The sequence below is a fragment of the Lepus europaeus genome, chromosome 4, assembly GCF_033115175.1.
Source record: "Lepus europaeus isolate LE1 chromosome 4, mLepTim1.pri, whole genome shotgun sequence".
Lineage (NCBI taxonomy): Eukaryota > Metazoa > Chordata > Mammalia > Lagomorpha > Leporidae > Lepus > Lepus europaeus.
In genome coordinates this window covers 41,835,776-41,907,864 of record NC_084830.1, presented here as the reverse complement: position 1 = coordinate 41,907,864, position 72,089 = coordinate 41,835,776, and the positions used below count along the sequence as shown (strand labels likewise).

Below are 72,089 nucleotides of genomic sequence, written 5' to 3'. Positions count from 1 at the left end.
GGCCCCTGGTTGTGACTCAGGGAAGGCTCTGCTGACCTGGGCCCTCGCCACCCCAGTGGCCATTCCCAGCAGAGTGGCAGGGAAGCTGTTACATTTTTTTTATAGCCTCTGTCTTAAATTCTTTCTGTAGCCCACTAAGTTGGCTTCCATCCCTAATCTGCTGAAATTACCACCATGCTCTCAGATTGCGGAGATGTCTCATCTGCTGGGCCCTGCTCCCCGAGGCATTCAACAGACAGTGCCCCGCTCCCGGAAGCACCCTCCTGCCTGGGTTCTGCAGAGCCTGGTTCGGAGTCTCCTCCTCCTCTGTATCTATAGTTCTTTCCTACGAGATCTCATCCCGTCCTGCAGCTTGCAATGCCTTCTACAGGTTGGCAACTCGGGAATTTTATCCCCAGCCCAGCCTCTCTGGACGGGATACATCTCACACTGCCACTTGGCCAACGGTCATCCCAAACTTAGGTTCAAGAGTGTTTTTCGTCTTCTCGCACACTCGCCCTAATCTGCTCTGTCTCCCATCCTCTCTGCCTCCTCAGAACATGGCCCCACGCCCCACCCAGCGGGCGGATCGAGCCAGGACCCTCACAGGCCTGAGTCCCTTGCCATCCTATGCCAGAGGCCTTCCACAGGCCCAGGGGTTTCTGCTTCTAGAAATTTCCAGCCAGGTTCAAGGTTCCCCGTCTTCCTCTTGGATTGCTCTTACACGTGGCCTATTACCAACACTCGCCGCCCTCCCACACAGGAGCCTACTCTGCACCCATCAGATCACATCACTCAGGGCCTCTTCAGTTCTTCCAGCTGCTTCTGAAGCACAGCCCCAAAGCCACACCATGCCCAACCAAGCTCTGCTCACCTCCAACCCTGACCCCGACCGCTCCCTCCCCTGCAGCGCTCCCCGCACTCAGCGCCTGCCCTCTCTCCACCCAGGACAGACGAAGCTCTTTCCTGCCCCAGGGCCTCCAGAGGAGAATCTGAAGCCCAGCCTACCTGGACAAGACACAACTGTCTGCCCGCGTGAACTACACGTTGCAAGAACACAGGGGCTCTTCTACCTGGCTCAGGGTTGCATCCCCAGTGCCTGACACCTCGGGGTCAATACAGAATGAGCTCGCTGTGGCTGCTTTTGCATTTAGGACACCAAAGACACTACCTTCATGTGCCCCGACAGGCATGCAAATTGGGACCTGTGGCACCAGGGGAAGTGGGCCGCTCAGTTCTGTGCACCCCAGGTCCCACTCTCCAACGCCCCCAGTCAGATCTGGCACAGCAGGGGACACAGTGCCGGTCCAGCCCTGTCCTGCATTCTCCTGGGCAACTTTTGTTTGGAGACACCCAGGGGCCTGCCAGCTTGCTCAGAACTATTCCCTTCTGAGGGATTTCCTGCACAACCCTTTCTTCTCACAGCCCTTCTCCCTTCAGAGGTGTGAGAGCTCGGTCGGCGAGGCCGCCCTGGCTACTCCTGCTCTCTCCTCCTTTGTCCTTCGCAGGTGTGTCCCTAACCGGACCACTTCCGATTCTGTGCTGGCATCAGCCTCCTAGGGGCTGTGTTAGAACCCGGAAATACGGACGCTACAAACCATGGTCCAGACACTCCTATTCAATACCGTGCAGAAAACCATCCGTTCACGTCCCATGCCTCTTCCAGACATGACCTTCAACTGAAGAGACTGTAAAAGAACCACCCGAGCCTTTGATTTACCACCCAGGGCTCTGGCTCCAGGTCACTGGAGGAACGCTTGTCCCTACAGCAGTCAGCAGAATGGACAGTGCTGACAGACACAGAGTATTCGGGCATATTTCAGGGCATGCACCAACAGCCTGAAATTCATAGGGTTCTATAAACGCTTCAGGGGCCAGTCACCACCTACCACTTGTCTTGGTATTTGTGACATAATCTTTGTGGTTGCTGGTGACCTGGGAGCTTTGTTAATTTTGTGGATAAAACCTGCTCTCATCAGAGGGAGAAACTCACTCTATAACTAGTGTGGCATTTCTCTTCCTTCGTCAACTGCAAATCACTATTGCTTCTCATCCTGCGTAAGTGCCATGACCAAAACTGTCCACTGCTGTATCCTGGGGAAGGCACTCAGCAATTATTTACTGAGCTAATTATCCTATCATAGGCGTTTTCATCTTTTTCCCCCAAAATTATTTTTTTGAAAGAGAGAGAGAAATCAATTTTCCATGTGCTGGTTCACTCCCCAGGTGGCCACAACAGCCAGGGCTGTGCCAGACCAAAGCCAGGAGGCTGGAACTCCATCCTGGTCTCCCATATGGATGGCAGGGACCAAAGCACTTGGGCCATCTTCCACTGCCTTTCCAGGTACATTAGCAGGGAGGGAGCTGAACTGACAGTATGGCAGCCATGGAGCTGGTACTGTGGTACAGTGGGTAAAGTTGCCACCTGCGATGCCATATGGGCACTGATTCAAGACCTGGCTGTTCCACTTCTGATCCAGCTCCCTGCTTAAGGCCTGGGAAGGTAGTGAGGATGGCCCAAGTTTGCCACCCACATGGGAGACCTGGATGAAGCTCCTGGCTCCTGCTTTAGGCCTGGCCCAACCCTGGTCATTGTGGCCATCTGGGGAGTGAACCAGAGGATGGAAGATCTCTCTCTCCTTCTCTTTGTAACTGCCTTTCAAATGTATAAAAATAAATCTTTAAAAACAAACAAGTAAAATGGAGCAGCCATGACTTGAACCAGCGCTCATATGGGATGCTGGTATCCCAAGTGGTGGCTTAACCCGCTGCGCCAAAACACAGGCTTCACATTATTTTATTTAAGGCTCAAGCATGGGGCTAGTGCTGTGGTGTAATAGGTTAGGCTGCCACCTGCAGCTCTGGCATCCCATATGGGTGCTGGTTCAAGTCCCGACTGCTCCACAAGCAATCCCGCTCCCTGTTATTGTGCCTGGAATGGCGGTGGAGAACGGCCAAGATGCTTGGGCCCCTGTACCCACATGAAAGACCCAGTTGAAGCTCCTGGCTCTTATCGGCCCAACTCCAGCCACTGTGGCCATTTGGAGAGTGAACCAGCAGATGGAAGATCTGCCCCTCCACCTCTGTAACTCTTTCAAATAAAAACAAAATCCATCTTAAAAAGGGGAGGGGGTCAAAACAATGCTTAAGAGGTATTTCTCGCCGGCGCCGCGGCTCAGTAGGCTAATCCTCCGCCTTGCGGCGCCGGCACACCGGGTTCTAGTCCCGGTCGGGGCACCGATCCTGTCCCGGTTGCCCCTCTTCCAGGCCAGCTCTCTGCTGTGGCCAGGGAGTGCAGTGGAGGATGGCCCAAGTGCTTGGGCCCTGCACCCCATGGGAGACCAGGAGAAGCACCTGGCTCCTGCCATCGGATCAGCGCGGTGCGCCGGCCGCAGCGCGCTACCGCGGCGGCCATTGGAGGGTGAACCAACGGCAAAAAGGAAGACCTTTCTCTCTGTCTCTCTCTCACTGTCCACTCTGCCTGTCAAAAATAAAAATAAATAAATAAATAAATAAATCAAAAAGAGGTATTTCTCTCCATTTTACTAAAACTCATAAGGAGCAAGGTCACGAGGCACTCTCCAGTATTCAGACATCAACTGTTCAAGCGGCGTATCTGCCGAGTGTGTTTAGCTAACATTTATCGAATACTTTAAGGACTCAATGATTTACCACATTACAGAGGTGTTAACTGTTACTTCCGTGCTGACTTTGCACTTGATGGCGCTGAGGTCTGGACAGGCTGGCTGGCTTCCAAGGTCATACAGGGAAGGGGCGGGGCTAACGTGCAAACACAGGCATGCACGGAGGATATGCTCTAAATCTTACCCTATTGGGTTTCACCCAAGTGATGAGAAACAACCCTCCCCCAACCCGCTCAAATGATCAGAACTTGAAGAGTGCAACAATTTTGTAAGACAAACAAAGCCCATAAAACAAGTCCAACAGAAGTACATCATAGGGTACAATGTTATTTTGCCTCTCCTAAAAAGAAAGATGATCTTAGAATGAAGATGGTTGCTCAGGCGGAGAAAAACACTGATAGTGCTATGCTGACATGTTACTGCAGACTCAAGGAGCACACTTTAAGGTCCAATGACAAAAAAAAAAAAAAATTCTTTCTGGGCAGCAATAAAAGAAAATGTGTTTGTGTGAGCAAGAGAAAAAGGGAGGCTGACATAAACACGGAGAAAGCACGGGATGTTTTTCCCTGAGGCTTGGGGTTCCCAGCAGTTAACACATGAACACTTACATCACACAGCACACGTGTGTGTTCAGTGTTTTTTTAAAAAATGCCGAATGTGAGTTTTGGGGTAAACTGCTGCCATACTGTACAGCTACTGCGATGTGTACTCAAGCCACGGTATCCAGGAAGCAGGACGTGGACTAATCTGACCAGGGCCTGGGCCAGCACTGGTGCAGGGTACAGCAGGCCCCTGCTCTGCCAGGTGCCACCCTTCAGCTGCTGGTGAGCAAGGCAGGGTGGGGGACCAGGGCGGGGGGCTGAAGCAGTGGGCAGCACTTGGTGTGGCCAGGCCAGTGGTCATTCCTGGCTGGGTACAAGTATTTCCACAGGGTCACTGTCAGGGCCACACAGGCTGGGACAGCTAAAAACCGGTTCTGCACAGGTTAACTAGGCACTGATTCCAAACCTTTAAAGGAATATGCTTGACACTGCAGTTTTGCTTTATTCTAGATAAAGCTGCTTTACTGTCTCAATACATTATTTTCTTTGAAACTTGGATTTTTTCTCTTAATTATATTCTCCCTGGAATCTGAGAGTAGTCACAACCACCACCACAAAGGGTAGATTTATGCTTGTAGGCCTAGAGACTTTCAAGAAGTAAGCAAGAAAACATTAGTAACCCTGCGAACATTCTGTGTAAAGGGGGCTGGTAAGCAGCAGGCCCTCCTCACACTGTTTCTGCACGCGCCAGGGGCTATGGCATTTCTATAAAGTGCCAGGCTCTCATAACAGGAGTCATTTACAACCTGATTTTAGGGTTGGAGCTGTGGTGTAGCAGGTTAAGCCACCACCTGCAGTACTGGCACCCTACATCAGAGTGCTGGTTTGAGCCCCGGCTACTCTGCTTCCAATCCAATTCCCTAATGTACCTGGGAAAACAGCAGATGATGCCCCTAAGTACTTCGGCCCCTGCGACCCATGTCGGAGACCAGGATGTAGTTTCTGAATGGAGTTCCAGGCTCCTGGTTTTGGCCTGGCCTGGCCTTGGCCGTAGCATATGGAATCTCACTCTTTCCCTCTGCCTTATAAAAAAAAAATTCTTTTAAAGAATTTTTCCTTTAGATAATGGAAGTAAATATTGGGGGGGAAAAAGGTGGCATTTTGACTTTGAATATCAAAATCCAAATAAAAGAATGCATCAGTCAACAAACCAATCAAACCAAACCACAAGGAAACTAGTTTAATCCTATAGACTAGTAAGGACTTGTACTCTACAATTAGCCCTAAAAATACTAGCAAAGAATGTCCTTTAAGAAAAGTCTAGAGCAGGGGCCAGCACCAAGTTAAGCGCCTGCTGGTGATGCCAGCATCCCATATCAGAGCAATGGTTTCCGTCCCGGCTGCTCTGCCTCCCATCCAGCTTCCCACTGATGTACCTGGGAAGGCAGCAGAAGACGGCCCAAGTGCTCGGGAGACTGAGGTGGAGTTCTAGGCTCCTGGCTTTGCCCTGGCCCAGACGTAAGTTGTTGTGGCCATTTGGGGAGTAAATGGTAAATGGATGGAAGATCTCTGCCTTTCAAATAAATAAATCTTAATAATAAAACCCCTGCAGAGTATTTAAGAGCTAAGAAAAGCATTTCCTACCACTGTTTACAGAAAATATGAAAAAGTGCAACCATTTTGAACAACTACACCTATGCAAACTTGACACTGTGCTCTGTCAATGTGCCTCCACAACCACCTTTTCCAGGGTGTTTCACAAGGCTCACAGGAGCTTTTCTTTTTTTTTCATTTCTACCACATGCTGTGGAGTTACACGCGCAGAGAGCTCAGTGAAGCAGGTGTTACCCTCAGTCTGGAGATGAGGATGCTGAGATCAGCACGTCAAGTGAGTTTATTGTCCCAGGTCACTCAGAACGGCGGCGATGGACCTGACCCTAAGTTGCTGGGCTACGCTTGGCTGTTTCCTCTACTCAGTGACCACGCGGTGTCATGCTGCCTGACACTCAGGTGAGCTTCTCCAGGGTGCACGCGACTCCTGATCTCCAGCTGTCACTCCAGCTCTTCCTCCCTCCCAAGAAAGCACGCTGAACTGCCGCTCAGGGATGTGCTCTTCCGGGGCAACCCTGATCCACTCTGACCTACAGAAGAGTCTACAAACTTTGGTCCCTTTATACATACTTCTTAAAATGAAAGAAAATAGTCATTATTACATATGTTGACTGAAAACTAAAAATCAAAATGGATCTGAGAGTTTAAATTGTTGGCTGGCAAGGATATCACAAGGTTAGTATTTCTTTCAACCAATGGTAAATGAGCAAGTCAAGGTAAGCTCTATTTTCCTGCTAACAACAAAGTCCAGTGCATTTTTATATACACACACAATTTTTATTGTCAATAATTTATAGCTTAAATTTTACAAATTTTGAATTTGTCTTAGAACACTGAAGAGCACAGGTTAAGATGTTATATTTAAATGACCTACTCATTCCTAAACATCTCTTACAGCAACATTCTAAGTATAAACTAAGCTGACTGCCTAAACAATGAACACCATCACAGTACACCTGGAGTGAGCACTTCTGTCAGACCACAGACAGGTGTGGTTACTGTCAGCGCTTTCGGCCTCTGGGGACACTCGATCACCTATGGATGGACGTTTGCTACGTGACACCACGGGACTTGCTTCTCAAGTCACAGGTCTACCTCTGCTCCCTCCTTGCCGCGCAGTGTCTACTCCTGTCTTCCCGAAACCATACTCCCTCGACCTCAGGGAAGCATCCGGGATAGCCAAGCACCGCTATGCAGAACGTATGTAATGCACACAGTCACACAGCAGCACACATGAACGGATGGCAGCGTACCTCAACCACAACCCATGCTCCACTCACTACCTCGTTACTCTGCCTACCGCTTCTGACTGCTCTGTTAACTTCCAGATCCTACAAGTCAAAGTTTTCCAAGATTTTAATCTTAGCTCTTTTGTTCTTTACTACATACTGCCTTAAAAAATATTTATGTAAATTTCTCCTCATTCCTGACTTATCCGTCCCAGTTTCATGTTTCAGATGACATGTGTTGAATGTTCAAAAAAAAAATGTTGCCGCGCATCCCATATCAGTGGACTTGGTTCAAAGGATTATGCCTTACTTTGTACATGCTTTGCAGAATTATTTCATATAAAGCATCTGCTTTCACTGATTTATATAGATTGGTACATCCCTAAGCTGCTAAAAATCCTTTAGCTTAAAGACAAATAGGAACCTAAGGTCCCAAGTTCTACGACAAAGGGCACTAGTTTCCAAAGTGATGTGTGTCTTTGTGTGTGTGTTCAGATGATAAAGATGATCCACTGGGATATGGAAAATTATTAGAACATTTTTTATCTCATCCTGTGAATGCTTTGTAATTATAACTGAAATGCACACATAGAATTTATGAATATTTACATGGGCAGCGTATAGTCAAGAATTTTTTAACAGTGATAGAACTTTTTTATTGTGTAGACTCACTGACATGAACAGTCCTGATCAGAAGTATTTGTGTTATCACAATACTATTTAAGTGATAAAAAGCATTTTAAAAATTTATCTATTTGGAGGCCAGTGCTGTGGTATAGTGGGTAAAGCTGCCACCTGCAGTGTTGGCATCCCATATGGGTACCGGTTCAAGTCTCGGTTGCTCCACTTCCGATCCAGCTCCCTGTTAATGTGCCTGGGAAAGTAGTGGATGATGGCCCAAGTCCTTGGGTCCCTGCACCAACAAGGGAAACCTGGAAGAAGCTCCAAGCTCCTGGCTTCGGATCAGCCATCTGTGGAGTGAACCAGCAGATGGAAGATCTCTCTCTCTGCTTGACTTTCAAATCAATCAATCTAAATTATCTATTTGAAAGGCAGTCTTGCTCACATGCATGTGCACACACACACACACACACGGAGGGAGGGAACAACTTCCACCCACTAGTTCCCTGCCTAAACGGCCCTGACCACACAGTGGAGCTGGGCTGGGCCAAAGACAGGAGCCAGTGACTCCACACAAGCCTCCCTCAGGGGTGGCAGGGACGCAAGTACTTGAGCCATCTACTGCTGCTTCCTAGCTGCATCAGCAGGAAGCGGGACCAGACGTGGAGCAGCTATGAAGTCAAGTTCAACATCTAAGAGCCTTTTTAAAGCATGTAACACTAGTACGTTATAACCACAAATAGATGTCAGATCTGAGTGTGAAAAAGGTAACTTGACTCCTATTCTGAAACAACTCTCCGCATCCAACAATTTTAAGCATGGTGGGCACCTGGTGCAGCCGTCGAGGTGTCACATCCCCCTTAGTTCCTGGGGTACAGTCCTCGTTCCACTATGGATTCCAGCTTCCTCCTCATGCACAGCCTGGAGGCAGCAGGCAATGGTTTGAGTTGTTGGGTTCCTGCCTTCCGTGTGGGAGACCCAGACTGAGCTCTGGGATCCTAGATTTGGCCTTGCCCAGCCATGGCTGTTGGGGGCAATTGGGAAGCAGCAAATGGGAGATCTCTCCCTGTGCCTTTCAAGTAGATTAAAAAAAAATTTTTTTAAGCATTTGGGAAAAATATGGACAAATAAAGATCAGTTTGTATGTTAAAACAGTATCAGGGTTATTCCCTCCTGACAAAACTTGCTCAAAGCGGGCAACTATCGATGGGTTCCCAGCACTGTCAATTTCCTGATGTTAGAGGACTGCTGATTGAGAATGAATCTGAGACTCCCAATAAATGCTAGGAAAATCATGCTGCATTGTCCTAGACATGATCAGGTGACTTCTTTGTTAAGCACTTTAGGGAAGGGATGCTCATTCCAAAGGCAAAACACTCTGATACCGGGTAGATTTAGGAACTGTAATGAATTTTCTTACAGTGAAGTAATCTCCACATGACTTTTGGATCTGTCCCCTGGAACAAAAAACACAGCACCTTTCCAAGCATCTCCCTTGGAAACAGGGTTTATAGCCTCCTCACTGTCTTAGACCTCTCCTCCCTTTTCTGTGGATCTAAGCAATATTCCACTTCAAAACACAGGCACGCAGCATCAGCATCAACTGTACAGAGGTGGCTGGAAACAAATGAAGATGACTGTGTAAGACTAAGATGTGTGTTCTCCTAAACTAAGGGTGCATTTCCATCTTCTAGGGCAGGGAAACCATGCTTGACTCACTATAAGCCCGTGATAAACTAACACACTGGCTCTTACATGAAAAAATGTGCAGATTGCTGTTCATATTTTGGACTCACGTAATGCGATTTTTATAAATCCTACATGGATTTATGTTTATTCCAAACCGCTTTTTGTCGGTTTTATTTCAGTGTTTCAGACTGAAATCTTTCTCAACTGTAATTCGCTATGAGCTTTTCCTCCATACTTTGTGTCATTTGTAAACTGAGCTCACTTGCTCACTCCTGCATGCTAAGTGGGCAGGACAGAGCTATACAGAATTCAACCAGGTTGACACACATCTACTAGTACAGAAGTTCAACATAAGCTTGGTTCATTCACATATATTATATGCCTGTACACCACCTTACTATCAAGATTACCATATGGGAGCCGGTGCTGTGACATAGTGGGTTAAGCTGTTTGACTGCAATACTGGCATCCCCTATGCACTCCAGTTCAAGTCTGGCTGCTCCACTTCTAATGTAGCTCCGTACTAATAACCTTGGAAAGCAGCAGCAGATGGCCCAAACACCCACATGGGAGACCTGGAAAAAGCTCCTGGCTCCCTAGCTTTGGTTTGGCCCAGCTCTGGCCATTGTAGCCAGAGAGTGAACCAGCGGGTGGAAGATCTCTGTTTCTTCTCTTCTCTCTGTAACTTTGCCTTTCAAATAAATAATATATATATTTTTAAAAAGACTGCCATGTATTACTGACTTGCTAAAATTAGATTATTGAGCTGTTCCTTGATTTCAAGTCTATTATAATATGCAACTCTAAAAAGAAAAACTTTGTAAGCTCTTCTACATGCATAGCACTGCCTAAAATATAATGAACACTCCTCTTAAGGTGTTAGTAACCTAAAGATATAATTAAAATTAATTTAAAAATATTTATTTGAAAGGCAGAGTTACAGAGAGGGAAGACAGAGACAGATCTGTCTGCTGGTCACTCCCCAAATGGACATAACAGCCAGGGCTGTGCCAGGCCAAAGTCAGGAGCCAGGAGCTTTTCCAGGTCTCCCATATGGGTACAGGGACCCAAGCACTTGGGCCATCCTCCTCTGCCTTCCCAGGCACATTAGCAGGGACGTGGATAGGAAGTAGCTCAGCTGGGACTAGAATTGATGGCCATATGGGATGACTCTGGCTCTGGCTTATTCCACTATGCCACAACGCCAGTGCTCCCAAAAGTATTCTCTAAAAAGTAATGCATAAAAGCAATGACAATGGTTTGCTGCAATTCAGGGAAAAATTATATATTTAAAGATAATAAATAGCTACACGCACAGTCATAAACTACAAAGTACTGGGCTGGTGTTGGTAGCAGGTTAAACTTGCATCCCATACTGGGGTGCAGGTTAGAGTCTGGCAGCTCTAATTGGAGTTCCACTTCCAATCCCACTAATGCGCTAGGCAAGCAGTGAAGATAAGCCAAGTACTTGGGCCACATCAAAGACCCAGATGGAGTTCCAGACTTGTGACTCTGGTCTCGTCCAGTCCTGATCACTGAGGCCATTTGGAAAGTGAACTAGAGGATGTAAGATCTGTCACTCTGCCTTTCAAATAAATCAATCTTAAACAAAAAAAAAGTCAAGCAGACACGAAAATAAGATCCCAAAGATCATAAAGAAAAGTATACAAAATGATAAAAAGATTACTCCTAGTGGCTAAGGTTAGAAAGCATGATTCTTAGTAAAATGGTGCAGTCTTATCTGTGGCGCAATCTATCCCCCAGATACCATCCTAGGCTGTGGCCCCCGCCGCCATTGCTGGAAGCCAGGTGACCACATGGCCCAACCACAGGTGCCAGCTCCACCCCTACCCTAATGGGATTCGCTGCTCCTACTTCCCTGCCCGCTCCCTGGCAAAGGTTTAACAGGACCTGTTCCTGAACATGTGTGTCTCTCTCAGGCTTTTTCCTTCTTCCCTCCGGTCTGTTGGGTTTCCTCCACCAATAAACCCTTTCCCTTGCTCTGGTGTTTGGTGTGTTTTGTGGCAGCCTTACAATGATCCCATTAGAATGGACAACCTTGGAGGGAGGACAAGGAAATGGCAGAGGAGGAGGGCACCTTAGCCAAGAGAAAGACCACGTGGGGAGTAAAAGGGACGGCGTGAGAGCTACTTCAGCTTGACAGAGGTATGACAGCAGAGGGGCTGGCTGGCAGCACACACTGGAGCCAGACCAAAGAGGACTTATCTGTAGTCCAGGCGTGTGTGTGCTTATCTGGGAGGCCAGAGAGCACCCTGGGCTTCAGAGGAGGAGAATGTGTCTGGAATTGTGCTCCAGGAGAAACTTTGTGGTTGCAAAGGGAAAAAATGTCACTGAGGGGAAAGAATGGAAATAAAACTACACATGAAACTAGTCCAAGACCTAATTAAGCAAAGAGGAGGTTCACAGTATAAAGATAAATGTAAATAAGCAGAAACCAAGAGCAAATTTATAATTCTGCACTTTCAATATTTTCTGTGCTTTTTAAAAAAATCAAGACATAAATCAATTGTCTCTAGTCTTCTAATTAGGTTCCTCGTCTTTTATCACTTTCCTAGATTGACAACAGTTCAGACTTACTGTCAAATTCTTATATCCTTCTGTGTTGTAATTAATCAAGGCCAAGTACAAACTCCACAAAAACCACATTCTCTTTAAGTTGCTAAGGCAACACCTAGCTGATGGAACAAGGACAAAAGCTCCCGCCATTTTAGGTTTTTTGTTAGCCCTGCCTTTTTTCAAGAGACCAGTTCAATCTCACCCCCTGCATTCCTCCCCAGGTTTAGAAGTCAGTGGGACAAAACTTAAGACCAGTATGGAGAAGCTCATCTCTGCCTACTGCCCCACCTCCCACCCCAGCCCACCTAAGATATAAAAAGGCCCAGCCTGCGAGGGTCGAGGCCTCTGCCACCTGTTCGCTCTGCGAGCATGATGGCAGCTGGTAGACCTCTGTGGATTTATTTTCTCTGAATAAATTGAGCCTGGCTGCAAGTTCGTATTCTGTCTCCTCACTGCTCTGTGCCTCTTTTCCTAACATTTTGGTGTCCTGCCTTGAGGAGGCACCAATCTGTCCTCTTTTCCTTACACTAGCCAACTCTCATTCCTTGATATTCCTGCTTTGCCAAAAATAAAGGCGCACTTTTCCACTTTTCAGGAACTCTGCCCTTCTAAAATGCAGCCTTCTGACACTTTTTTTTTTTTTTTAGTTTGCAGTCTTGTTTCATATGTATGTGCATTCATTTAGTTTATTTAAAGTGCTGAGCACTTTGAATGGGCAGCATTTCCACAAGAAGAGACTGGGGTTGGGTAGCGAAGAAACATTTCATTCCTCATCAGATATACCCGCAGAAACAGGCACAAAGGAGAAGACCATGTGGGAAGTCAGAGAATGTTCCACGTTCCATAGGATGAGGGACAAAGGCAAGGGGAAGAGAGAGCTAACAGTTACTGAGCACCAGTGACTGCACAGGCGCTTGTCCTTATCTTTTATTAACTTGTAACAATGCTTTGAGGTAGCTATTAGTGTCTGTATCTTATAAAAGCTGACTCAAGGCACTGTAGCTGAGAAAGATGAGGTAACCTGTCCAAGCTTAGCTAGGAAAAAGAAGAGCCCAATTTGAACTTAGGTGTTTCCTAGGTCATCTGACTCCAGCTTTAAATTCCCAGGTTTTACACACTTCTTTTTAGGTAAAGAGCTCTATTCCTATCAGAAATATCCTTAGCAAGACTTATAAATCAACCTCTTTTGTTACCAAGAAAATCCGTATGTGTAAATATGCACTAGTAGAACCTAACAAAATGGAAATCTGAGATAATACCTGAAATAAAGACAAGGCTATTTTGTTACTATAACTTGCTAAACTGACTTAATGTCATAAAATTTACTTTCCCTCTATCTTCACAGCAGGCAGGCACCAATAAATCAAAAATCTCATTAGACTTGGATAAAAAAGTATGCCCAAAACATAAGCTGTGGTTTTATACTTTATTTCCCTGGCAGTTAAGAGTTCCAGCAAGCAGCGTATACAGAGCCTATAATTTTATACTCCGTGTAAAATAATTTATGGGTTTCACAACCTTAGTTGCCTGATGTTCCCTGGCAACTTGCAGTTCTCCCTAGTTTACTGTAGACAGCAGATTGAGTTAGAAGATCCTAGCAAATACATGGGCAGTGGATAATTCACGGACAGGAATTGTATCTGGCTAACATATATAATTAAAGTGCTTGACTCCTGCTAGAAATGAAGAAAACTCATCATACTTAAACTACCAAATTCAAGACAAAGTATTCAAACAAAGGTACTGAGCAAACCTGCCCGTGTTCTCTCTAGTCTGCAACTCTGGTTCTTTTTCATTCTGTTTTAACAAAATATTATACACTTCAGAATCTGATCACCTGCTTGCACAAGAGCTTTAAAATTTTATGATATGTAATTCAAAACATAGAAATAATGCCTTAAGCAAAAATTAGAGAAAGCTTAAGATGTCCAACAAGGAAATGGTTTAAAAAAGCTTCTTACTAGCAAACCTACTCAGTGGGTTAGTATGCAGTCACAAAAATCCCACTTATGCAAGGCTTACAACCCCACTTGTTATGTTAAATTATATAGTACAAAGACATAACATGAAAGGAAGGACTGCAAAATTCAGTATGCACTAATTTATCTATGTGCTCTGTGCCCACATGTGCAAGTATGTGTGTGAGAGACTATTCACCAAATGTTTCTATTTTTAAAAAAATCTATTTACTTATTTTGGGGCTGGCGCTGTGGTGCAGGTTAATCCTCTGCCTGGGGCACCAGCATCCCATATGGGCACCAGTTCTAGTCCTGGCTGCTCCACTTCCAATTCAGCTCTCTGCTATGTCCTGGGAAAGCAGTAGAAGATGGCTGAAGTCCTTGGGCTCCTGCACCCATGTGGGAGACTGGAAGAAGCTCCTGGTTCTGGATCAGCGCAGCTCCAGCCGTTGCAGCCATCTGGGGAGCGAAGCAGCGGACAGAAGACCTCTCTACCTCTCAAAATAAATTTAAAAAAAAAATTTACTTACTTAGAAAGGCAGAAATCTTCCATCTTCTGGTTCATTACTCAAACAGACCAACAGCCAGGGGCTGGGGCTGACTCAAAGTCAGCAACCAGGAACCTCATCTGGGTTTCCTAAATGGGTGGCAGGGGCCTAAGTCCTTGAGCCATCATCCATTGCCTTTCCAGGCACATTAACAGGAAGCTGGATCAGATGCGGACACAACAGAACACAAACTAGCACTCTGATGCGATGCTGATATCTGTCACAAGTGCTGTACCACCATGTCCACCACCTGGTAAATTTTAAAAAATTCAACTTTAGGGGACGGTGCTGTGGCACAACGGGTTAATGCCCTGGCCTGAAGTGTGGCATCCCATATGGGCACCAGTTCTAGACCCGGCTGCTCCACTTCCAGTCCAGCTCTCTGCTGTGGCCTGGGAAAGCAGCAGAAGATGGCCCAAGTCCTTGGGCCCCTGCACCCTTGTGGGAGTCCCAGAAGATGCTCTTGGCTTCGCATCGGCACAGCTCTGGCCGTTGTGGCCATTTGGGGAGTGAACCAACTGATGGAAGACTCTCTCTCTTTCTCTCTGCCTCTCCCCTCTCTGTGTAAGTCTGACTTGCAAATAAATAAATCTTAAAAAAAAAAAAAAAAAATGGTGTCACTGTGATATCATTTGAGCTCGAATGGTAGGCGATGCCTGATTTGGGCCTTTTCAGTTACATGAGAGCCACTAAATGCTCTTAAAAATAAATAAATAAAAAAAATATAAAATTCAACTTTATTATGTTCTCCAAATTTCTAAATATAATGAAATGTATGTCAAAATGTATTACTTTTGGGGTGGCCATTGTGGCATCATGGGTTAAGCCACTGCTTGGATGCTCACATCCCATACTGGAGTACCTGGTTTGAGTCCTAGCTACTTTGCTCTTCTGATCCAGCTTCCTGATAACGTGTCCAGGAGGCAGATGACGGCCCTAGTACTTGGGTTCCTGGCATGGACATGGGAGATCCAATGGATTCCACAGCTCTGTATTCCTCCTTAGTTCAGGCTGCCGCAAGTATTTGGTAAGTGAACCAGTGAATCAAAAAACTCAGTATCACTCTGCTTTTCAAGCCGCCGCCTGCAGTGCCAGCACTTCATATGGGCACCAGTTCAAGACCCGGCTGCTCTGCTTCCGATCCAGCTCTCTGCTGTGGCCTGGGAAAGCAATGGAGGATGGCCCAAGTCCTTGGGCCCCTGCAGCCGCATGGGAGACCTGGAGGAGACTCCTGGCTCTGGATCGTCTCAGCTCCGGCCATTGTGGCCAACTGGGGAGTGAACCAGTGGATGGAAGGCATCTCTCTCTCTCTCCTTCTCTGTGTAACTCTTTCAAATAAATAAATAAATCTTTTAGAAAAAAGAATCACTTTTATAATGAAATAGAAGACAATCAACATCATGTAGACATACTAACTATTGCCATGGACCATTTAGCACAAATATCCCTAACACAGCTCTTTGAGACCTAGCAAGATCAGTGCATTAGAACAAAGTCCTGCCTGTTAATATACATTCATAATAACCCTGAACAACCATTAAGTTATAGACAATATACTCCACTAGAAAACAGTGACAGATACAAGAGGTTGTAATCACCATCAAACAGTACCTGGGGCCGGCGCTGTGGCGCTGTGGCGCTGTGGGTAAAGCCGCTGCCTGCAATGCCGGCATGCCATATGGGTGCCAGTTCAAGTCCTGGCTGCTCAACTTCTGATCCAGCTCTCTGCTATGGCCTGGGAAAGCAGCAGAAGATGGTCCAAGTCCTTGGGCCCCTGCACCTGCGTGGGAGACCTGGAAGAAGTTCCTGGCTCCAGATCAGCTCAGCTCCGGCCGTTGTGGCCAACTGGGGAGTGAAGACCTCTCTAACTCTGCTTTTCAAATAAATAATCAAAAAAAAAAAAAAAAAAAGCAACAACACACTATTTCACTTATAGATACATATTCCTAACAGACCCCCAGTATTTCACTCCCTTGCCCCCAGACCCTTAAAGGATCCATGTTAGGAATAGTTTGGATAATTTACTGCAGTGTGCAGGCATTACTCAATCTGGTCCTATCCTAACCACCTCTCCCCACTCTTACCCTTGGGCTCAGAGGCTTGCATTCACATGCCCGAGCTCTGGCCGACCTGTTCACTTTCTGAGAAACGTTATGTACCTGCCTGAGGTTCTGCTCACTCAGCCACCCAGACCTTTGCTTTCCCTACTGACTCCTGCTCCTCCCTCAGCTGACTCTCCATTCTTCCAGGCACAGACGGATGCTCTACCCTCAAGCCATGGCCCTCCCATAGCTAGTATACCTCCTTCTATATCCCTATAGAAGTTATCTTTAAGACATAACCCAGCACTTAACCATACAGCCTAAATGCATGTAAATAAATGTCAAGGACCTTTGCTCTGTTTCTTTGTATAATATATTGCCTTTATATAATGCTTTGCAAGTGAAAATGCAACCTCACATATATTATTCTCAATAAGTACATTGGTGGGGGCCGGCGCCGTGACTCACTTGGTTAATCCTCCACCTCCGGCATCCCATATGGGCACCGGGTTCTAGTCCCGGTTGCTCCCCTTCCAGTGCAGCTCTCTGCTGTGGCCTGGGAAGGCAGTGGAGGATAGCCCAAGTGCTTGGGTTCCTGCACCCGCATGGGAGACCGGGAAGAAGCACCTGGCTCCTGGCTTCGGATTGGCACAGCGCCGGCCGTAGCAGCCATTTGGGGGGTGAACCAATGGAAGGAAGACCTTTCTCTCTGTCTCTCACTAACTCTGTCAAATAAATAAGTACATTGGTGACCTGAAATATAAGGCTTCAGTAAAAGTGTGCAAACAACTCAGAGAGTTCATCCTTGAATGATACTAAAGATACTCTTCCTTTCGTAAACTCTCAAATTTGACCTAATGGGGGAAAAGCGCACTGCTTCATAATAATCATCAACAATAAACTCCAACAACTCCCACTCAGCACTCAGACCTAGGTTTCTAAATATAATTCTCCAATAAAAGGAATTCAAGCTACTTGGAGAAATGGCACATTAGAGGGTTCGAGTAGTGAAAATGTGAGGTGAGCCTGGACTATCTTGTAGTTCCAAAAATTAGCAAGTGCACAAAAAACAAAAGAAGGAGGCACATCAGAGGGTCCAGGATCACCCTGGAAGAGATCTCAGTGGTCAAAGCTGTAATCATTTACATAAAATACAGTACTAGGTTACAGGTCCATATAAATGTGACTGAACAAATGGAGAAGAAATAAGAACTTAAAATAATATACAAGTACACAGATATTCTCCCCTCCAAAAGCAGAACTTCAACCCACTCCCTTTGAGGGCTGAACTTACTCTTGAAAAATAACCTACCGAAAGCTTAATGGTAACTTTCCACGGTACAAACTTAGTAGACACTAAGGGATGAAGGCTAACATGTTAGTGATGCTGTGTGGAGATCCTGTGCCCACAAGAAGACATAATGAGAAGGGCTCTTCACCTCTATGTTCTTCTCTCCAAAACGCCTGTTACCTCACTGTAATCATTATGAGAAAAGCAGACAAACCCAAATTGAGGGACACTTTACAACATATCTAACCCATACACCTCAAAATTGTCAAGGTCACATACAAGAAGGGGGAGACTGGAAAACTGTCACGGACAACTAAGGCCAAGGAGAAACAGTAATTGGACGCCAGGTGCTGTCCTAGACTGGATCCTGAAACAGAAGAGGACATCGTACTACAAGCCTATAACATCAGGAGAAATGACGTCGGGTGGGGGATACACGAGAACTCTCTTGTGTAACAACTGTTCTGTGGGTCTGAAAGTATTTTAAGGGGCTGGTCTTGTGGCATAGTGGGATAAGCCACTGCCTGCAACACAGCATCCCACAACGAAGTGCCAGCTAGAGTCCTGGCTGTTCTGCTTCTGATCTAGCTCTCTGCTAATACACCTGAAGAAGCAATTGCTCATGGCCCAAGTGTCTGGGCCTGCCATCCACATGGAAGACCAGGATGGAGTTCTAGGCTCCTGGCTTTTACCCGGCCCAGCCATGGCTGTTGCGGCCATTTGGGCAGTGAGCCAGAGCATGGAAGCTCTGTTTCTGCCTTTCAAATACATAAAATCCTGCTTTTTAAGAGCATTTAAAAACTTTTTTTTTTTTTAACATTTTATTTATTTCAAAGTTAGAGAAAGAGATCTTTTATCTGCTGGTTCACTCCCCAGATGGCCACAATGGCCTCTGCTGGGCCAGGCCAAAACCACAAGTCTCATCTGAGACTCCCATGTGGGTGGCAGGGGCTCAAACACTGGGGTCACCTTCTGCTGCTTCTCCCAGGCCTTTAGCAGGGAGCTGGATTGGAAACACAGCAGCTAGAACATGAATCTGTGACTATCTGGGGTACCAGCCTTGCAGGCAGCAGCTTTACCTGAAATGCCATGACGTTGACCCCAAGAGTTTATTGAAAACAAAATTTCAGAGATTCAGATCAAGAGCGTATAGAAGCTTCCTGTATCAAAAATTGCTGGCTCCCAAGTCCTTGGGCCCCTGCACCCACGTGGGGGACCCTGAAGCAGCTCTTGGTTCCTGGCTTCAGATCAGCACAGCTCCATCCGTTGTGGCCAATTGGGGAGTAAACCAGCAGATGGAAGACCTCTCTCACTCTGCCTCTCCTCTCTCTGTGTAACTCTTTCAAATAAATAAATCTTTTTTAAAAAAACTGCTGGTTAATACAGTTATCCCAGTGTTTGTCTAAGTTACAATGGATTTTTATATTTTACATTAGCAAAGGTGTCCTACCTCTCATCCCAAGTGCCTTTCAGGTGCAAAAATCACGAGGGAATAAAAGTCTGAACTTTGGGGCTGCTCTTATGGTGTAGCATTAAAGACACCACCTGCCATGCTGGCATTCCATACAGGCACAGGTTCATGTCCCAGCTGCTACACTTCTGACCCAGCTCCTGGTTTATGGCATGGGAAAAGCAATGGAAGATGACTCAAGTGTTTGGGCCCCTGCCCAAATGAAGCTCCTGTCTTTAGTCTGGCTGTTGTGGCCATCTGGGGAACGAAGCAGCAGATGAAGGATCTGTCTCTCCCTCAACTCTTTCAAGTAAGTAAATAAATCTCTAAAAAGTCTGAACTTAGTACAAACAATATACTACTTTTATGAGTGTCTGTGAATAAAGGCATTTCAAAATTTTATAATCTAATTCATTTTATCAGATATTATGTCACAGTAGGACCAAAAAATTAAGTAAAAATAGATTCAAGTTCTTTATACACCTTGGCACTATCACAGATTCTATTTTAATGAGTTAGAATTTCTGGGTACTGTAGGGAACTTTTTAAAATACCTATATTACAAAAAAAAAAAAAAAGTACCTCAGTTGTTTGATAGGTCGACTCATAAACTAGTTGACACATTTAAATAAAAGGAGGAACTATTAAGATAAATAATGAGATATCTTAGTAGTTAACAATTTATATAAAATAGGCTTAGTGTTAGTATTTAAACTAAGACTGTCTTTGGCAAACTCAGACATATGGTCACCCTAGCTACAGAGCTCATTTTGAGACCTACTACTACATTATACAGGAAACAGTATGGAGTAAGCACTTCCTGGCAATTAAAATGTTAATAGAATGTTACTAAGTACCAACCAGAATTCTATAATACAGAAGGCAATGATAAAGTGAGGTATTTATGTGGTCTACAAAGTCCTTAGCCATTATTAATAATGATACAGAGGTGGCGCCGTGGCTCACTTGGCTAATCCTCCGCCTGTGGCGTCGGCACCCCGGGTTCTGTCCCAGTTGCTCCTCTTCCAGTCCAGCTCTCTGCTGTGGCCTGGGAGGGCAGCAGAGGATGGCCCAAGTGCTTGGGTCCCTGCACCCACATGGGAAACCGGGAGAAGCACCTGGCTCCTGGCTTTGGATCAGCGCAGCGGCAGCAGTAGCAGCCATTACGGGAGTGAACCAACGGAAGGAAGACCTTTCTCTCTGTCTCTCTTTCACTGTCTATAACTCTACCTGTCCAAAAAAAAAAACCAAAAACAAAATAATGATAAAGAATGCTATATATATTATATATATATATTATATATGTATATATATAAAAAAACATCTTAGGCCAGCGCCACGGCTCAATAGGCTAATCCTCCGCCTGTGGCACTGGCACACGGGGTTCTAGTCCCAGTAGGGGCGCAGGATTCTGTCCCAGTTGCTCCTCTTCCAGGCCAGCTCTCTGCTGTGGCCCGGGAGTGCAGTGGAGGATGGCCCAAGTCTTTGGGCCCTGCACCCGCATGGGAGACCAGGAGAGGCACCTGGCTCCTGGCTTCGGATCAGCGCGGTGCGCCGGCTGCAGCGGCCATTGGCGCGGGTGAACCAACGGAAAAAAGAAGACCTTTGTCTCTCTCTCTCACCGTCCCCTCTGCCTGCCAAAAACAAACAAACAAACAAAAACAAAAACAAAAACAAAACACCTTAACACAATTACCTCACACTAAGGACATGCCCATTTGAATCTAAGTGGTCTGCCTCTGAATGTGCAGATTGTACCTTTGGAGTCAAACCATATACAAAGACATGAAGCTCCAGATGGCTGTGCAAAAACAAACAAAAAAATAGCAACCCAGTAAAGGGCTTATCTAAAGAACATCTAAAATCATAGATATTTTCAGTTTATTATGGTAGTCCACAATAACAAATTGAACTTTGACTCAGAAAACTTCCATTTTCTTAATCAAGCAGGTATTCTATTTAATCTATATATACACCGGGAAGCTCTTCCCATTTTTCTGAAACTTTCATTATAAAATTAGGTTAGCCTGAAGTATTTCAGAGTATAAAGTCTCAACAAATACAACCCCCTTATGTTAATCTTTGCTGCTATACACTCTACGTATGTATCTCTGACCAAAATCTTAATCAATGTCACTAAGGATTTACCCACCCAATTCAATTAACTAACCTACGCATTTTCCATTTAAAAATTATTTTCATGTTAATAGTCAATTACATCCCTTCGAACAATGGACTTACTTCAACATGACAAACTTCCCATTCACTTTTAAGTCTCTACAAATCCAAAATAGACTGTAGGAAACACAATGAAAAATGAAAAAAATCTCTGCCACACCCTTCTAACTACTAAGCTACACTACAAAGACAATTCTAAGTTTAAAAAGAAACAAAGAGGCAATATTAAAATCTCCTAGAATGTCCAAGAAATTAGACTAGTTTAGTTTTCTTTAATAGCTTCTTTAATAAGACAGTACAGCACACAACTGAGGCCCCAGTGTGTCAGTTAAACATGGGGATGTATATGCATATGAAGAGAATGGAAACAAGTTTAAACTTAACCCCATTCCTTTTGGCAACTAATGGAAATACAGAAAACAAACGAACCATTTCTCTCTCAGTGTATTTTATCAAGTCTTTGAAGACACCATAAGTTTTATAACAAACTTTGCTGTGATCAGTTAGAATCTTCAAATTAAATTACAAGGATGTTTAAAACAGACTTGCAATCTTCTCCTTATAGTAGATTTGACTTAAGCACAATGAAAACGGGGTTTTACTAATAATATCCACATGAAGTTTCAGAATTAATATCTCAGGTAAGATCAATGCAGCTACTTCCCCACCTTAGATAAAGGACTAAATATGGTGTCTTCAGCTGCTTATAAAAAGTGTTAAATACAAGAACAAAAAAACCTTTTTTTCTGAATTACAGTCAGTAAAACAAATGAAAAAAACTAAACCAAAATGCAAGAATGGCTTTTAGATGATTTGTTACTAAATATAAACATACATATACTCAAAGCACTTTTTAACTTTTAAGTTGTAATTTAACCAGAACTGTAATACCCACTCTAGAAATAAGGTAAAATTCTAATGTCCTGGTAATCAACATATTAGAAAACAACAGATACTAAATTCGAAACTTAGGAAATCAAATACATGAAACAGAAGAACTGTACTTTAAAGCAAAGGTATGAAAACAGGAGTTGCTAGAAAACTATCAGCACTGAAGCTTTCCTTGGGAGTATCTTATTGTAAGGTATAAACTATAGTGAAGACAAACGCGGTGGGCAGAATATTCAGAACCACAGAACCAACGCAGTGATGAGTTAGAGCAGACACAGTGAATGCACTTTGTAATCCACAGGAGCACATCTGCAGCTTTCGGCAAATTATACCAGGAAATATTTTAGTGTTCTTATTATATTAATTTTAAAATTTATTCCATGTTACAACAGTTCCATTTGTACAATAGCTGACAAAAGCAAATTAGAGGAACCCTAAAATTAAGTCTTCATTAATTGGTAGGGATTTACTTCATCCATTTGAACAAACCCCCTTTCCTATCCTTAGATCCAAAACAATGTGAAGATTTTCTAGTTCAGATGGAAGTCATACCATACACAAAGTCTTTTAGTATAGGAATGAGCACAAAATAAACTCCTAAAATCAACTACTGACTTAGGAGAGAGTCTGAGAATTAACCCAGCCACAAGCCATTCCAAACTTCCTCTTAATGCAAAATTTAATCATAAAAATTGGCCAAATAGTTAATCACTTCCAAAAACTCCTCTAGAAATTGTTTTGATTCCAAATTAAAGAACCTGAAGAATTTTGAAAGACTCTATATAATTTATCAAAGGTCTATCTTTACTGGTTTTACCATGTTCATTCCATCATATCTTTTACTAAACAACAGGCTTAATGGTCATTTCATTATGGCATATTCTTCAAAACCTAATCTTTCAGAAGGGCTGACAATCCAGAACTGGTTTTAGGAATTTATTAGATATTTACAGGGCATACTGGCTGGCAACTAATAGGTCATACATCATGTTTAAACATTCCAACTTCAAACACAGGAAATAATCAGAGGAGGGCAATGACATATAATTGCAATGCATGATGGCAGCAGATCAGTCATTCTTCACCTAAATCAGCTGCCAATAAAACTGTGTGCACAATTTTAATGAATGAGTCTAGTTTAACGAACCTGCCATTGAGCCGAGAAAGAGATTAAGAACTGCATTTGCAATTCTATCTAGTGAATTCATAAGATTTGTATAAGGCAAATAATGTGGAAACTTAGAACAGAATTTCTAGAACCATTTGTCCTGTGATGTTGTAAAATCAAAGTACTACTTTATTAAATGAGTTATTTTACACAATATGAACATCAATATAATTACAATTGTAAAAAAATTTTTATAACAAGGATGGACTGATTTCCAGATTTCCAAATCAGAGTCAACTGTACATTTACACAGAATTGTCTTTGCATGAAGCTCAAAAGGGAACAGCATAAAAATGAGTGTTTTTGTAGCCCCTGTATTTTTGCTGATCAACAGTTTGTTAGAAAAGCAGCTGCAGGTTTGTTACCTAGGGTCTGAGACAGCAGAAGAGTCAGAGGTGTCACAAATTCGCCTGTAAAACAAGCACAGAGTGAGTGCAGCCCTCGCACAAGCCCAGTTCACAAGCACCTCATACGTCAAAGAAAAACCTATCAAGCCAGTCTCTGACAGATTTGTAAACTGGATTTTACAACAAGATCTTTGAGAAATTTACACTAAACATAATTCATTCACACACACTGCCTCTTCGCCCGCTCTACCATCTAGGAGGACACCCCCAACCACAGAAAGTGGCTAATGATTTTCAAGCAGCTATCAAGTCTGTACAGTATATGCCTACATTCTGCCCTATCTTTTAATGCTTAGAAGCTCTGGTGTTAAGCATTGTAAATAAAATAACAGTTAAAAAGCAACTCAGGGACACTGGTCTTCTCTATTCTTGCACCAGAGTTGGCCAAACATCTACTCATCTCCCCATTTTAGGCTACATCACTAAAAACTAGGGAGTTTCAAAGGCACTGGAAGGAAATGGTCTGAGGAAAAGGGTTTCTGACAATTATCAACTGCTCCAGTAAATTTTAAATAACTATCGTAAAGTTCTAGTGATGAAATTAAACAATTTACAAGGGGGAAACAATAAAGTCTCAGCAGGCAGAAATTATTCCACAATTACAAAAGAGAGTTCTGCTCAACCCTGACAGTGACAAACCAACAGAAAGAGTCAATTACCTGTAAACAACTTTATGCCTGAACGTCAGCCAATTCTGGAGGAAGTGGAGTCTTAGGATGTTTGCTCTCAAAGTGCTGCTTGAAGGTCTTAGGGTCTGGCATTTGTGTCTGATTTTTAAAATGTGCAAAAAAAAGAAGAGCTGGACTTTATTTATGAAATAAAAAAAATGTGCTACAGTTTAAATCTGTACAGTTTGAATCTGCTCCTGACAATTATCACAAAACACTCTTAAATTCCTACACCTCGATGGCATGCACATGAGGAGGGATTCTGTGACAAATTTTTAACATTCCCGCTTTTCAAATATAAAGGGGTAGGTAACATAGCATGGAGTATTCTGTTTATCTCTTTAAAGCAAATAACAGGTAACACTTACTAAACCTGATTATGTTCAGCATGTTACCTCAGCTCTCACGGAACTTTCACACTATTATTTCCTATTATCCTCAATTTACATGATAAGGAAACTAAAACTGAATTTGCCCAAGACCTACTTTGTTAGCTACCAGGTACTTCAGCTCTTAAATACTACACTACTCAGTACTGATTTTCCTCGCAAGGACCTTCAGTTATTCACTCTTCAACGCATTCAATTACATAAAACATGAAATTAAAGTTCCTGACTCTGAGTTTTAAAATATGTGAGCCATTCTAGTACTTTCAGGTCAATGTATTTCTTCATCGCTGATGTAGTGAAATTTATCTTCAGCTTGTCTCTTTCCAAAGAGAACCAGAGATACTCAATTTTATTATCTTGAATTTATCAAAGTTCAATACAAACAAGATATTTAATGGAATAAATTCCCTCTCTCCTAGAGTAATAAGAACTTTTGTGTAGATACGAGCTTCATTTTCATTGGTAATGACTCCAACAGATGATAAACTTCAGAGGAGGAATCATGTTTTATCAAGATCCCTTCATGTCCATATCATCAACCCTCCCCAGGAACAGGGGCCTTGAGAATTACTCATGTACTGGACGCACCCCATTATGCATATTTCCTCAGGGACTTCCATCTACTAATTTGAAGAGAGGCGAGCTTACGTATGGCAAGAAGAGACTTGGGATTTCAGACACTGCTCTAGGAGGCAGTGGATGAAGGAGATGGAATGTGTTCAAATTCCAGAATCCCAGTTCTTCTGCTTCCTAGACCAAGTTTCTTAACTCCTACAACTCAACTTACTCTTTTGTAAGATGCAAACATAAAAGTCTCACAGGATTGTTCTGTGGATTAAATGGATGAATACATACAAAACACATGGAATAGTGTCTGGGACATGGTAAGCACTCAATAATAGGTGTTACTAGCATTCTTCAAATCCAATAAAACTCATCAACTCTAGTAAAAACCTCAAGCACAAGTACATTCTATGTAGTTTTGTCGACAGTGTACCTGTAGGCTTAGGGGAGGGGAAAAAGTCAATTGCATAACCAAAGGTGCATTCACCTTTGGTATCTTACATAGTGTAGTCAGACCTAAACTAAGAAAGTAGATCTAGGGGTCAATGAAATGGCATGGCAGGTTGAGCCACTGCCTTCAGTGCCAGCATCCCATATGGGTACTAGCTCAAGTCCCGGTTGCTCCAGATCCAATCCAGCTCCATGCTGATGCACCTGAGAAAGCAGCAGAGAATGGCCCAAGTGCTTGGGTCCCTGCCACCCACATGGCAGACCCAGATGAAGCTCCTGGCTCACACCTGGCCGTTGTTCCTCCATTTGGGGAGGAACCAGTGGATGGAAGATCTCTTTCTCTCCACTTCTGTCTCTCTTTGTAACTGCCTCTCAAATAAATAAAATGCTATATACATATAAGAAGAATGCAGATTTAGCTTCCTTACAAAGTTCTACCCATTTAAAGACATCTTGATTCTTCATTAGGCAACAGACTATGCTTTGTTCATTCCTTGTCCCCAGCACCTAAGAAAATTAGGGCTAATGATAGGAGACATTCAAAAAAAATTTGTAGATTGAGTGAATGAAGATGGATTTCTAACCAGCTCTCTAATCTATTTCAAGTAAAGCATCTACTTTGCCACTGTTGGTAAGATCTCAATCTATTCAAACCAATTTATAGTGAAAGAGCTGTTTAAGGAAAGCAAGGTCTCTGGACCCCCTCACCCTGCAGACAGTGCAGGTATATATTAAGGCAGCTTTGGCAGCAGCCTTTTGGTCATGTCCTTGTTTCTTCTTTTGTCCAGCTTGCTTCTTGGCATTTTTCTGCTGAGACTGAATCTTCTGCTGTCCACGAGCCATATCTAAAATCAAAAGTTGAGACATTAGAGTGTTTTATTTTCTCTAATATAGTAATCTAAGCATTTTCACTTTGTCTCTTTCCAAGCAGAATCAAGATGTTCAATTTCATTATCTTGAATTTATCAAAGTTCAATAAGAACAAGATATTTAACATAGTAAATTCTCAGCTTTGAAGCCTTAGGTTTTATAGAAACATCCAGCAATCAGAACATAGCCGTTTTCAAGGTCTCACATGATACTTTTAAAATACAGTATAAATTTAAAGAGTATAAATTGGTACAACCATTGGTAAGTGTCTATTCTATGACCCAGTAATTCCACTGTTGGGATATATCCAACAGAAATGCAAATATACACTCAGGTCTACTTTAAAAATTCATCTGAGTTGTTCATCTAAAAATGTTTGTACTTTTACTGTATGCAATCCAGAGAAAGTTTCTGAACAAAGTTCAGTCCCTCCCACTGTCATTTAATTTGATCACTTTGTAAAGGTAATTTTCCCTTTCAGTATTCATTGTTGTGATCTGCAATTATTCTAAGTTTAAGAGAAATAAGAGCTATCAGCTAGCCCATCTAAAGATTATAGGAATAGGTGGGGACTATTCTCTTAAATACTTGTTTCATAAAACTACTGTGATAGTCTAAATTTTCCCCCAAAATTGGGCTTTGCTGAATTACTGCACAAATTGTTAAATAAGATTAAGTTATTTCCCAGTTGAGAGAATGAACCTGTCAAAAAGGTAAGGGTATCTACTTTTTATTACTAATGGTCTGAAGTGAACCTAAATAGATTAAAATTGTCACCAAAAAAGTACTTTTACTTTCCCATTAAAATCAAAGACGTCTACTGACAATACAAGTTAAATCTGCTCATATAGGGTCTATGAGCCTCAACTGCTTTTTAAATATATTAAAACTGGATCCTAAGTAGAATTCCTATGTACAGTTCTGATTAGCACTGTAATTGAATTTTAAACTTGTAAGTCACTGCAGTACATGAACATACAATGGATCTAAATCAACTGTACCCAGAAAGTGGGCTGGCTTTTTCTGACTAGAACCCTAATTAGTTAATGGACATGATGTCTAGATACTACAGTAGAGAAACAACTAAGCTTTCCTCCCTGTTCCCCAAAATGGGAAACCAAAATAAATAAATGTTTGGAAAAATTCCCACTAGCATTAAACACAGAACTGAGTCAGGTAAGATAAAGAGGATCAAAGCTTTTCTAAAATGTGGGTTGAGTATTTTACCAATTACAAAAACATCTAGTATGCCAACTTAATGGAAGAATCCCACTCCCACCAAACAATGGTAAATATACCCAGCTGTAATAGTCCTTGACGACTAGGCTTCCATTTTTTTAAACCAAATCCTTACTAGTTCTTAGCAAATGGAATTTGTTTTCTCCAAAGTAAAGTTTAAATGTTATGGCAAGCTTACAAACCTATTTCCAGGAAACAGATTTGGCTATTTACATATTATTTGGATGAAAAGCACCAATGGTTTTACTTTGAAAACATTTTTTATGTCTCAATGCCTTAGTATCAGGACCTTATTTTAGAATACTTCAGTCCTCTCCCACATCTTAACTCTTCCATACGACCTATTTTATGTATGTAAATATACAGACTTTGTGGGTAACCTTCTGTTTTACATTGGAAAAAAAACTTACAAAATGGTAGGCAAGTAATTCCAGAAGTTTATTTGCTATCTAGAAGTTATTTACTATTTTTATAACATTTTCATACAGTGATTTGTACAAAACAGTGTCACTAGAAACACGAAATTATTTGTAACTTTTGCATTTAGGACTTCTAAAATTTTATATTACACAATAGGTTTAACCCATTTTCCATGATCACCTTACAACAGTAAAAACAAAAAGCCATAAACGCTTTAATAAATAAAACGCAGCAGTCACTTGTCCTTATTAAGGCGCAAAGCTTAACACCAGGTAAAGGAAATTGAATCAAACAGGCTAAATGCAAGGGGTGGGCCCCTTAACTTCTGACAACAGTCAGCATTTATTTCCTTTCCGAAAGCAGAAATGCAAACCAACAAACCACCTGCTTGTGGACAGCTCAACCTATGACTTGCTCTCAAGCCAATCGAATTTTCTACCAAATCTTAAGCGTGCTGCTCCTTAATTAAATATCACAAACTAAAAGGCAAGAGATCTATTACAAACACCTGCATGCTGTTTTTTGTTTTTTTAACGAAATACTTATTTCGCGTGGTTTTCGGAGGGGGCTGCAGAGAGGCAAGTGGGAGAAGGGAGATGTTCTTAAACAAGGAGCTCTCGCAAGAGGCAACAAGTAAGCCGGGCTCCAAAGATCCTTTAAAAACCCTAACAGGTAAAAGAAAGGGATTTTGGATCCAGGAAGTCGACTCGTTCTCCAGAAGCATCAGAAAGGAAGAGGCCCGGGCCCGGACCCCAGCTGCTAACTGCACGCGTTTGGGGCGAGGGGCGGCCGCGCGCGCCGGGAGGGGGCCCGCTCGGCTCCACCCAGCGCCGCCCGGACCCCTGCGGCGGCCCGGCGCGCACCTTCCTTCCCGCCCCCACCGACCCCGGCCCGAGACGCGCCTCCCGGAGGCCGCGGCCGCCCGGAACCCGACCCCTGAGGCACCGGGAGGCCGGCCTCGAGCGCCCGGCCAGCTGCTGTCGCCCAGGGTAAGGTTACCGCTCGGCTGCCCCCGCTCGGCGGCCGCGGCCCGCGTGCGACCCGGCCACCTGCAGGGGGTCTGGCAGGCGCCGAAGCGTCTCCACCCCCGGCCCGCCGTCCCGGGGAGGCCCCCGGCCTCGCGGCCCCCGCCGGCCCGCCTCCACCCCGCTTCCTGGGCGTCCAGCGCCGCCGCTCACCGGGACCGGGACAGTCCTGGTCTGCGAGACCGCGCAGCGCGAGAGGGCCGGCGCAGGTTGGCGGAGAGAAGAAGGTGGAGCGCTCCCAGCACCGCTGCGGCCTCCTCCGCCCGCCGAGGAGGGGAAAGAGGAGCGCCGGAGCACAACAGCCCGCGCCTCGCACACCCGCCGCTGCCGCCGCCGCGCGCGCGCCCGCCGCCGCCTCAGCCTGAGGGAGGCCACTCCGCCTCGCGCTCGCGCACGCCGCGCCGCTCTCCCAGTGGCCCCCGCGCCGTCAGCCCCGCGCAGCCCCGCCCCCTGCCTTCCTGCGGCGCCCCACCCCCCACCCCCGACTCCCGCCCTCTCGCACTCAGGCGCCCCTTCCGGTCGGCGGACCAATGGCAGCGCGCCCCTATTACATAAGCGCGAGGGGGCGGGCCTGGCGAACGGGAAGTGCCGGGGTTGTCGCCTAGTGTTCCCGGGCGCCCCGCCTCTCCGGCACGCTCTCTCTGGGCGGCTTCTTCACGCGACCCTGTCAGCCGCGTGACCTCGGTCGTGGCTGGCGGAGGTGCGCGGGCGGCTGCGTGTTTCGCAAGTCGCCCGGCCGCGGGCTCACTCACTCGGGCGGCGGCCCGGCCTCTGCCCCCGCTTCCTTCTGGTACTCCTCCCTGGCTGGCGAGCGGGTTTCGGCGGCGCCTGCCTAAGTCCCGGCTGAGAGGGGCCGGGCCTGGGAGGGCCCCGGAGAGCAGCGCGGGTCCGCGGTCCCGGTCCCGGTGAGGCCGGGGCGGACGGCACTGAGCAGGGACGCGCGGCCTTTGTTCTCTCACCGCCGCCCTGTCCCTCCCTGCGCGGAGGCTCCCGGCTGTTTTCCTACCCTGGGGTTGTTAGTGAGTAGGGGGTTCAAGCCTCACAGCCCCAGGAACAGCTGGTGGCTTACTTGCTAAGAGTTGTACGTATTTATGGGGTGTCGTGTGCTGTCTCAATACCTGTTCACGTTGTGTTAAGTTTAACCAGTTATCGATCATAGTGAAAACAGTCAAAATCCCTAATTCTAGCTTTTAAGAGCATTCCAGTTGTAGTCTCTGGGGTCATCCTGGAATAGAACACCAGACGTCTTTCAAGTTGCTAGTGTTTTGGGAAATGGTTACAGGTACCGACGAAGAGCAATGGCAGCCGTGAGGTTATTACATCTGATTATCTGGAAATAGCGCTGTAGATATCAGTTTATTCTGTTTTCTTAAGCCTCTCCCACCCCCCACCCCCCGTACATGTTGGTCTCTTAACAATCTATTGGTGACACAAAACAAAAGCTTTGACATTTAATATTCTCGAATTGCCCATAAGCCTCCAGTCTACCAAATTCACCTTAGTGCCCAAGAAAATTAGTTGTGTGTGGATATGTACCCCAATCTGTCCCGAATTCCAGGGCTGGGATGTAGCTGTCACAGAGTTGTTTGGCCAGGAAGGGGTTAACTGCCTCTTGGACTTGGGCATGAATGGTCTAGATATACAGTCCCTAGTTCCAAGATTTATTTTGATTTGAAAGAGTGACAAAGTGAGAGGAAGAGGCACAGAAATATCTTCCATTTGCTGGTTCACTCCCCAAATGCCTGCAACAGCCAGGGCTGAGCCAGGCCAAGGACAGAAGCCAGGAGCAAAGAGCTCCACCTGGGTCTCCTGTGTTGGTGGCAAGAAGCCAAGCCGTCACCTGCTGCCTCCCAGGCCCATTAGGAATCTGGATTAGACGTGTTGTAGCTGGGGCTCCAACCCACACTCTGGGATGTGGCCATCCTGCCTGGCAGCTGAACCCTCTTGGCCACAATGTCCACCCTACACTTCACTTTTCACTCTTCCCTCCTGTTGCAGTTTAAATTTTATTCATGTCCCTCTGGTACTAGATTCCAAGCTGTTTGCATTACCATCTTATACCCAGTGACAAGCAGTGTGGTAAATATAGTGGTATTGAGCAAATGAACTGTGTCTAAAGAGAGCAGATTTTTTTTTTTTTTAAGATCTATTTTTTTTTTTTTTTTTTGAGAGGCAGAGTCATAGATTGAGGGAGAGACAGAGAGAAAGGTGTTCCATCCACTGGTTCACTTCCCAAATGGCCGCAGTGGCCGAGCTGGGTCCATCAGGAGCCAGGAGCTTCTGGGTCTCCCACGCAGGTGCAGGGGCCCAAGCACTTGGGCCATCTTCTGCTTTTCCAGACCATCAGCAGAGAGCTGAATCGGAAGAGGAGCAGCTGGGACACGAGCTGGTGTCTATATGGGATGCTGGCAGCGGAGGTGTAGTTTACTAAGCCACAGCATCGGCTCTGGCAGATTCTTTTAATTGACATAAGGCTTTAGTTTAATCATTCCTAGACACCATAGCCATTGTAGTCTTATTAATACAGCTGATAGGGGGATAAGGTACTTGGAAGATCCAGAGGAAGGAAATCCCTATGTCTTGTCTGCCCATGAATGACTGTGGATGGTACAAAGAGACAGTGAAATCCAGCTGGTAGGGTTTTCTTCCCTAGATGGTGACATCTGTCACCTCTGGAATCTCTTTGTCATGGCCTAGATTTCCGAGTCATGCCTCTTCTGAGAATTTGGTGAAGTTATCAACTTTGCCCTCAGACTTCAGCTTATTGTAAAATTCTTACACACATAAATTCATCCCCCTATGTAAAGTTTCTTAATCTCAGCACCACTGATATTTGGGCCGGATGACACATGGTTCGGGAGCCTGTTCCTGGATTGTGGGGTGTTCAGCAAATTCTTGACTTCTACCTTTTTTTTTTTTTTTTTTTTTTTTTGACAGAGTAGACTGAGAGAGAGAGAGAGAGAGAAAGGTCTTTTTTTTGCCATTGGTTCACCCTCCAATGGTCGCCGCGGCAGGCGCATCGCGCTGATCTGAAGCCAGGAGCCAGGTACTTCTCCTGGTCTCCCATGCGGGTGCAGGGCCCAAGCACTTGGGCCATCCTCCACTGCACTCCCAGGCCACAGCAGAGAGCTGGCCTGGAAGAGGGGCAACTGGGACAGAATCCGGCGCCCCGACCGGGACTAGAACTCAGTGTGCCTGCGCCACAGGCGGAGGGTTAGCCTAGTGAGCCGCGGCGCCGGCCCTTCTACCCTCTTGACATCAGTAGCGCTCCATCTTGAGCTGTGACAATGAAAAATGCCTCCAGGTAGTGTCAGCTGTTCCCTGGAGAATCAGAACCGCCCTTGGTTGAGAACAGCTGCTACAGGGTATGGCATGAAGGTAATGTTGTGTATGGTTAGGACATTTGAAATACGAAGGGAAAAAGTGAAGACCAGAGTGGATAAAATTCCACATCTGTGATCTGACACACAGTATAAGAAAGAGGGATAAATTAGCATTACTAGCAGCTGTGTCCTACTTATAGAAATGTGACAACAAATGGCATATGAACTCCTCGGAATTTTTGTATACATCTCTGGTTTTCACTGTGAGTAGTAAGCCTACTGATTATTTTTCCTCTTCTGCCTTTAGACGATTATTCTAGGTTAACATGCAATAATCATGTGCTCATTCTCTATCCCAAATCAAAACAGAACAAAATACCTCTCTGAAGACAAACAAGGCTGATATATTTGTAGTCATGTAGGATTTTCAGAGACGAAAGAGTTGGCAGTTGATCAATCTGTTCTTTCCCAAGTAAACAGGTTATTCTGAATGCCTTTTCCCAATTTATCTGCAGCATGTAGGTTAATATCTAAATGCAGTAAAATGCTCGGCTCGGAGGTTTGTTAGAGAACAAAAGAGACAAGATCCTGGCCCTGTCAGGCCTTTTGTCAGGTGACAAGCCCACAGCCATCATGACAACATTGAACTGGAAACAGAAACGCTTCCTTTGCTAGCTCTTCTTCTACCTAGCTTCTGCTGCAGCCTGGGTTCCTGTCTTCTCTACGTTCTTCCTGAAGGAGTCTCAGCCACCGTTGAGGCTTACATAGCACATTTAAGATGACCTCCACTCTCCCATCTCCAGTTCAAACCTCTCTTCTCCAAATGATGGATCCAAGTACCTACTTTTCATCTCCACCGTTTTATGGACATGTCCCATTTAATACCATGTATTGAGTCTGACAAACCATCCATTTTAAGTTATGTTCATGTCCACTAAGAAAAAAAAAATACTGCCAACTCTGACGTAATATAATGTACCCTTGGTGGTAAGATATGTCTTGATTTCAGACAGGTTAAAATCGGTTTAAAAAATAATGTGCTTTATTAGGCTGGCACAAAGAAGATTAAAATACTTAAGAATAAACATACCTTGAACTCTGTAATTAACACACAATTATTCTTAGGTGTTTAAATTTTAACTGAAAAGTGATCCCTGTTAAATATAAGAGTGGGAAAAAGAGAGGGAGGAGATGTACAATTTGGGGCATGCTCAATCGGACTTGCCCCAAATGATGGAGTTAGAAACGTGCCAGGGGATTCCAATACAATCCCATCAAGGTGGCATGTACCAATGCCATCTCACTAGTCCAAGTGATCATCTTCAGTTCACAAGTGATCATACTGATAGGTCTAAGAGTCAAAGGGATCACACAAACAAGACTAGTGTCTGCTAATACTAACTGATAGAACCAAAAAGGGAGAGAACGATCCAATATGGGAAGTGGGAGACACAGCAGACTCATAGAATGGCAGATGTCCTAAATAACACTCTGGCCTCAGAATCAGCCCTTAAGGCATTCGGGTCTGGCTCAAGATCCCATGAGAGTATTTTAGGCATGGAAAGCCAAGACACTCTGGAAAAAAAAAAAAAAAGAAGACCTAAATGAAAGATCTCAGCGAGTGAGATCCCAGTGGAAAGAACGGGGCCATCAAAGAAGGAGGTACCTTTCTCTGAAGGGAGGAGAGAACTTCCACTTTGACTATGACCCTGTTGGAATAAGATCGAAGTCGGCGAACACAGAAGGCTTCCATATCCTCGGCAACTCATGACTAGAGCCTAGGGAGATTACTGATGCCATAAACAAGAGTGTCAAATTTTTTTTTTTTCCACGGGGGGAGCGCGCTTTATTGGGGCTACTTGAGCGGGATGAAGCGGGAGGAGTGTGTGGCGCTGATGCCCGGCCGGCCGTGCTTCACGGGCTTGTAGGTAATGGAGAACTCACCCAGGTAGTGGCCGATTATCTCAGGCTTGATCTCCACCTGGTTGAACGTCTTGCTGTTGTACACGCCCACCATGCTGCCCACCATCTCGGGCAGGATGATCATGTCACACAGGTGTGTCTTCACCACCTCCGGCTTCTCCATGGGCAGCGCCTCCTTCTTGGCCTTGCGCAGCCACTTGAGGAGCGAGTGCTGCTTCCGCCGCAGGCCCGGGCTCAGCCGCCACCGCTGCCACGCGCTGTACAGCTGCATGAGCTGCTCATAGGCCATGTCCAGCAGCTGGTCCAGGTCCACGCTGCGGTAGGTGAACTTGTGGAACATCCGCTTCTTCTTCTGTTCCACTTCCGCCATCTTGTCGGCTTCCCAGAAGAGCAAGAGTGTCAGATTGTTAAATCAACAACAGGAGTCACTGTGTACTTACGTCTCATGTGGGATCTGTCCTCAATGTGTTGTCCAGTGTGAAGTAATGCTATAACTAGTACTGAAACAGTATTTTTACACTTTGTGTTTCTGTGTGGGTGCAAACTGATGAAATCTTTACTTAGTATATACTGAATCGATCTTCTGTATATAAAGATAATTGAAAATGAAAAAAAAAACTTGGTGTTAAATTGGAAATTGCATAGAAAATTAATCAATTCTTAAAAAAAAATCATGTAGGATCTCTGTCCTTAATGTGCTGCACACTGTTATTTAATGCTATAACTAGTACCCCAACAGTATTTTTCACTTGGTGTTGCTATGTGAGGGCAAACTGTGGAAATCTTTACTTAATATATACTAAACTGATCTTCTGTATATAAAGAGAATTGAAAATGAATCTTGATGTGAACAGAAGGGGAGAGGGAGCGGGAAAGGGGAGGGAAGTTATGGAGGGGGGAAGCCATTGTAATCCATAAGCTGTACTTTGGAAATTTATATTCATTAAATAAAAGTTTTTTAAAAAAAGAATAAACATACCAAGAGAAGTGCAAAACTTATATTCTGAACACTAAACCACACCATTGAAACAAATTAAAGACCTAAATAAATGGAAAAGGCATCCCCCAAGAATCAGAAAACGTAGTGTTGTAAACATGGTAATAATTGCCAAACTGGTTTACAGATTCACCCCGATGCCTTCCAAAACGCTGGCTGACCCTTTGCATGAATTGACAAGCTTATTCTAAAACTCTTATAGAATTGCAAGGGACCCAGAATAGCCCAAACAATTTTGAAAAGGAACAAATTTGGAAGACCCACTTTCCAATCTCAAAACTTAGTATGGAGCTACAGTAATTAATAGTGTGGTATTGGCATAAGAGTAGATGGATCAATGGGAATGGAATTGACAGTCTAAAAATAACTTCCACATCTATAGTTAGTTGATGTTTCACATGAATGACTAATGGTGCTGGGACAACTAGATATCCACATTTAAAGGAGTGAATCCCAATGTCATACCATGTACAAAAATTAACTCGGGGGCAGTGGGCTTCATTGCATAATGGGTTAAGCTGCTGATTGGTACACCTGCGTCTCCTCTCAGAATGCCGGTCTGAGTTCTGGCTACTTCGCTTCTAATCCAGCTTCCTGCTAATGCACCCTGGTAGGCAGCAGAGGATGCCTTGAGTACTTGGGCCGTTTCCACCCAGGTTGTTGCAGGTGTCTGGGGAGTGAACCAGCAGCTGGACAATATCTCTTTTTCACTCCTCAGCTTCCAGCTCAATGATCACGTTCTCCGAGAAGTCTGCCTTCCTCAAGTCCCAGTTTAAATGAGGATTCCCCTGACATAGTGCTCTTGCAGACCCTGTGCTTTTCATCTTTGACGTTCATCAGGTAGAATTAGTTAAGGTAACAGGAAATGTTTTGTTAACATATATATGATACGTATTTGTACAGTGCTCCCTCGATATCCATGGAGCACTGGTTACAGGACCCCATGTGGAGACCAAAATCTGTGGGTGCCCAAATCTCTTACGTAAAATGACAGCATTTTCACTTAACCTATGGATATCCTCCCACGTACTTGAATCTTCTGTAAATTACCTGTGAGACCTAGTACAATGTATTTTTTAAAAATTTTTTTTGGTGTTTTTTGACAGAGAGAGAGAGACAGAGAGAAAGGTCTTCCTTTTCCATTGGTTCACCTCCCAAATGGCTGCTACGGCCGGCGTGCTGTGGCCGGCGCGCTACGCCAATCCGAAGCTAGGAGCCAGATGTCTCCTCCTGGTCTCCCATGCAGGTGCAGGGCCCAAGCACTTGGGCCATCCTCCACTGCCTTCCCGGGCCACAGCAGAGAGCTGGACTGGAAGAGGAGCAACCGGGACTAGAATTCAGAGTGCCAGCGCTGCAGGCAGAGGATTAGCCAAGTGAGCTGGGGCGCCAGCCCTAGTACAATGTAAATAGTTGCCATACTGTATTGATTAGGGAATGATGATAAGAAAAAAATGTTTGTGCAAGTTCAGTACAGATGCAATTTTTTAAAAAGCATTTTCCAGCTGTAGTTGGTTAAATTCATGTGCATGAGCAAGTTTGTAGAATTTCTCCCTTCTACTTGTCTCTCAAGATAATAACATGTAACACTTACATTGTGCTTATTATTTACCAGGCATTGTTATGACATACATTTTACTCACTTAATCTTTTTTTAAAGTTTTTTTTTTTTTAAATTTATTTGGAAGAATCAGAGAGAGAGGTAGAGAGAGAGAGAGAGGTCTTCCATCTGCTGGTTCACTGTCCAAATGGCTGAAACAGCTGGAGCTGAGCTGATCTGAAGCCAGGAGCTTCTTCCAGGTCTCCAATGTGGGATCAGGGGCCCAAGCACTTGGGCCATCTTCTGCTGCTTTTCCCAGGCGCATTAGCAGGGAGTTGGATTGGAAGTGGAGCAGGCGGGACTTAAACCGGTGCCCATATGGGATACTGGTGCCACAGGCTGGAACTTTAAGCCGCTGTGCCACAGTGCTGACTCCTCACTTAATCTTTTCAAAAAACTCTTCAGTAACTAAGGTATAAAATGGTTAAGTAAGTTACCTGAGAACACACGGCTAGTAAGTGGAAACGCTCTGATTGGGCTACTACCAGTCTGGTTCTTGTCCTATCCCATAGGTGTGTGTTCAGTATCTGCTCTTTTTACCTCTGTGAAAGGTGGCATAGCACCTGGTGCGATGTAGGTGCCTAATAAATATTTGTTGCATGACTATGTGCCTGGATGATCTCTCCAAATTAGGTTAGGAGGCCTCCTGGGTATCTCAGAGCATGCTGTGCTTTGTTAATAATAGCAGTGGTGTTCTTGCCTGTTTATTCAGCTACACCCTTATAGATTAGGAGCTTCCTGAAGTCCTGAGTTATGTTTCATTCACATGTATTGAGTGCAGTGCCAGGCACTTAGTAGATAGTAAGTATCTGTAGAAATGGATGAAATCAGAGGTAGTTGGTTATGAATGAGATTACAAGTATTGACATCTGTGGGTGGGGCCAGTGTCTGAAAATGAGTACTCCTGGCATCAGGTTAAGGGTGGAGGCTTGAACACATGCACTTACGTCTACCTTCTCTTGAAATTCTATGAAACACAATGGTAAAGGAATTTGTAAGTGAAAATAAGAGAGAAGCCTACGTGGCAGAATTTTGGAAGCTGCTAAGTGGTCGCTGCTTCAGGAGAGCATGTGGGGAGGCACCGAGCCGGGGTGGTGCCAGGTGCGATTCTGTACTGATACAGGATTAAGTGAAAGTTTAACCTGAGTGTGGAGGGAGGCTTCCTCCTTCCTTCCTATCTCAGCCCAGGGGGTGCCAGCGATCTTCATGATGCTTCTAGATGGTGCTGCAATGAATTCATTGTGCCACCTGCAGGTGTGATGCCCCCATCAGGTGTCTAGTGCCCCACTCGGACGTGTGGGTAGACCTCCCCATCTCCAGGGTGACCAGGCCTCTGAGGAAAGAAACACAGAGACCCCAAGCCAGGAAAACAGGGAAAAAGGCAGCTAGAGGAAACAGACTGTCGGGGGAAGAAAACTTCAGAACTGTCAGAGATACTGATGTCATTAAAAGACAGGAGCAAACAGAGAACCACAATAACAATATATTGGGCGAGTTTTCCTATCTCTCTGGTAGTAGAAATGGGAACTCAGAGGAAAGCTGGAGAGACCAAGTGGGGAAAATTTCCTTGGAAGAAATGTGAAAGACAGAATATGAGAGAAAAGACAGTAAAATAAAGGATTATTTCAGGAGGCCCTACATCCACTCACAAGAAATTCCAGGAAAGTACAGCAGAGAAACTGGAGAGGAAACATTTTTTAAGTTAATTATGAAGATTCTACCATGCTAAATTGCCAAGTAAAAGGCCCTGTTGAGTGCTGGCACAATGAATTGGACAAACCCATAGCTAGTCACGTCTTAATGAGACTTCAGGGCACTGAGAGCAAAGGGGAAGCTTAGACGCTTCCAAGAAGGAAAAGTAAATTCACTCATCAAAGATATAAGAACCAGAATGATATTGGACTTAAACAGCAGTGTCGAAGATTAGAAGACCATAGAGGAAGACATAGAAGGTAGCAAACTATGTCTTGTGCCTCCTTCATCACCGAGCTTATTGGTGATCGTGCTTCACCAAAATAAGGGACTACACAAAGAAAGTGGGTGTTGTAGGATCCAGCCTGAGACAGATGAAAGAATACACAGGAAGATCCCAAGATGGTGACGTGCCTAAAAGCCAGCCAGTGTGATTTGATGCAGGAGAACTTTGTTTTTTAAATTTATTTGAAAGGCAGAGATTCAGAGAGGGAGATACGGAGAGATCTTCATCTGCTGGTTCACTCTCCAAATGGCCACACTGGCTAGGGCTGAGCCATACCAGAGCAAAGGAGCTTTCTCTAGGTCACCCACGCGGGTGCAGGGGCCCAAGCACTTGGGCCATCTTCTACTGTTTTCCCATGCATATCAGCAGGGAGCTGGATCGCAAGTGGAGCAGCTGGGTCTGGAATCATTGCTCAACCTGCTACTTTGCCCACAACGCTGGCCCTAGGAGACTTTCTCCTTCAACTCACTGAAACTGATAGAATACTCGTGAGTGTCACGAGTGGCTTGACTGCATTTGTTAGGACATTGAAGAAAAAATAAGGAGTAAGCAATGATCAGCTTTGTAGAAGATTTAGAGTTGAGCGGGAGAGACAGGTTAATCATGGTGCATTGCAGGGCTCAGGAGTGAAGACCAGTTACATGGAGGTGTGATGTAAACGTGGATGTTATCACAACTCTTAACTACAAGTAGAACCTTGTTGGGAGGATGGGGGAATGCAGAATCTGTATGTGTGGTGCAGCCAGGAAAGGAGGAGAGCTCAGTGAGAGCCATATTCTCCTTACCATAGCAGCGGGTCCACAGATTATCTCTCAAATGTTGCCAGGGTGGGAAGGGATTCAAGAAATGATAGTACAAGAATGTTATATAAAAGCACGTGGCTAGGGACTGACACTGTGGCACAGTGGGTTAAAGCCCCGGCGTACAGTGGTGAGCATTCCATATGGGCATTGGTCCAGCTCTCTGCTATGGCCTGGGGAAGCAGTGGAAGATAGCCCAGGTCCTTGGACCTCTGCACCTGTGTGGGAGACCTGGAAGAAGCTCCTGGCTCCTGGCTTCAGATCAGCTCAGCTCTGGCTGTTGTGGTCATGTGGGGAGTGAATCAGCAGAATGGAAGACTTCTCTCTCTCTGGCTCTACTTCTCCCTGTAACTCTGTCTTTCAAATAAATAAAAAATAATTCTTAAAAAAAAAAAAAAGCAAAAAAAAAGCTGAGTTTAAAAAAAAAAAAAAGACATGTGGCTAAACTAGGGGTGGGTGTTTGGGGCAAGAGTCCCAGCTCCACTTCTGATTCTAGCTTCCTGCAAATGTGTGCCCTGAGAGGCAGCAGATCATGGCGTAAGTCCTTGGGTCCCTGCCACCCACGTGGGAGACCTGGATGGAGTTCTAGGCTTTCAGCCTTGGCCTGGTCCAGTCCTGGCTGTTGCCAGCATTTAGGGAGTGAACAGTGGATGGACGATCTCCTTTCTCTCTGTCTCTCTGTCTCTGCTTTTTCAAATAAAGTGAGAATTAATTGAGGTTTAAAAATACAAATAATTTTAACACAGTTCTCAGCTGCTGCTGAGAAGCTGAGAAGAGGGAATTTGGCAGGTGAGAAACTTCTGCTTTTCTTCAATCGCACTGTAGGACTGGTTGCATTGTTAAACTGAGTGCATTTTTACTGTGATCAAACAGAAGCTTAATGAACAACACCATCTCTATGTCTAATCGTCACCTGCCGTGTCTGTTTCTAGGCAGTGCGCATGTCCTCACGACGTTCTGTGCTTCAGAAAGCTGGGTGAGGAGGCCCAGGAGTGCTGAGCACGCTCGGCACAGCTCTGAAGTCCAAGCCTCCGCCCCGCACGCCAGGTGAGCGCAGGCTGCACCTTCCAGCCGTCCATTTCTCTCGTTCTTGGCATGATTAGACTCTGAGGCAGCTGAACGAATCAGGGAGAAGAAAGCAGCAAAATTTAATGCTCTTGTTTTTTGTGTCTGTTTTTCCCGTATTATTTTTAAGCAGGGAGAAAAATAAAATGAAATTAAGACTGGTGCGATTCGTTCTTCTCCACGTGGGAAATCGTACGTGTCTATCAGGTGACATCTTGTGATTTTACCATAAAGCTGTCTTCAACCTGCTGGATGGCCTTGATTTCATCTGAGATTTGTTGAGTGGGTCGGTGGTGACAGGATGATCCCATATAGAGAAATATTTTTTTTAAATATTTTATTTATTTATTTGATAGGTAGGGTTACAGAAAGTGAGAGGGAGAGACAGAGAGAAAGGTCTTCCTTCTGTTGGTTCACTCCCCAAATGGCCGCCATGGCCAGAGCTGCACCAATCCGAAGCCAGGAGCCAGGTGCTTCTTCCCAGTCTCCTATGTGGATGCAGGGGCCCAAGGACTTGGGCCATCTGCCACTGCTTTCCCAGGCCATAGCAGAGAGCTGGATTGGAAGAGGAGCAGCCAGGACTAGAACCGGTCCCCATATGGGATTCCAGTGCTGCAGGCGGAGGATTAACCTATTGCGCCATGGCGCCAGCCCCAAGAAATCTTGTCTTTGACATGACACCTGTAGTTTTTCCTAGCTTCTGATGATCTCTGCTTTGAGCTATTATGGTGGAGAATATGGGAGGAAAAAGTTTACTAACACTGAAATGTAACCACTTTTTGGCTAATGAGTTTATTAATGTTTTCAGTTACAAGTGTAATGATATCCTGTGTTTGATTTTAATAGTGGTTAAGCCATTAAAGCTCAGAAGAATTTTTTTAAAGATTTATTTTATTTATTTGAAAGGCAGAGTTACAGAGAGAGAGGGAGAGACAGAGAGAGAGGTCTTCCATCCACTGGTTTACTCCCCAAATGGCTGCAACAGCCGAGACTGGCCAAGGCCAAAGCTAGGAGCCAGGAGCTTCTTCTGGGTTTCCTGCGTGGGTGCAGGGGCCCAAGGACTTCGGCCATCTTCCGCTGCTTTCCCAGGTGCACTAACAGGGAGCTGGATTGGAAGTATAGCAGCCAGGACTCAAACCAGGGCCCATATGGGATGCCAATGCTGCAAGCGATGAATTAACCTGCTATGCCACAATGCCAGCCCCAGCTCCGAAGAATTTTAAATGACTGATTGTCCAGATACAAAATAAAAGCGTTGGTCTGAGTGACTTTCAAGATCCCTTCTGGTCCTTGAATTCAGTGACTTCATGATTCAATAGGAACTTCAGGGATTTTTAAAAGAAGATCTTGATGTGTCAGAGGCAGAATAAAAATCACCCCAGATCCCATCTGTGTGAAAGTTTGAGACCAAGGCTGCTTCCTGTTTACATATACAATGAAAATGAGATTTCTGCATTCTGTATTCCAGAGAGGAGGACTGAGTGGTTGAGGGTTCTGTAGACAGGAGCCTAAGCTGAGGGGAAGTACTTGCTGCACCTGTCACGACTGTATTTATGATGTGTTTTATTTTCTGTGTCTTTTGATGCTTGACATTTAGGGCACTATGGCTCTAGGGGGTGAGAGAGATCCTAAAGATAACAGTATGCCTAGGAACACCTTTTGTATGGAAACCAACCTGTCCCAAGTCAATACCCACAGGAGCTCCTTTGTGTAAGTCTCACAGACCACCTTATTATTTCCTCTGCCCTAAGTTGTTCCAGGGCTGGGTACCAGGTCCCTGTAAGGCCACGCCCTGCTGAAGTTATTCAAGGTGGCCAGCCCTAAGCTGTTCATTCTGTCTTGCCTTGCCTCCTTCTGGAAACCTCAACAAAGGCCCTGGCCTGTGGCTTCTCTCCCTCCTGACCAAACCTGGTGCCCCCAACAGTGCCCAGGGTGGCATGACCCACCTCCCTCCTTTCAGGAAGCGCAGGAACGAATTCTTCTTTCGATGGTATTGGCCTCTGTGTCTTCACTCAGTCAGCTCCATGAATGAAAAGCCAGTGGGCACAATGAGACCGTGACCTACATTCCGCTTGTGTCGTCTGGGACCTAAGGGACTGCCCTGCTTCCCATGATCCTTTGAGCTAAGGTGGGGCGGCTTGCTTTCGGAGGACAGCCCATCAATTCTAATCCCCACCCTTTAACTCAGTCCCTTGTGGGCCAGGTAGCCTTGCAGTTTTTCATGGCCACATGTCAAACTCTGGGCTGGACCAAAGCTTCAGAATAATGAGGTTAACACTCAAGTGTGAGGTAATGGGACATCATCTGGGAATATTTGGAGAGGGGCAGACAATACCTGCAGCTGCTACTGGGTTCTTCTAGAACATGAGCTATTGAGGATGGCTCTCTGGTAGTAGCCTCCTATATAAACGTCAATTCATTTTTTTTTTTACTTTTTTTTTTTTTGGACAGGCAGAGTGGATAGTGAGAGAGAGAGAGACAGAGAGAAAGGTCTTCCTTTTTGCCGCTGGTTCACCCTCCAATGGCCGCTGCGGCCGGCGCATCTCGCTGATCCAAAGCCAGGAGCCAGGTGCTTCTCCTGGTCTCCCATGCAGGTGCAGGGCCCAAGGACTTGGGCCATCCTCCACTGCCCTCCTGGGCCATAGCAGAGAGCTGGCCTGGAAGAGGGGCAACCGGGATAGAATTCAGCGCCCCAACCGGGACTAGAACCTGGTGTGCCGGCGCTGCAAGGCGGAGGATTAGCCTGTTAAGCCACGGCGCCGGCCACGTCAATTCATTATTACCTAAAGTTTCCTGAAGATAATAGTAATAGTTACAGTTTCTCAGGCAGCTGCTGTGTGGCTTTCACCATCGTATCAGGCCATCGCAAAAGATCTGGTGGTCTCCAAGTGATGGAAGAAACGAGACCTCCAAGAGACTTCTTGTCACACAGTTAGAAAGGAAAGGGGGCAGAGTTGAGGGTCCAGATCTCTCTGATTCCAAACCCTGACTTCTTGCCCCATGCCACACTGCCGGGGGATAAAGCCGGTGTGCAGAATTCCCCTTCCTTCAGCATGTGAACTTCCGATACCTGTGTCAGACAGCAGTGTCAACGCTGTACCGACTTTCTTTCCTTTGTCGTGACCACACCTGCCGTTCTTTTGAGTTTCAACAGGAAATCTCATCATCTCTGATTTTTGTTTTTTAACCTGAAAAATGAGGAATTTGGACATCTCTTATGATGGCACTTGGATTATTCAAATATAACTTGTCTAAGCATGATGTGTAAGAAGCGTATTGTTGAGACGCTTTCTTATGTCCAAAGTAGATTCGGAATACCCAGACACCCAGGAGTTAGCTTTATTAAACTGACAGTTTAACTTTTTCTCTTTCACATAATTTCAGAAAGTCAGTCAAGCACATGAATTAGTTAACCTTAAAGAGAACTATCTTTAGTGACTTGGAATTTAAAGTACAAATGAACGAGGGATGCCTTTTATAAACAAATGATGTGGCATTTGGGAGAGACACAATGTGAAATGTAGGTTCCTCCAGCACTTCAGCATAGTTGATGTGCTTGCAATTCCTAAGATGTGTGTGTGTGTTGTGTGTGTGTGTGTGTGTGTGTGTGGCAACCTTAGTAGTTCATTTCCCTGGTGGTTGTCTGTGGGGGTGGATGGTGGAAATGCCCAGATCTTTTCTTACCTGATCCACGTTTTGATCTATGACTCATTAGAATCTGTGACAACAATAATGAATTATTGTCTGTCCCACCAGGGGACTGGATGCCAAGCCTGGTCCCATGAAACCTAGAGTCTGTTCCACTATCCGAGCCAACACGCAGTTCAGGAGATGTAAAGATTTTGGATCCATGGGGCAAGTCGTGCTATGTCACAGGGCCTCAGTTCCTACATTGTTCACAGAGATGTTCTGCCAGCACTCTGTCCCACAGTGTTTGAAGAGACTTTCAAAAAGTTCATGAAAAGTGTGTTTTATGAAAAAACTATGCATGCATTTCAAAAATGTTTGCACCAAAATCAATGTATCTTTTCTGCAAAGGTTTCTTTATTTACTTTTGAAAGAGTTACAGAGAGAAGAGAGATGGAGAGAGAAAGAGTGAGAGAGAGAGAGAGAGAGTCCATCTGCCTGTTCATTCTCTAAGTGGCAGCCGCCGCCAGGGCAGGGCCAGCCCGAAGCCAGGAGCCAGGAACAGTCTCCCTCGTAGGTGCAGGTGCCCAAGCACTTGAGTCATCTTCCACTGCTTTCCCAGGCACATCAGCAGGGAGCTGGACCAGAAGTGGAGCAGCAGGGACTCAAATCGGCACTCATGTGGGTGTCAGTGTCTGAGAAGGCAACTTAACTTGCTATGCCACAACACCAGCCCAATAAACTCATCTTTTAATTCTATTTTTTTTCTATGAACTTTCTGATGTACCCTGGCATGTAGATCATTTAGAGGACTGCCTGCAAGTTGTTGGCTTGTTTCTAGAATAACCCAGGTGGGGCTGCCATTGTGGTGCAGTGGATTAAGCTTTGGTGCGCAATGCTGGCATACCATCTGGGCGCAGGTTCCAGTCCTGGCTTCTCCACTTCTAATCCAGCTCACTGCTAATGCATGTGGGAAAGCAGTAGAAGATGGCCCACCCAAGGAATTGGGCCCTTGCACGCATGTGAGAGACCCGGATGGAATTCCACACTCCTGGCATCAGCCTGGCCCAGCGCTGGCCATTGTGGCCATTTGGGGAGTGAACCAGTGGATGGAAGATTCTCTCTCTCTCCTTCTCATCTCCTTCACTCTCTGTGTCTCCCACACTCTGTAATTCTGCCTTTCAAATAAATAAATAAATTCTAAATAAATAAATAATTTTAAAAATGAACCAGTTAACTGGAAGGAAAGACAGTTAAGTATATTATTAAAAACTAAAATTGACTGGTGTTACTTAGTGATAAAATTTCATGGCATTGACTAAAGTGTAATTATAAATAGGTTGAAAATTGACTTTTAAAAAATAACCTTTTCAGTTGGGATGATTCAATATAGGGGAAAGAAAATTGAGAAAAATAAGGCGAAACACTTTTTTTTCTATTTTTGGGTCAAAAGTTCTTTGGGGAAATAGGCATATTTTCATCTCTGATTTTTCATCCTATTAAGTAAAACATACATGTGTTATAGCATGATGAACCCTGGGCTGGTGAATTTTCAGACAAACTCTCTTTACCTGTTGCATTTCTAACTATGAAAGTGTATCTTTCAGCTAACTCTGGCCCTTTTTCTTTCTCTCTTTCATTAACATATGATGCTTATCACTTCTCGGCCTTTTGGCTAAGATAAAGTGTAATATACAATGCTTAGCCTGACCTGTGATCAAGATATGGCCGAGTTAGAGCTTCAGTTCATAAATATGTACTGGCACGTGGCTGAATCCCACAGTCCACAGCATAGCCAGCCCAGCTGAACAAGCGCAGTCAGGAGGGCGTGCTCCCCGGGTGACGCCGGGGCCTCTGGCTGCTGCCTCATTAGGAGAAGGGTGAGTCAACTTGCTCAACAAGCCCTGCAGAGACAAGCATGAAGCTCTGGAATTGTGAGAGAGTTCTTGTGTCCTGTTCCCATAGCATGACACTTGTGAGATTAGAAAAAGAAGAAAGAAAAAAAAAAAATTCCCTGGAGATTACTCTCCCACCAAATGTGCCATAGGCCACGGGCTCCTACTGCAGGAGCAGGGTTCTGAGCAAGGCGCAGTTTCTGAGAGCCACTGGCTGCTGTTGGCAGCTGCTAGCTGAGGGCTGTCCGCCCCCGGATCCCTGATGGCTGTATGTGGGGTGTCAGTAGCATGATGTACCTAAAGAAGTGCTATATAAACAGTCATTCTCAAGGATTCGAAGCCACCATCAGTCCATTGGCTAAAGGAATTTTGGCTCCACAGATCTGAGGTTGGTTGGTTGGTTTGTCTCCTTATTCATTGTCTTTCTGCTTCCAAATGAAAAATCAGTCCGACAACTGCTGACATTGTCTTCAGGCATCACTGTTGCAGTACAATCCCAAAGCCTGCATCACAGACTGGAGCTGGAGACGGATCGGCTTAATTTAGGAATCACTTCGGAAAATTCCAGGGGACAAATCAAAGCCCGTTCAAACAGAATAAGCATGAGGTGGATCTCGTGCATAAAGCATTGTGTTGATTTTTGTGAATAATTCAAATCTGTCTAGTCTCCTTACATATTGGCCTCTGTACTTACATCGCAGGGACTGGGTTTCTTCTCTTTACACCATTTCCCTCTGCTGCTGCTTTAAAATCCTCATGACCGAAGGTAGAACACTTGCTTCAAGTAAGAGAAGGGCGCTTCAAGGACTGTGAGAGGTGCTGAAGTAGGTGCTTGGACCCTGGCTGTAGGGTAACTCCCTGGGGGCGGTGGGGATGGCTGATTGATGAGTGCACAGCAGAAGGGTTAACTGCATAGTCACTCTCTCCCACATAAATAAAAGATAAGCTCCGAAAGAGAGTGGAATTGTGCAAATGAGCGTGACAGTCGTCATCATGATCATTTTTCATGTAAGCACATGTCCTCAGGCAAAGGCTATGGTTGAGATTTAGATTGCAGATTGAGTTCTGTGTCCTGTACAGTGCATTTCGTGTTAAAATCTCTGCAGATCTTTTTCTATGAGCAGAAGTAAAATATTTTTCATTATTCATTTAATGTAGAGATGTGCACGTCTTCTTGTGAGTTCTTTTCTCTGCCACCCTGTGGATTTTTCTTCAAACTGCAGCATGATGTCCGGAATTGAGAATGTCAACTGATTCTTTTTATGTTTAAGCAAAAAAAAAATTTTTTAATCTTTTGTTTTATCTCATTTGAATTTTCCCAGAAGGGTGACAGATACTATTAATGAATATTTTTTAAAAATCCACCATAAGTTAATAATAACAATCCCACAGATGTGTAGGTCTCTTTTAAAGATTTTTAAAAGATAACTTTTAGGGCCCATATGGCTACTGGTTCATGTTCTAGCTGCTCCTCTTCCCATCTAGCTCTCTGCTAATGGCCTGTGAAAGTAGTGGAAAATGGGCCAAGTACTTGGGCTCCTGTGTCCATGAGGGAGACCCAGAAGAACCTCCTGGCTCCTGGCTTCAGATCAGCCCAGCTCTGACCATCACAGCCATTCGGGGAGTGACCCAGTGGTTGGAAGATCTCTGTATCTGCCTCTCCCTTGTTCTGGCTGTAACTCTGCCTCTCAAATAAATAAAATCTTTTTTTTAAAGTTTTAACTTAATTTATATTTATTTAGGCTTATTTCTATATAAAAATAAAGTATCATATCCTTGGACAAGAGTCTTGCTTAAGACATCTAATTTATTGTGATTAAAAATTATTATTTATTTTTATTTTATTTCAAGGGCAGAGAGAGAGAATGATAGAAAAAAGAGAGACAGAAAGAGATTTTTCCATCTACTGGTTTACTCCCCAAGTACCTGCAACAGCCAGAGCTAGGCCAGGTCTGAGCCAGGAGCCTGGAACTGATCTGGGGCTCCCACTTGGGTGGCAGGGACTGAAGTATTTGAGCCATCATTTGCTTCCTTCCCAGGGTGCAGGAACATTGATTGGAAGCTGAGGAGGTGGGACCAGGCTCGGCAATATGACCCACACAGTGGTGACTTAACCACTGTGCCAAAGCCCATCCCTAAATTTCTTTAAATATAAAAACTTTCAAGCATATAGGAAAATTGAAAGAATTTTATAGTACACAGCCATATTCCCACCAGCTGGATTCTACCACTAATGTTATTTTACTAGCATTGTCATTTATCATCCATATACCTCTCCCTCTTTGTCTTTATTTTTAAGTGAATTTTATTGAGTTGTAAACATCAGTACAGTTTCCTCTAATGGCCTTCACTAATGAGAGCTCTATATTTGTTTATGGTTCTTTTTCTTTTCTTTTTTAAAATTTATTTGACTGAGTTAGAGAGAGAGAGAGAGAGACAGAGAGATAGAGAGACCTCCTTCCATTGGTTCACCCCCCAAATGGCCGCCATGGCTGGAGCTACACCGATCCGAAGCCAGGAGCCAGATATCTCCTCCTGGTCTCCCATGCGGGTGCAGGGCCCAAGCACTTGGGCCATCCTCCGCTGCTTTCCCAGGCCACAGCAGAGAGCTGGACTGAAAGAAAAGCAGCCAGGACTAGAACCCGGCACCCATATGGGATGCCGATGCCACAGGTGGAGGATTAACCAAGTGAGCCATGGCACCAGCCCTATTTTTCTTTCTTTCGAGGTTAAAATTTTCACAGTGGAACACATGTGTCTTAAAATGTGAGAGTTCTTACAAAAGGTCATGGAATATATGGAATTAAAAGATGAAGTTATTTTTGGTGCATAATTTTTTGAAATTCGTGCCTGGTCTTTTCATGATGTGCATTTCCCATGCCCCTTGGAGATCTCTCACAGCGTTACCCCAGTTTTCCCTTCCCGCCCATGCACAATCCCTGCCCCCACTCACCAGGGCAACTTCTGCTCTGATTTTATCCACCGTGGGCTGGCTTCGTCTGTTCTAGAACATTGCCTAAGTAAAATCGGACAGCGTGAACTCTTGGCAAGTCTTCTTTCTCTCAGCATAATGTTTTTTTGGGTAACAAAACATTTCTCTTTCTTGTTTTGACTGAAGATAGCATGTGCTCCACACCGATCTTTCCCAAGTGCTTTCCAACCAGTGTTAAATGAGAAGCAAGTTACAGAAAGGCACGCACAGAAAAACCCGCGTGTCAGGTTTTAAAGTACAGAAGAAGACCACATCCATGTGTTTTTAATGATCACAGTCAGGGATGACTGTGACGACTTTTTCTACTGCCAAACTGAAGCCGTGAGACTGGACAAGAACCCACAGCCTGGCTCAACTCCAGAATGAGTTTCTGTCTTCATGTGAGTCATCTCCTCTGCCGAATTTTGGTCAGCTTGATGTTTCTGAGATTCATCCGTGTTATTGTTTACACCCATTCTTGCTTTTTCATTATGGAATAGAGTCCCGTCCCGGAGGTATACCACAGTTTGCTCATCTGCTCTCCTACAGATGGACAACAGGCCTTTTCCGGCTTGTAATTACTGTGATAAAGCTGCAATGACCGTGCTAACACAGGTTCTTTTGTGAACATATGCTTTAATTTATCTTGGGTAAATACATAGGAGTGAAATGGTGGCTAGATCACAGGATATGCGCCTGCTTATTTCTTAAGAAACTGCTAGACTTTTTTTCCAAAGCAGTATTACCATTTTATAATCCCAGTAAATCCCCAATAACAGTGTATGAGAATTCCAGTTTCTCCACATCCTCACCAATACTTGAAGTTGTCTAGGCCTTCTAATGTTTTTTTAAAGATTTATTTGAATGAAAGGCAGAGAGAGAGAGAGAGAGAGAGAGAGAGAGAGATATCTTCCATCCATTGTTTTACTCCCCTATGTGTACACAATAACAAGTTGGACAAGGTCAAAGCCTGGAGCCAGGAACTCCTTCTAGAAACTCAGTCCTTGGGGCAGGATACACTACCTCCCAGGTGTGTTAGCAGGAAGCTGGATTGGAATGCAGAGTAAGTGGGACTTGAACCAGGTGTCTCGAGCAGCAGTTTAAGCTGCTGTGCCACAGTGCTTGTACCTTCTAATTTTTATAAACGGAGGCCAGGCCTATATTCTTCACAGAGAATTGCTCAGTACATCAGTTTTCCCTTAGTTAGTAACATGAGCCATCATAGGATAGTATTCAAACTTCGTTGCTATTCAACGCTTAGCAAAAATTTAGTTGTGGGGCCTGAGTTGCGGCTCAGTGGGTAAAGCCACCGCCTTTGCCATTGGCATCCCATATGGGTTTTGATTCAAATCCCGGCTGTTCCTCTTTCTTTCTTTTTAAAAATAACAAGCAGGTTTTTTTTTTTTTTTAAAGATTCATTTATTTGAAAAGCAGAGTTACAGAGAGGCAGAGAGAGAGAGAGAGAGAGAGAGAGAGAGAGAGGTCTCCATTCACTGGTTCACTCCCCAGATGGCCGCAATGGCTGGAGCTGCGCCATGAAGCCAGGAACCAGGAGCTTCTTCTGGGTCTCTCATGCAGGTGCAGAGGCCCAGGCTCTTGGGCCATCCTCCACTACTTTCCCAGGCCATAGCAGAGAGCTGGATTGAAGTGGAGCAGCTGGGACTCGAACCGGTGCCCACATGGGATGCCGGCACTGCAGGCGGCGGCTGTACCCGCTACGCCACAATGCCGGTCCCTGAAAATGCTTTTGTGGCGGACTGGGTGAAGGCCTGTAAAGCAGTTTCCATTCTTGTGTGCATCAGAGCCTGTTCCTTGGTTACACAGCCCTCAAGTCTTATTCTTGCTCGTATGAGAGGAGAACTTTTCCACTGAGCAATAAAAGGAGATTGCAGTGCTAATGTTTTATGCCAGACACAATCTGTGCTGCTCAGAACCTCGACTGCTTGCAGAGTGAGCTCGTGGGGTAAGAGAGATCTTCCTTTTGCTCCTTTCATCTTCTGTCGCTGAGGTTTTATTATTATTACCTTTATATATTTTACAGGAAGCACGCGTCTTAAAAGCGTTGTGTGAATTTACAGGCAAAAGACTGTATTGAAAAGTTTGTTTCTTCAAAGCTGACTTCAGAAGCTTTGTGGAAAATGGGATTTAAAAATAATGCACATTTTCCAGGAACTTTTTGAAGGCCCCTTGTATCATTGCTGAGCCTCCCTTCTCAGTAATAAAAAAAAAAAAATAGCACTTTGGTTGATTGATTCATTTGTTGAAAAACTACCATGTGCCCGGCTTTGGTGTCTGTGTCAGAGACTCGACACCAGACAAGTCCTGCTTATAGGTGGCTTACATTCTAAAGGCAGAAGCAGGGGCAGACCACCAAGAAGAGAGTGGTCCATGATTGTAGGTATTAATAAAGACCTTTAGAAACTGAACAAGACTGAGCGAGACTGCATGGGAGTGGCTGCCTGTAGGTAGGGTGGTCAAGATAGGTGTTTCTGGGAAGTGGGTAGATGGCCAGCAGGATGTGCCATCAAACCAGAAGTCCTAGTGTGTGCTCTTCATTCCTGTCATATACTGCACCATGCTATTTCACGTATAAGTAAATGCTTGTGTTAAGTGTGGAGGGATGCAGGTGACGTCTTACCTAGAAGAAACTTTCAGTACCTGTCATTCTTGATGCTTGGGCCATCTGCAAGCGGATCACAGTGGACTTTATGGAAGAGCCAGGTCATTTGTTTGGACTTCTACAAAATGAGCTTCAAAGTGTCTAGGACACTGCTGTGGGTGCTCTTAGACTGTAGCTGCTGCCTAGGATGGAGATGCCTGTTATTGGCCATGACACCCACATGCACCCACCAGTGCCAAGGGGACAGCCTTCTCTTCTTCATCCATCCCCATATCAGGCCATATAACAGGCCATATTTGTATTAGCTGCTCCCCCAGAGACTATGTGGTTTGTTTTATTCGTCCATTCACAAATACTTGCTGGCCTTCTAGCACATGCTAGACTGTGGGGATAGAATGGGAAGCAAGACCCAAGCGATCCTCGTGCGCAGGGAGCTTGAAGCCTAGAAGGCAAGGCAGACAAGTACACGGCAGGCCTAAGACACTCTACCAGTGTTATGGCAAGGTGCTGGGGGACAAGCTGGGTCCTCACCTTGGTCTGGAGGTGGCAGGAAGGGCCTCCCACAGGAAGGGCTGCGGGTAACCCAGCCAGGGCAAGGAGGGTAAGATGGAGGAAATAAGGTTGCAAGCAGAAGAGTGTGTACCTGCCTGCAGGGTCAAACCTTGACTGAGCAACCGAATACCTGAGTGACAGCAGCATAGCATGTGTGGGGAGCAATGAGAGAGGGGCATCCAGAGTCGTGTCCCCTTGGTTCACTCCCCATGTCTGTACCAGGGCATTCTCAAACACACAGAAGTAGAGAAGCCCCATACCCATCACCCGCTTCAGTAGTCATCAATTCACGGTCAATCTTGTTTTGTCCACACCTCCTCTTTTGCACCAACTCATTCTCCCAATGCCGTGAGTTCTTCTGAAGCAAATCCCTGACCCAAGATTGTTTCATCTGTATCTATTTTTGTATTCACTGTGTTATTTAGTCTCCAACTCTTTTTTTTTTTTTTGGACAGGCAGAGTGGACAGTGAGAGACAGAGACAGAGAGAAAGGTCTTCCTTTTTGCCGTTGGTTTACCCTCCAATGGCCGCTGTGGCCAGCGCATCTCGCTGATCAGAAGGCAGGAGCCAAGTGCTTCTCCTGGTCTCCCATATGGGTGCAGGGCCCAAGCACTTGGGCCATCCTCCACTGCCTTCCCGGGCCATAGCAGAGAGCTGGCCTGGAAGAGGGGCAACCGAGATAGAATCCGGTGCTCCAACCGGGACTAGAACCCGGTGTGCTGGCGCCGCAAGGCAGAGGATTAGCCTGTTAAGCCACGGCACCGGCCTAGTCTCCAACTCTTGATATGGTATCTTCTCATGGTAGACAGTCCGTGAAGACATTCATTTGGCTGTTGACTCCATAGAGAATGGAGTGGAGGAAAGAAGAGCAGTTAGAAGGCGGAGGGCATCATTGGCCACCATGGATCTTGGCTGTGTGCTGCAGGCCCCGGGAAGGCAGTGTAGGGTCTTGAATCAGCAGGGAGTGACATAAAGCAGTCATTGTGCATAAAGTGTGGAGGAAGAATTGGAGGTAAAGTTGCATGTGCAGGGAGATTTTTAGGAGGCTGTTAAAACAATCCAGACAGCCACGTTGCGGCTCCGTGTGGGAGACTTTAAGAAACCAGAAGAAATGGAGGGGGTGGGGGTGAAGGAAAGGCAGGGGAAGAAAGCAGAAATAGGAAAGAGTAAGAGGAGGGCAGGTGCATGGCGAGAGGGAACAAAAGGAAGGAATGAGCCAGAGAAAAATGAAGGAAGTGTCTAAAAGCACAGGATGCTACTCAGTTCTGCGGGTGAGGGCACCAAGCACGTGGGAACTGAGGGGTTTGCACCATTGGCTGTCACGGTGCCAGGCCAGGCAAATGCCTGCTGAGAGGGGATTGCCCGTTTCCTGCCAGTTCTCTTTGCCTCGATGGGTAGAGTGCCAGCAGCACTCGAGGGGAAAAGTCTGCTTTCAGTGTCTGATCCAAGAAAGGAGGGAGGGAGTGGGAGAGGGAAGCACAGCGGCCGTCATTGTCAGGGGCTTGCTGGTAACCAAGGAGCATCAGACAATGCTGGGGGAGGAGAAATCTGGACAGGAAATGAGCTGGCAGGAACCGGGCTGCTGCCCACTGGAAGGGGGCTGAGGGCCAGGCCCTGTCCCAGAAGGAGCCGGCGTGGGAGCCAGCACCAGGGCTCTGGGCAGAAGAGCATTGTCCCTGGCACACCGAGCGATGTTCAATAAGATCCCAGAAGCACAAAGTTCCCACTGGGGGCCGGGCAGGGGCAGCCACCCTGTCTCCAAGCACTCACCGTGTGCCAGGCGTGGGAGCTACCTGTTGGGCCGTGCACCACCTGCACACGTTCAGGTTCAGGGCCTTGGCACAGCAGCTCTTTCACATGAACGGCAGCCTTTAGAACCTGGAGCTTGGCAGATAGAGGACCAACATTTGAGTTATTCCTGTTTCCCAGACTGGCAAGATTTAATCATCGTTTGTTTTAGGGTTGGGCAAACATGGGGCTGCCTCCCCTCTCTGAGCCAGGCAGTGCTGTGAAGGATTTCCTTAAATACAGCAGCTTTCCCCCAACCCTTGTCTCTGCTTGCAAGGGGAGTGAGTTTTTGGAAGTGGGTAACAGTCTTTGATCCATGTTCGTTTATTGGGCAGTGTGCATCTCAGTGCAGAAGCGGTGGGATTTGCTCTGTTCCGCCCCCCCACCCACCCCAGCATCAGGACCAGTCAGAGGCTACCATCTGGAAGTGTGTTTGCTTGCAAACTCTGCCACCCCCAGGGGGAAGGGCAGCCTTGGACTGCAGGTATGTGAGCCGACCGGCTCGGCGATTCTTCTGCCCTGTGTTCCCCACCTGAGCTTTGGTGGGCAGCCAAGGATTTCTGCATGGTCGGCCCAGACAGTGAGAGGTGCAGCCAGCCATATGTACTCAGGGCTCAGCTTGCCACAGAGCAACACAACGTTCTGACCCAGGACTCATGGTGAGAGCCACAGAGGATGTCTTTGTGGCTTTTTTGTGATACAAATGGATACGTTTTCCCCAAACTTTTTGCTAGTTTGAATGTTGAATGTACCCCATGTGTTAAAGGCTTGGCCCCTAGGACAGTGCTCTGGGGGGCGGGGTGGAACTTTCAGGAGGTGTGCCCAGTGGGATGTCCTGGTGTCACTGGGCATGTCTCATGAGGAGGGCTGGTTAGAAAAGCCCGAGTTAGTCCCAGCCGTTCCCTTGGCTTGCTGGCTCCCCACGTGGTCCCTCTCTGGTCATGCTCCACTGTTGCCTGTCCACCAGCCTGGCCAGGGGCCTGACCAATGGGGCTACCTGATCTTGGATTTGAACCTCCAAAACTGTGAGCTAAATAAGTCCTTTTTTTTTTTAATAAGGTTAGTTTCCTCAGATATTTTATTACAGTGATAAAAACCAGACAGATACACCCTCAATAGGGATATGTATGTGGAAAGAGGAGTAGGGACAGTAAAGAAAAGGGCTGTAGGGAGTTGGTGGACATCGTTCATATGCCCTCAGCACAAAACTGCACACATCTTGCTGAGCAGGGAACAGCTACCCCTAGCTTAGCTTGCTCGAGGATGTTGGTCACAGCCCACTGTGTACGTAGTTCCCGCCCGACGGGCAAGCTGTGACAGGACGGCTGCCGCTGGGGGCTTCAGGGTGCACCTGATTTTCTTGTTTCTCTCCTTGTCCCTGCACATGCTGCTGGCTCGATGAGACAGGAACTTCCGCCCTCCCGTCTCACGGTCTGTGCTTAAAGCCGATGCTGCTAATGGTGCCAACCGGAAATAGCTCATCTTGAGTTATCAGAGAATAGCTCTAGATAAGAGTGCTTTCTCGGAAATGTGACAATTTCATTCTCAAAAGTTTTAGATCAGAGCCACATTGCAAAGCAAGCTGTTGACAATACCTATGTACTCATCGCTCACTCTGTCTTAGTTACCAGAATGGGCTGCAGCAAAACGTGAACTTCTGATAATGAGAATTCGGCGTGGTTGTTGGACACTTCGGAGAGCATGCTCTGCCCATGGAAGAGACTTAGCCTGACTTTTCCGTGAATCTAACCCGATCGCCTCTGCTTCTGTTTCTTGAAGTTTAATGGCTTTGCTGTTCTACCAGCCTCCCTTTGGTAGGCACCCCAGATGTTCAAAGCCTGATAATTTTTTTTTTAGAGGCAGAAAATAATTGGAGCCTCCACAGTCTCTGGTTGTCACCTAGGGCAGAACTATCGGTCGCCAAGGAAACCCACTAATCCAGTATCATTTCTAACACTAAGTCAAAATGGCTCCGTGTGCATCTGAAGGAACAAAATGCCAAGCCTTTGTCACAGTGGTCACTGTTGACGTCAGAGTCTTTTACGTTTATTTACAGCTTATCTTTATGCTCACTGCTGATCTAGACCCAGACCTCAGGAAAGCAGTACTGCTACACCCGGTGTTGTCCCCTCCACAGCAGTAGGGCAGGCGATCACAGGGTTTAGGACCATCTACATTTCCACCTCAGGTTCTGTGTCTCTTCAGCCAGCTTTGGCTCCATCCATAGAGAACCCTGGGCAGTTAGGAGGAGTATTAAGTTGTCCTAATCAAAGGTTAGGGAATTATGATAAGAACAGAAGAGCAGCCAAATTCACTATCTGTGCCTGAGTTGGAATTGGCAGGTTTGGTACCTGGCTTCTGGAACAGGGGGGTTCAAGGTGAAGTACAGAGGTGGTCCCAAAGAAGCCAGGTCTCTCACTTGGGTGATGACATAAACCAGTTTTAGAATGCAAGCACAGGGGCTATTTAAAAAGGGTAGATAGCAGGTTTCTCATTGTCTGGGGCTTTGAGCAGTCCAGAGGATGCTCAGCGGAGATACGGTCACCCTTGGCTTAACAAGCACTGAGATTACAGCTGTCCTGAAAGATGTTGTGAAATTGATCCAACTGTAAGCAACATGTGGTGGAAAGAGGCTGGGCATTGGTTCTCTTGGGCCACATTCTAACTAGCTATGCAATCTTAAGCAAGTCATAACTTTCTGGAACTTTCCATGTATAACGTGCCTAAAATGAGTGCATATTCAAGGTCTGTTTCAGCTGTAACATCCAGAGCCAAATGTGCTTGGTCATTCTCGCTCTCCCTTTCCAGGTGGCATATTTACTTGTTGATTCAATTACCACGCTTGTGCATTGCCCTTGAGAGAGCTATGTCAGTAAGACTCACAGCTTTATCAGCTGAATTTAGTAAAATCCTTGTCTCTCTGACAGGATATCGTTTGCCTGTTATGGTTTGAACCGAGGGCATTTTGTGATGGCTACTTTCTAAAATAATAGCTAAGATTTAGACTTTCATTTGCCAAACCATTTCTGCAACTCATTTGCTGTTGTGTAGTCCTGGGAGGGCTTTTTGTTTTATGTTTTTATTTGGGGGGAAAATCAATAACTTAAAATTCATCATTTTAACCATCCTAAAGTATATCATTCAGTAGTATTTAGTGCATTCACAGAGTATATTCACTATTGGATTCCAGAATAATTTCTTTTTTTTTTTTTTAAAGATGTATTTATTTATTTGAAAGTCAGAGTTACAAAAAGAAAGAGAGAGAGAGATATATATATCTTCTGTCCATTGGTATCTCCCCAAATGGTTACAACAGCTGGGGCTGGGCCAGGCCAAAGCCAGGAGCCTGGAACTTCTTGTAGGTCTCCCACATGAGTGCAGGGGCCCAAGCACTTTGGCCATCTTCCACTGCTTTCCCAGGCCACCAGTAGGGTTCTGGATCAGAAGTAGAGCAGCCGGGACATATGGGGTGCCAATGACATAGGCAGAGGCTTAACCTACTATGCCATAGCTCCAGCCCCTAATTGGCACTTTTCTTATAAAGGGACTTTTACATTACATGTTCCTCTGCATCTGGCTTCTTCGACTTAGCATTAAGTTTACAGAGTTTACCCAGATTCTAGCATGTATCAGCACTTCATTCCTTTCATGAATGGGTAATATTCTGTTGTATGGTTATACCGCATCTTGTTAGTCCATTCATCCATTCATGGATGTTTGAATTATTTCTGCTTCTTGGCTATTGCGAATAGTTCTGCTATGAACATTCATGTACAAGTTTTCGGTTGAACACCTCTTTTAAATTATTTGCATTATATACCTAGAAGTGAAATTGCTGAGTCATATGGTAATTCTATGTTTAACTTTTTGACGAAATGCCAAACTAGTTTCTAAAGCAGCCAGATCATTTTGTGTTCCCACTAATGATGTATGAAGGTCTGGGAAGATATTTGCTGTTTATCCTGAGTTTGGTGTATTGGAGGTGAGTTCTGGGCCACAGGTAGTTCTTTCTTTTTTCTGCTGTTTAGTTCTCTGACCATGCCTAGCCTTTCAGTTTCCATCGGACCCTGTAGGGGACTTGCATTTTGGCCTGCTCAGTGTCCATGTTGATTCTTCTGAAAACATCATTAGTAGCATTTTTATTTTCCTTTGGTGAACTAAGTCCTCATTCAGTGTGTAAGCTTTAAAGGGACTGTGACTCAAGATTCCCTGTCCATCTCCTTCTTTTTATTTTTAAAGATTTATTTATTTACTTGAAAGTCAGAGTTACACAGATAGAGAAAGAGAGGAAGGGGGGAGGTCTTCCATCCGCTGGTTCACTCCCCAGTTGGCTGCAATGGCCAGAGCTGCACTATCTGAAGCCAGGAGCCAGGAGTTTCTTCCAGGTCTCCCATGTGGGTGCAGGGGCCCAAGGACTTGGGCCATCTTCTACTGCTTTCCCAGGCCATAGCAGAGAGCTGGATGGGAAGTGGAGCAGCCGGGACTCGAACCAGTGCCCATACGGGATGCCGGCACTGCAGGCAGCAGCTTCACCCACTACGCCACAGCACCGGCCCCTGTCCAGCCCCTTCTAAATGGAGGTCAGGTGACTCAAGCTCAGCCAAGTGAGCTCTCTCTCCTCTGGGAAATGGACTCTTGAGTAAAATGAGGAAAGTCCAGAAAACGGTTGAAGCTGACATGTGCAGTAGTCCATTGTTCCTTGCAACCTGAATCTCCAGAACTGCTCTGGTGCCTTCCTTTGTGAGGGCTGTTGATTCTGTTTTTCCTTAGATTTGTGACCCGCATCCTTAATAAATGATTTTTTTTCTTAAAGGAGCTAGAATCTGATTTGGTTGCGTTCAACCAAGACTTTGACTGAAGATGTGGACACCTGCTGTGAGTTCTCTCCTTCTTGCCTGGGACTCTGAGGCCCTCACTGCCTGGCCTGTCTCCTGGGCCTGTCACCTATAGGTCAGGACTATGACTGACATGCTGAGGGACCACAGGTGGAATTAACGACCTCGACTGGAATACTCGGTGCTATCATCTGAATGTTTCCCCTTACACTTACGAGCTGGGAACTTAATCCCCAATGCAACAGGCTGGGGGTGGTTTCCAGTGGGAAGTGTTTAGGTCACCAGGGCTCCACTGCCTTGAACAGATTGGTGCCACTATAAAGAGGGCTTGTGGGAGTGGACGCACCCTCTTCTCTGCCGTGCGAGGACAGCACTCACCTACCCCCTGCTTGCCCTTCTACCTTCCACCATGTGAGGAGGCAGTGAGAAGGGCCTCCCTAGATGCTGGCACCTTGAGCTTGGATACATTTCTATTTTTATTAAAATTATTCAGTCTGCGCTATTTGTCATAGCGGCACAAAATGAACTAAGACAACACCTGATTAAACACTCACCACCCACCCATCTCATTACCTCACAGACCTGCCTGGGCTAAGCCTGCATGCAGAGCCCATGCAACACATGCCGAGCCCAGGGGACAGCCCAGATGCCTTCCTGAGGGCCAGGTACAGCCTTTCCTTCCTGACCAGTTCTGTGCTTACGGGTCCCCCCATTCAGAGCCAAGGCTGCAGCGGACAAAAGATCATGCCCGTTGTGTAGACATGCTTCTCCTGTGTGGGAGAATGTGGAGCCCAGCTTCAGAACACCTGGATTCAAATGTCAGCTCTACCACTTGCAGCATGGGCTTGAGCAACTCTCTCCATTTCTCTTATATCTCGGTTTCCTCATTTGTGAAATGCTGGTTGTACTTACTCCTGATTTACTCAACCTTTGAGAGCAGCTGGAAGGGTCAGATCAGCAGATGGAGGTGCCAACAGCCTCCTTTCCTGCAGACTGAGTTTCTTTAGGATCAGGATATGTCTTTCACCTGCACTGCAGTGCACGGCACAGCACCTAGTTCACAGTAGATACTCATAACACATTGGTTGAATGAATCCACTTTGGAAGGCATTATCTCAAAGCTCAACTGGTGCTAACTTGGTAATAGGATGAAGGAAGAATGGAGCCAGGAGCAGGTGGCCAAAGCAGCCTGGAGGCCTGTTCTTTGGCTCCTCTTTTAGGTGCCTCTGTTCTGGACTGAATTTTCATGGCACTGAAAACCAGGATTTTTTTTTCCCTTCTTCAGTTGCCATTGAAACCAGAAGTGACTGAAGGAGCAGCTGAGCAGTTCATCAGACTCCATGGCTCAGAAGGAGACGAGAGCCCACTCTCAATGAGGTTTCCAGTGACACCCGGGCTCCAGCGGGGATGTTGTCATTTCATGGTCACATGGCACAGGCATTGTTCTAAGCTTGCATGGAAGCTTTTGCTAAACCCAGCTGCCTTGAGCTTTACACCAACCACTTGGGCAGACTGCCAGCCCCTTTGCCACATTCTTCCCAGACCAGAAGGATTGCTGAGTAGCCCTCACAGATTTTTCTAGGGTGAAACAACCCAGCAGATTTAGGCATGCACTCTGGGAACAAGGCAATGATTGTGCAGTAGAGGTGTGTGTGGATTTTTTAGTTGTTCATTAAAAATTTGGTTTGTTGAGGTAAAATTTATATATACTAATACTCACAGATCTGAAGTGTACAATTGGATGAATTCTTTCAAATGTGTGGATCTAAGTATCCAACTCCTCAATCAAAATATAGGGTATTTCTGTCACCCCAAAAAGCTACCTTCTTTCCCTGCCCTTTCAGTTCCTGCCCCATCCAGTTGGCAACAATAGTCCTGACTTCTATCACCATAAGTGAGTTTTGTCTTTTCTAGAATTTCCTATAAACAGAAACAAGTAGTATATACTCTTTTTTCTACTTTTTTGTATCTGCCTTCTCATTTTGAGATTTATCCCGACTATTGCATGTATCAATAGTTCATTATTTTTAATTGCTGAGTAACATATCTTTATATAAATATGCCACACTTTACCCATAATGTTCTTGAAATCGATCCTGTTGTGTGTCAGTACTTAGCATTATTTTACTGCTATATGCCATGACATTATACACATATGCCAGTTTGTTTATGTGTTCTGTCGTTGAGGAACATTTGGATTACTTCCAGTTTTACCTATTATGAATGAAACTGTTGAAAAGGTTTCTGTAAAAAAGTCTTTCATGGAGATACGTTTCACCTAGATGCAGAATTGCTGGGCCATATTGTAGGTGTATGCTTAAGTTCATATGAAACTGAGTCAGACCTTCTTCCAGAATGGTTGTACCATCTTACATTCCCACCAACAATGTGGAAGGTTCCAGTGGTTCCACATTCTCACTTGCACCTGTCTTTCATTTTAATCCCTTTACTGGGAGTGAAATGATTGGCATCTCACAGAGTCAGTGGAATTTTAATGGTACATCTATATTTGCTATAGACAGTTTTAGGCAGAACAGATGACAGTGCTAGGAGGAGCCTGACAGCAAGTAGGGGTTCTGGTATTCCACCTTCTCCCCCTTCCCATATTTTACCCAGTTCCCACTAATTTCTCACTCACAATATCTACCCTTTTCCATTTTCAAAGTTATCACTAGAGTTAATGTTCTGGTAGTTCCTGTGGTAGAGTTGAATCTTTGAACCTGGGTCCAAATCCAGCTCTTGTTCTGGGAGTGAGGGGTTCTGTTAGGGCAAACAGTATCAGGAAATGTGCCTCCTTCCCATCTCAGCCTCTGGACTCCTTAGGATTATAATTCTGTTAGGGCATGCAGATCAGAGAAGACATCATGGCTGTCCCACCATGTGAAACAGAAAGCTCATTGGTAATGCAGAGGATTTGCAGGAATCTTAGAATGTAACATGATCGTGACCATCAGAGCTTCGTCCAGGAGGACCACTTTAAGGTTTTGAGACAAAAAGACATCTCTCTGTACACTGTTAAAGATGTTCATCTTTACGCTACCACTGGCTGGTATGGACTCCTGGGGAGCTCTCCAGGGTACTGGACTTCTGCTTGGAATAATCTCTGACTCCAGAGACCAATGTTCCATCTCTGCATCCAACCACTGTCTCCATGTGTCTTTTTTTTTAATTTTCTTTTTTTTTTCATAAATGAATTTACAAAGTGCAACTTTTGTATTGTTGTGGCTTCCCCCCCAACCTCCCTCCCTCCCGTGGCCCTCCCCTCTCCCTCTCCCTCTCCCTCTCCCATCCCGCCCTTTATCGAGTTTCATTTTCAATTACCTTCATATACTGAAGATCAACTTAGTATATACTAAGCAAGGATTTCAACAGGCTGCACTCACACAACCGCACAAGGTATAGGGTATTGTTCGACTAGTAGTGTTTTTAAGTTTCATAGTAAAACACATTAAGGACAGAGATCCTACGTGGGGAGCATGTACCCAGTGACTCCCGTTGTTGATTTAACAATTGGCACTCTTATTTATGACGTCAGCAATCACCCAAGACTCTTGTTATGAGCTGTCTAGGCTATGGAAGCCCCTTGAGTTCACCGACTCTGAACTTGTTTAGTCAAGGCCGTATCACAGTGGTTCATGTGTCTTGAACATGTCTTTCCAGTATCACTTTTTAATTACAACTCAGTCTACATGCCTGTGACTATCTTTAAGATAGGTCCTCTCCTTATATCTTCAGCTCGCTACACTGGGCAGAGCTGCCATCATGATCTTCCAACTTGGTGCTTCTCAAACTTTGCTGTGTAAACGAATCATCTGAGGATCTTGGTAAAATGCAGATTCTGAATCTAGGTTTGGAGAGAGGCAAATGACTCTTCCTTTCCAACATGCTCCTCTGTGAGTCTCGTGTTGCTGGTCTGGGGATCATCCAGAGTAGCGAGGTTCTATCTGATCATCTCATCTTCCACTCTTGCCCCTCAACACCAGTGCTGTCACTTTAATAACACACAGCTTGGACCAGTGTTGTGGAATAGTTGGTGAAGTCACCACCTGCAATGCCAGCATCCCATAAAGGTGCCAGTTAGAGTCCCAGCTGCTCCACTTCCAATCCGGCTCTCTGCTAAAGTGCAGCGGAAGATGGCCCAAGTACTTGGGCCTCTGTACCCACGTAGGAGACCTGGAAGAAGCTCCTGGCTCCTGGCTTTAGATCAGCCAAGCCTTGGCCATTTGGGGAGTGAACCAGCAGGTGGAAAAAAACACACAACTTTTCAGTGACTTCTAGAATCTCAACTTTTTTTTTCCTTTTCTTTTTTTTTTTTTTTGAACAGCAGATCCATGCTACATGGACTTGTGTCTATCTTCCTTGCCCTGTTAGGTACCTCCCCTATATTCCAGCCACACTGGATCTTTGAAAACTCTTACAGGAGATAATGTCTTTTCCAACCCCAGGGCTTTTGCGTGGCATTACCTCTACTTGGAACCCCTTCTTTTCTGTAGGGTTGGCTCCTTCTAATTCTTTGGAACTCAGCTTAAATCTTCCTATCTTGGAAATTTCCAACCAGAAGGTAAACCTGTAAGAGAAGGGAGCATGTCTATTTTGTTCACTGGTGTAGTTCCAGAATATAGTAAACTCTTGATAAGTATTTGAGTGCATAAATGTAACTGTCAGACGTTCTGCTTTTCACCAGTTTCAAATAGATACACTGGTTTTCTGGCTGTTATTCCAATCACTGATTATAGCATTGCTGAACAATTGCCTGTAGCTTTCTGTTTTGTCTCTAAATTTCATGCTTACTAATTTGTCGTATTATCCACCATCAATTAGTGAACTTGAAACATTGCTTTAGCCAGATTCTTCTTCTGTTTTAAAAACAATAATTCTCATTTCCTATTACTATTGAACAGTGTCCAGACTCTTAATGGGATGCAGTAGATTGTCAGCCATTGAATGGTCCCGAGTACTAGCCTCACTGTGTGCATGGCCATTGCAGGGAGATTTTTGGAGATGCTCCCCATCAAAAGCAGGAGTCTGTTTCTCTATCCTCTGGCCGTGGGTTTGACTTTGGACTTGATTGGGTCAACAGAATGCATTGAGGTTTACAGGGTGCCAATTTTAGGCCTGCAGCTCCTTGATGTTTCAGAACCCCTCTGAGAGAATAGAAACCTGCACCAGCCTGAGGGAGGAGGAGAGGCCACACACAGGAGAGCGTTACTGCCTGAATTAAACTCCTCTTACATCAGTGTTGTTTGGGGTTGGGAGAAGTCCTGTGACCACCCACATGGTTGCTGACTCACCTCAAGGACTCCCAGGTTCCAGATGTGGTTGGAAGGGTATTTATGGCTTACTACAGGGGAAGAGCACGTGACAGGATCAAACAGAGAAAAAGACACAGCAGGCAGAGTCTGAGAAAGTCCACGTGCAGACATTCAAAGTTTTGCCTTCGGTGCAGGAGGGAGGTTGCACAGAGCGTACTTCTTCCTCTAGCAATGAACTATAGTAACACATGCACAGTGTTTCTGTGTAGAGAAACTTAAGACAGAGTCCAAGGTTTTTACTGGAGCTACAGTTACTGAAATTTCAGTCCACTGTAAATCACAATGTTTACACAAAAGTCTAGGCAAGCTGGTACAACAGGAGTCAGTGCTTCAGGTATACAAAATAGCCCTACCAGTTAGTGTGGAAGACAGAATGACAGAATAATGGGATCATAAAGATATCTAAGTCTCAACTCACAGAACCTGCAAGTACGTTAGCGTACATGACAAAAGGGACATTGCACATGTGATTAAGTTAAGGACTTTTTTTGTTTGTTTGTTTAAAGTTATTTATTTGAAGGGCAGAGTTACAGAGAAAGAAGGAGAGACAGAAAGATCTTTCACCTGCTGGTTCACTCCCCAGATGGCCACAATGACCAGGGCTGGGCCAGGCTGAAGCCAGGAGCCAGGAGCTTCATTCAGGTCTCCCACATGGGTGGCAGGGGCCCAAACACTTGGGTCATCTGCTGCTTTTCCCAGGCTTTTATCAGGAATCTGGATCAGAAATGGAGCAGCCAGGACACGAACTGGCATCCATAAGGGATGCCGGTATTGCAGGTGACGGCTTCACCTGCTGCGCCACAATGCCAGCCTCAAGGATCTTGAGATGGAAAGATTTTCCTGGATTATCTAGGGTTAGAGTCAAGGGGATTGATAAGAGAAGCAGGGAAAATGAGAGGGATTTGAAGATGCTAAGCTGATGCTTTAGAAGATAGAGGAAGGGGTCATGAGTCAGGGTATGCAGATGGTCTGTGGAAGTTTTAAGATACAAGGAAATGGATTATTTTCTAGAGCTTCCAGGATGACTAGCTCCTGATTCATTTTAGACTTCAGGTATCCAAAGCCGTGAGGAAATACATTTGGGTGTGTGCATTTTTTTTATTAAAGGCTTATTTATTTATTTGAGAGGCAGAATGAGAGAGAGAGAGAGAGAGAGAGAGAGAGAGAGAGAGAGAGGAGAATCTTCCATCTGTTGGTTTATTCCCCAAATGGCTGAACTGGCTGAGGCTGGGCTGATCTGAAGCCAGGAGCCAGGGGCTTCTTCTAGGTTTCCCACGTGGGTGCAGGGGCCCAAGTACTTGGGCCATCCTCTGCTGCTTTCCCAGGCTCGTTAGCAGGGAGCTGAATCAGAAGCAGAGCACCCAGGACTCTAATCAGTGCTGCAACACTGGCAGGCAGCAGCTGTACTTACTGTGCCACAACACCAATGCCTATTTATTTATTTGAGAAGTTGAGAGAGAGAGAGAGAGAGAGAGAGAGTTCCCATCTGCTGGTTTACTCCCAGTGCCCCAAATGGCCAAAGCTGGAATCCGGGAAATCGGTTTAGGTCTCCCTCATGAATGGAAGGATCCCAACACTTGAGCTGTCTCCTAAGGTGCACATCAGCAAGAATCTGGAATTGGAAGTAGAATTAGAAATTCAAGCCCTTGTAACTCTGATATGGGATGTGGGCACTCCAGTTTGTGTGTTACACACTAGGCCAAACTCTGGCCCCTGTGTTGGTTTGAGTCCCTGTATGTATGGTAATTTGTTAAACCAGCAATAGAAAACTAATACAATTAGTAACATAGATAACATCCCCAAAACCAAGTTCCCCTATGCCAGCCAAGATGTTAATGCCTTTCTGTACATGTCTGTAGCCAGCCAGCCAATCACCAAACGTGAGAGGGACCAGCCAAGACCAGCAGACCCGCCTACTAAACCCACAGCAGATTGCAGAAACACGAATGAGTCCAGCCCAAGCCAGAAGATTCTCAACACCATGGGCAATCAGACCGTCAAGGGCTAGGTTATTATTGTGGGCAATGATAAGGCTTACTCTTTAAACCACTAAGTTTTAGTGTGGTTTGTTATGCAACAGTAGCCAAGAAAAGCATGGAGTTCAAGGCCTTCAAGTGAGAATATCCTGTCTTATCTCTTGTGCGCAAGCCCTGTTTTGAGTATGCTGATTACTTACCGCCATCCAGAGTGCCCTTGTTCCTTGCCATGGCTGCACTTTCCTGTGACCTCCCTGTACCTGGGGTGCTGTTCCCATCTGCATCTTTGCCTCCTATTTCAGAATGTAATTGACGGGCATTTGGCATGCATTTCTGTGAACATCCATGTTTCCAAGTCTTCTCGTCAACTGCTGCCATTTGGAATTCGGTGAGATCATACAGTGTGTTACTAGAATTAAACAGCCTTGGGAGTCATTGCCATCTGTGAGCTCTCAAAAGAACAAATACTTTAGAAAACACTTTCCACTCAGATGAAAAACTGGAGTTGGTGAGAAAGCTGCCAAAGTTTTTTTTTTTTTAATGAGAGGGAGGTTTATCGATTCTTTGAGTGCTTATGGAACTTTTATTCCTTTAGTCCCATAGCTGAGCTGTCTGGCATTCTTACTGGCACTTTGATTATTATTGTATCTTTAAATGCTGAGAACTTCTCTGGGCCCAAGTTAGGAGCTTTTGGCATTTTGTTGGTACCTGAGTTAAGGCTAATTACAAAGTCTTGAAATCAGGCACTGCTATGAACTAAGAGTTGGAAATCTTGTTGACAGTCACAAAATGATGACTTGGCCAGTGCTCTTATTGCTGTAAAGTTGTAAAAATGAAACCCAGCAACCAATATTTATGGAGTGCTTACTCTATGCTAAGCCCTGGGCTTAGTCATGGGGATACAGAGGTAAATTGTCTAGGAGTGGTCCTTATGGAGTTTGTAACCCCCTAAAAAAACAATAATTGTTCAAGTCTAGAGCAGACCATTTCCCTAAGTTGATAATGAGATATAAAGGCACTTGAAGATGAAATAGAAATGTGACAATCATGCCATCCCAAGAACATCCCAGTATCCTTTGTGTCATAGAACCTACTCACTTCTAGTTGTTGTGCCAGTATTCCAGGATAACCCTGTAGTCAACAAATATTTATTTATTATTAACAGTCTGAAACCAAAGAAAATATGAAAAAGACCTATATATCCCCTGCCCTCATGAGTCATACATGCTACCCAAACATTGACAGCAACAAGAACAAAATATTGTGGCTACAAAAGTGTGCTTCGTATGACATGAAATCCGTCTAGTTTTTATGTTTCGCTAAATCATCAGGCACACTCCTAATGTTCTGTTCTTTCCTGGCCAGTCGCTTTGATAAAGAGACTTGCAGATCAAATGGATGATCAAAGTCAGACTATGAATAGACCGCAGGAATGAAAGAGATGACCCCAGGACTTCCGTGGTCTTTCCACTGGATCCCCCAGTGTCTCCTTTGTAAAGTGGATGTCATAGAAAGAGCACTTGGACTTGAGATCATAAGTTCTGGCTTCCACTCTGCTTCGAAACCACTGTGTGGTAGTGAGCAAATCACTTAACCTTTTGTTGCTCAGGGATGAAAGGTGTGATACCTTTTCTTATCCCTTATGTGGGTCATAGCTGACACTCCTCTAACAACAGACAGGTTAACAAGAGAAAAACATAGCAGGTTTATGTAATTGATGTTTTACACAACACAAGAGCCTTCCGAATGAAGACTCAAACACCCAGGAAAAACTGCTTTTTTTTTTTTTTTTTTTTTTTTTTTTTTTTTTTTACAGGCAGAGTGGACAGTGAGAGAGAGAGAGACAGAGAGAAAGGTCTCCCTTTGCTGTTGGTTCACCCTCCAATGGCCGGCGCACCGCGCTGATCTGAAGGCAGGAACCAGGTGCTTCTCCTGGTCTCCCATGGGGTGCAGGGCCCAAGCACTTGGGCCATCCTCCACTGCACTCCCTGGCCACAGCAGAGAGCTGGACTGGAAGAGGGGCAACCGGGACAGAATTCAGCACCCTGACCGGGACTAGAACCTGGTGTGCCGGCGCCGCTAGGCAGAGGATTAGCCTATTGAGCTGCGGCGCCAGCCAAAACTGCCCATTTTTACGCTTACATTCCATGAGGAATGGACAGCCATGTAGAAATGTGACAACAGAGCATGATCTAATGGTAACACGCTGAAGGAAAGCCCAGCCTGTCTATCCGGAGACATGCCTCCTCCTCCGGTCCGACATGTCAGACCAGGTAGGTCTAAGGATTGCGTTATGGCCAGCTCGTGGACAGAAAGAGGGAGGAAGTTGAGAGTAATGCGTTCAAGCTTTATGGCTGACTTAGAGGAAAACACATTCTAGTTTCTATGACTCATGTCAGGGGAGGATGAGGGGCAGGAGCCCAGGGGGCAGGGGACAGTCAGAAATTTTGCTTCCCAAGTCCTTTAGTTCGAAGAATTCAGCAGTGCCAAAGCACCACACTTCCGGGTGTCGTTTCTGAGCCCCAGCGGTCCCCCTGGAAACAGGAAGTTTATGTTAGCTCTGTTCAGCTCCAAAGTGTTTTAACTCTTTGATCTATTTTCCCCCGTATATTTATTCATTTATTCCTATGTGTGGCTTCTGAAAGTTTAGATTTCTTCCTATCTTTGGAGAGAGAATTGTCTTACAAGGCTTATGTAGCATTGCCATTAACCTCAGCAAGCAAGAACACAAAGCAGCAAAGAGAGAGGCCTCCTTTGTATTTAGGCAAGCAGGACTTGGGTCATTAGCCCCGTAGGATCCTTGATTGTGAAAGCTGTTTTTGCAACTATTTCAGCAGAAACACTAGGCTTCAGTTTCAGGATGCTCGCCCTGGGTGGAGCTAGGGTGTGTGTGGCTTTTGTAATTCTGTCCACCCACAGACCGTGGACTGAAAATACTGTATGGATTTGCAAGTTTAATTTTTTTTCTGCTGCAGATCATGATAAGGGTTGCGCCTTAAGCAGCCCAAGAATCTCAAGAGACCCGAAAAACCACCAGGGGCAGGGCAGCTCCAAGATGTAAAGAAGCATCAGGTAAAATGAAGAGCATAATAATATTAATAAAATCCCCCAAATACTGGGGCCTTAGGAATTTCAGGAGGCTGATTGGCAGCGAGCCCGTCCAATTGCTTCTCTCGGAGGAATCCTGCACGTGAAATCCCTGTCAGTACAGAACTGATGGCTCACTCCTCAAACCGCAGGTGAAGAATGATGGCACGGGCAAGTAAATATTCATGAGGCCATTTAGGGCGTCAATATTTATAAAGAACCACTAATGCATTCGAAGACAAAAGACAGAGCGTGTGGGTAAGAGAGTGCATGCTGTCCTATTAGCTGTCCCCCGGCTGCCCTGGAACCTTGTACTTCACTGGGCGATAGCTCCCCAGATGTCTTGGTTGGCGTCTTGTTCTTTTTTCCTTCCCCACCCCAGTCCTGGCCTCATTATTGAGATTCAACTCCTTGTTTTTTACGAAAGGTGTGGTTTGGTTATCTGTGGTTTAATCTCTCTTCCTGGCATTGTAGAGGCAAGTGCTTCATTCCATGCACCTGCTGATTCTAGAGTTTTTGCCTGGTGTATGGAAAGGCAAGCACTTTTTAATACAAGTCTGGGAAAAACAGAGGGCAAAGGTGAAATGTATTCTGTGCAATGCCTTTGAGACACCACAGTAGCAAGAGTAGCATATCTTTCTCAAGAGCAAGAGGCCGCGAGGTGGGCTGGGGTGGGGGTGCCTGGCTGCTTGCCACCTGCTGTTCTCTGCAGGTTGACCTGGTGAAGTATTTACTGCATAGAGGTTTGGGGATTAAATGAGCTAACACACACGAACTTGTCAGCACAGCTTTGGACTTAGGGGACATGTGTACTTTTTACTCCCGGACCTGGCAGGAGCCAGACAGCGATGCCAACCGGGTAGTCCGAGGAGGGTTTCATACAGGTGCTACAGGTGCTTCTATCCATGTGGGCATGGCTTGTGTTTTAAGGATTAAGGAGAAGTGGCATTGCGGTGCTGTGAGCTACAGTCAAGAGCCGCGCAGTGACGTTTGGTCAATGACGGGCTGCACGTCTGTTGGTGCCCCCAGAGGATTACAGTGGCGCTGAAATACTCCTATTGTCTAGTGATATCGTGGCCAACTTCATGCAGCTGTACTCGCACGTTTGTGGCCCTGGTGATATAAACCGACCTACTGTGCTGCCTGTTTTGTAATACAGCATATACGTTTGTGTACAGAATACAATACTTAGGAAAGTTACAGGTACACTTATCATGATGTATAAGTGACTAGGTTACTGGTTTATGTATTTACTATTCTAGTCTTTTTATCGAGTCTTTTAGAGTGTACTCCTGCTTCTAAGAAAAGTTTCGGAGTGGACGTTTAGCCTAATGGTTAAAATGCCCACGTCCCATGCTAAATGCCTTGGTTTCGTGCCCCTGGCTCCTGACTCCAGCTTCCTACCAGTGCAGACCCTGGGAGGCAGCAGTGCTGGCTCAAGTAGTTGGGTCCCTGCCACCCACGTGGGCGACCTGGATGGAGTTCTCAGCCAGCTCCTGGCTCTGGCCCTGGACCACATCCTGCCATTGTGGGCATCTGGGGAGTGAACCAGAGGATAGTAGCTTGCTCTCTATTGGTCTCTGTCTCATCTGTCTCTCTGCCTCTCAAGTAAAAAATGTTCATGGTAAAACAGTGTGCCAGGTTACACAGGCGGTAACCTCCTACATCTCATGCTGGTGGCATCTCTTGGGAGCCTCAAGAGGCCATGCGTACCAGTCGACTCCCACGGTTTGAGTCCACTCTAGGAGGTCGACACAATGCAAAGTTGCCTCACAGTGCATTTCTCAGAACAAATCACTGTCAGTAAGCGAGGCATGAGAACCAGAGAAGGGATGAGGAGAGGGAGCCATTCAGAGACCCCAGAGATGGGGCTGAGGGAGCAGCCACGCCCGCTGGCGCCATGGCCCCCTGGAGGAAGGCAGGTCATCCATGGCTGTCTGCAGGGAGGGGACAGGTGCCCCTCCTCCCTCCCTCCCTTGGTGCTCGCCAGTACCTCTTGCAGTCGAATCTAACTAGAAGAGAACCTGTTTTTACAGTTCACACGGTTCCACCTCCTGGCGCTCAGTTTAGGACGGGAGAGGTCAGCAGAAACGACCTAGAAGTCTTGTGTTAAAATCCCATCTGTTTCTAATAACTGAGGAGACGACTTGCTCATGTGAGTTAGAACTATGGACTCAGCAAGCAGAGCCCGGCCTAAGTCCAAGTACAAACAGCGTGGGAACCTGGGAAACGGGGCAGTTCCCTGGGGGCCTCCTCCACAAGTGAGGAAGGGGCACTTCTCATTGGTTCCTCA

The 72,089-nt window shown here is 45.3% G+C and overlaps 1 protein-coding gene and 1 long non-coding RNA gene across 2 annotated transcripts; both read right to left on the bottom strand.

Annotated features, from left to right (window-relative positions):
- Nucleotides 1-23,173: 23,173 nt before the first annotated feature.
- On the bottom strand, nucleotides 23,174-29,772 carry LOC133757599 (uncharacterized). Its single transcript, XR_009865701.1, has 4 exons — nucleotides 29,604-29,772; nucleotides 26,605-26,741; nucleotides 24,485-24,592; nucleotides 23,174-23,828 (listed from the first exon to the last, which is right to left on the bottom strand). It is a non-coding gene; the product is annotated as an uncharacterized LOC133757599 (long non-coding RNA).
- Nucleotides 29,773-34,611: 4,839 nt separating this feature from the next.
- LOC133758321 (small ribosomal subunit protein uS19-like) lies at nucleotides 34,612-35,066 on the bottom strand. Its single transcript, XM_062189485.1, has one exon. It carries the CDS (start codon nucleotides 35,064-35,066, stop codon nucleotides 34,629-34,631), a length of 438 nt encoding a protein of 145 aa, XP_062045469.1. The 3' UTR covers nucleotides 34,612-34,628.
- Nucleotides 35,067-72,089: the final 37,023 nt, after the last annotated feature.

Bases quoted from the DNA above. Each gene is read 5' to 3' on its own strand.
- LOC133758321 (XM_062189485.1), bottom strand. From the start codon at position 35,066: ATGGCGGAAGTGGAACAGAAGAAGAAGCGGATGTTCCACAAGTTCACC.